The sequence below is a fragment of the Uranotaenia lowii genome, chromosome 2 (assembly GCF_029784155.1).
Source record: "Uranotaenia lowii strain MFRU-FL chromosome 2, ASM2978415v1, whole genome shotgun sequence".
NCBI classification, from domain to species: Eukaryota; Metazoa; Arthropoda; class Insecta; order Diptera; family Culicidae; genus Uranotaenia; species Uranotaenia lowii.
In genome coordinates, this window is record NC_073692.1 from 408,333,082 (window position 1) to 408,405,170 (window position 72,089).

The 72,089-nt window shown below is 36.2% G+C and overlaps 2 protein-coding genes and 1 long non-coding RNA gene across 3 annotated transcripts in view; 2 read left to right on the forward strand and 1 right to left on the reverse strand.

The window, feature by feature from the left end:
* Positions 1-16,270: 16,270 nt before the first annotated feature.
* On the reverse strand, positions 16,271-47,173 carry LOC129749261 (protein twist). Its single transcript, XM_055744197.1, has 2 exons — positions 45,732-47,173; positions 16,271-17,179 (listed from the first exon to the last, which is right to left on the reverse strand). The coding sequence occupies exons 1-2, from the start codon at positions 46,877-46,879 to the stop codon at positions 16,912-16,914; spliced, it is 1,416 nt and encodes a 471-aa protein (XP_055600172.1). The 5' UTR covers positions 46,880-47,173; the 3' UTR covers positions 16,271-16,911.
* A 10,087-nt stretch (positions 47,174-57,260) lies between these two features.
* Positions 57,261-57,855, forward strand: LOC129745770 (uncharacterized). The gene is made up of 3 exons (XR_008737179.1): positions 57,261-57,371; positions 57,436-57,683; positions 57,743-57,855. It is a non-coding gene; the product is annotated as an uncharacterized LOC129745770 (long non-coding RNA).
* A 6,037-nt stretch (positions 57,856-63,892) lies between these two features.
* The window catches only part of LOC129744560 (leucine-rich repeat-containing protein 70), a 51,823-nt gene continuing 43,626 nt past the window's right edge, over positions 63,893-72,089 (forward strand). The window contains exon 1 of the mRNA XM_055737144.1: positions 63,893-65,127. Coding sequence (XP_055593119.1) covers positions 65,035-65,127 — 93 coding nt within the window. The 5' untranslated portion in view covers positions 63,893-65,034. The remainder of the gene's footprint in view (positions 65,128-72,089) is intronic.

Sequence of the window (72,089 nt, forward strand, 5' to 3'; positions counted from 1 at the left end):
TTGTCATTTTTGTCATTTTTGTAATTTTTGTAATTTTTGTAATTTTTTTCATTTTTGTCATTTTTGTCATTTTTGTCATTTTTGTCATTTTTGTCATTTTTGTCATTTTTGTCATTTTTGTCATTTTTGTCATTTTTGTCATTTTTGTCATTTTTGTCATTTTTGTCATTTTTGTCATTTTTGTCATTTTTGTCATTTTTGTCATTTTTGTCATTTTTGTCATTTTTGTCATTTTTGTCATTTTTGTCATTTTTGTCATTTTTGTCATTTTTGTCATTTTTGTCATTTTTGTCATTTTTGTCATTTTTGTCATTTTTGTCATTTTTGTCATTTTTGTCATTTTTGTCATTTTTGTCATTTTTGTCATTTTTGTCATTTTTGTCATTTTTGTCATTTTTGTCATTTTTGTCATTTTTGTCATTTTTGTCATTTTTGTCATTTTTGTCATTTTTGTCATTTTTGTCATTTTTGTCATTTTTGTCATTTTTGTCATTTTTGTCATTTTTGTCATTTTTGTCATTTTTGTCATTTTTGTCATTTTTGTCATTTTTGTCATTTTTGTCATTTTTGTCATTTTTGTAATTTTTGTCATTTTTGTCATTTTTGTCATTTTTGTCATTTTTGTCATTTTTGTCATTTTTGTCATTTTTGTCATTTTTGTCATTTTTGTCATTTTTGTCATTTTTGTCATTTTTGTCATTTTTGTCATTTTTGTCATTTTTGTCATTTTTGTCATTTTTGTCATTTTTGTCATTTTTGTCATTTTTGTCATTTTTGTCATTTTTGTCATTTTTGTCATTTTTGTCATTTTTGTCATTTTTGTCATTTTTGTCATTTTTGTCATTTTTGTCATTTTTGTCATTTTTGTCATTTTTGTCATTTTTGTCATTTTTGTCATTTTTGTCATTTTTGTCATTTTTGTCATTTTTGTCATTTTTGTCATTTTTGTCATTTTTGTCATTTTTGTCATTTTTGTCATTTTTGTCATTTTTGTCATTTTTGTCATTTTTGTCATTTTTGTCATTTTTGTCATTTTTGTCATTTTTGTCATTTTTGTCATTTTTGTCATTTTTGTCATTTTTGTCATTTTTGTCATTTTTGTCATTTTTGTCATTTTTGTCATTTTTGTCATTTTTGTCATTTTTGTCATTTTTGTCATTTTTGTCATTTTTGTCATTTTTGTCATTTTTGTCATTTTTGTCATTTTTGTCATTTTTGTCATTTTTGTCATTTTTGTCATTTTTGTCATTTTTGTCATTTTTGTCATTTTTGTCATTTTTGTCATTTTTGTCATTTTTGTCATTTTTGTCATTTTTGTCATTTTTGTCATTTTTGTCATTTTTGTCATTTTTGTCATTTTTGTCATTTTCGTCATTTTTGTCATTTTTGTCATTTTTGTCATTTTTGTCATTTTTGTCATTTTTGTCATTTTTTGTCATTTTTGTCATTTTTGTCATTTTTGTCATTTTTGTCATTTTTGTCATTTTTGTCATTTTTGTCATTTTTGTCATTTTTGTCATTTTTGTAATTTTTGTCATTTTTGTCATTTTTGTCATTTTTGTCATTTTTGTCATTTTTGTAATTATTGTAATTTTTGTAATTTTTGTCATTTTTGTCATTTTTGTCATTTTTGTCATTTTTGTCATTTTTGTCATTTTTGTCATTTTTGTCATTTTTGTCATTTTTGTCATATTTGTCATTTTTGTCATTTTTGTCATTTTTGTCATTTTTGTCATTTTTGTCATTTTTGTCATTTTTGTCATTTTTGTCATTTTTGTCATTTTTGTCATTTTTGTCATTTTTGTCATTTTTGTCATTTTTGTCATTTTTGTCATTTTTGTCATTTTTGTCATTTTTGTCATTTTTGTCATTTTTGTCATTTTTGTCATTTTTGTCATTTTTGTCATTTTTGTCATTTTTGTCATTTTTGTAATTTTTGTCATTTTTGTAATTTTTGTAATTTTTGTAATTTTTGTCATTTTTGTCATTTTTGTCATTTTTGTCATTTTTGTCATTTTTGTCATTTTTGTCATTTTTGTCATTTTTGTCATTTTTGTCATTTTTGTCATTTTTGTCATTTTTGTCATTTTTGTCATTTTTGTCATTTTTGTCATTTTTGTCATTTTTGTCATTTTTGTCATTTTTGTCATTTTTGTCATTTTTGTCATTTTTGTAATTTTTGTCATTTTTGTCATTTTTGTCATTTTTGTCATTTTTGTCATTTTTGTCATTTTTGTCATTTTTGTCATTTTTGTCATTTTTGTCATTTTTGTCATTTTTGTCATTTTTGTCATTTTTGTCATTTTTGTCATTTTTGTCATTTTTGTCATTTTTGTCATTTTTGTCATTTTTGTCATTTTTGTCATTTTTGTCATTTTTGTCATTTTTGTCATTTTTGTCATTTTTGTCATTTTTGTCATTTTTGTCATTTTTGTCATTTTTGTCATTTTTGTCATTTTTGTCATTTTTGTCATTTTTGTCATTTTTGTCATTTTTGTAATTATTGTAATTTTTGTAATTTTTGTCATTTTTGTCATTTTTGTCATTTTTGTCATTTTTGTCATTTTTGTCATTTTTGTCATTTTTGTCATTTTTGTCATTTTTGTCATATTTGTCATTTTTGTCATTTTTGTCATTTTTGTCATTTTTGTCATTTTTGTCATTTTTGTCATTTTTGTCATTTTTGTCATTTTTGTCATTTTTGTCATTTTTGTCATTTTTGTCATTTTTGTCATTTTTGTCATTTTTGTCATTTTTGTCATTTTTGTCATTTTTGTCATTTTTGTCATTTTTGTCATTTTTGTCATTTTTGTCATTTTTGTCATTTTTGTCATTTTTGTCATTTTTGTCATTTTTGTCATTTTTGTCATTTTTGTCATTTTTGTCATTTTTGTCATTTTTGTCATTTTTGTCATTTTTGTCATTTTTGTCATTTTTGTCATTTTTGTCATTTTTGTCATTTTTGTCAACTTTGTCATTTTTGTCATTTTTGTCATTTTTGTAATTTTTGTCATTTTTGTCATTTTTGTCATTTTTGTCATTTTTGTCATTTTTGTCATTTTTGTCATTTTTGTCATTTTTGTCATTTTTGTCATTTTTGTCATTTTTGTCATTTTTGTCATTTTTGTCATTTTTGTCATTTTTGTCATTTTTGTCATTTTTGTCATTTTCGTCATTTTTGTCATTTTTGTCATTTTTGTCATTTTTGTCATTTTTGTCATTATTGTCATTATTGTCATTTTTGTCATTTTTGTCATTTTTGTAATTTTTGTCATTTTTGTCATTTTTGTCATTTTTGTCATTTTTTTCATTTTTGTCATTTCTGTAATTTTTGTAATTTTTGTCATTTTTGTCATTTTTGTCATTTTTGTCATTTTTGTCATTTTTGTCATTTTTGTCATTTTTGTCATTTTTGTCATTTTTGTCATTTTTGTCATTTTTGTCATTTTTGTCATTTTTGTCATTTTTGTCATATTTGTCATTTTTGTCATTTTTGTCATTTTTGTCATTTTTGTCATTTTTGTCATTTTTGTCATTTTTGTCATTTTTGTCATTTTTGTCATTTTTGTCATTTTTGTCATTTTTGTCATTTTTGTCATTTTTGTCATTTTTGTCATTTTTGTCATTTTTGTCATATTTGTCATTTTTGTCATTTTTGTCATTTTTGTAATTTTTGTAATTTTTGTCATTTTTGTCAATTTTGTCATTTTTGTAATTTTTGTCATTTTTGTCATTTTTGTCATTTTTGTCATTTTTGTCATTTTTTTCATTTTTGTCATTTCTGTCATTTTTGTAATTTTTGTAATTTTTGTAATTTTTGTAATTTTTGTCATTTTTGTCATTTTTGTCATTTTTGTCATTTTTGTCATTTTTGTCATTTTTGTCATTTTTGTCATTTTTGTCATTTCTGTCATTTTTGTCATTTTTGTCATTTTTGTCATTTTTGTCATTTTTGTCATTTTTGTCATTTTTGTCATTTTTGTCATTTTTGTCATTTTTGTCATTTTTGTCATTTTTGTCATTTTTGTCATTTTTGTCATTTTTGTCATTTTTGTCATTTTTGTCATTTTTTTCATTTTTGTCATTTCTGTCATTTTTGTAATTTTTGTATTTTTTGTAATTTTTGTCATTTTTGTCATTTTTGTCATTTTTGTCATTTTTGTCATTTTTGTCATTTTTGTCATTTTTGTCATTTTTGTCATTTTTGTCATTTTTGTCATTTTTGTAATTTTTGTAATTTTTGTAATTTTTGTAATTTTTGTAATTTTTTTCATTTTTTTCATTTTTGTCATTTTTGTCATTTTTGTCATTTTTGTCATTTTTGTCATTTTTGTCATTTTTGTCATTTTTGTCATTTTTGTCATTTTTGTCATTTTTGTCATTTTTGTCATTTTTGTCATTTTTGTCATTTTTGTCATTTTTGTCATTTTTGTCATTTTTGTCATTTTTGTCATTTTTGTCATTTTTGTCATTTTTGTCATTTTTGTCATTTTTGTCATTTTTGTCATTTTTGTCATTTTTGTAATTTTTGTAATTTTTGTAATTTTTGTCATTTTTGTCATTTTTGTCATTTTTGTAATTATTGTAATTTTTGTAATTTTTGTCATTTTTGTCATTTTTGTCATTTTTGTCATTTTTGTCATTTTTGTCATTTTTGTCATTTTTGTCATTTTTGTCATTTTTGTCATTTTTGTCATTTTTGTCATTTTTGTCATTTTTGTCATTTTTGTCATTTTTGTCATTTTTTTCATTTTTGTCATTTCTGTCATTTTTGTAATTTTTGTAATTTTTGTAATTTTTGTAATTTTTGTCATTTTTGTCATTTTTGTAATTTTTGTCATTTTTGTCATTTTTGTCATTTTTGTCATTTTTGTCATTTTTGTCATTTTTGTCATTTTTGTCATTTCTGTCATTTTTGTCATTTTTGTCATTTTTGTCATTTTTGTCATTTTTGTCATTTTTGTCATTTTTGTCATTTTTGTCATTTTTGTCATTTTTGTCATTTTTGTAATTTTTGTAATTTTTGTCATTTTTGTCATTTTTGTCATTTTTGTCATTTTTGTCATTTTTGTCATTTTTGTCATTTTTGTCATTTTTGTCATTTTTGTCATTTTCGTCATTTTTGTCATTTTTGTCATTTTTGTCATTTTTGTCATTATTGTCATTATTGTCATTATTGTCATTTTTGTCATTTTTGTCATTTTTGTCATTTTTGTAATTTTTGTCATTTCTGTCATTTTTTGTAATTTTTGTCATTTTTGTCATTTTTGTCATTTTTGTCATTTTTGTCATTTTTGTCATTTTTGTCATTTTTGTCATTTTTGTCATTTTTGTCATTTTTGTCATTTTTGTCATTTTTGTCACTTTTGTCATTTTTGTCATTTTTGTCATTTTTGTCATTTTTGTCATTTTTGTCATTTTTGTCATTTTCGTCATTTTTGTCATTTTTGTCATTTTTGTCATTTTTGTCATTATTGTCATAATTGTCATTTTTGTCATTTTTGTCATTTTTGTAATTTTTGTCATTTTTGTCATTTTTGTCATTTTTGTCATTTTTGTCATTTTTGTCATTTTTGTCATTTTTTTCATTTTTGTCATTTCTGTCATTTTTGTAATTTTTGTAATTTTTGTAATTTTTGTCATTTTTGTCATTTTTGTCATTTTTGTCATTTTTGTCATTTTTGTCATTTTTGTAATTTTTGTAATTTTTGTCATTTTTGTCATTTTTGTCATTTTTGTCATTTTTGTCATTTTTGTCATTTTTGTCATTTTTGTCATTTTTGTCATTTTTGTCATTTTTGTCATTTTGGCTGGTAAACGGTGGATAATGTGCAACACGAGACCCCATAGTGGTCATATCACCTCTTATTCACAACTCCTATCTCTACCTCCCCGCGGTGCCGGCTGGGGTGCGAGTAACCTAAGCGGAGACCGGGTACCCAACCCCGGTGGATGCTTTGGTCGCATGCAGACTGAGAAGGTGGCCGCACGCGTCTGTTCCCCATGTCAGGGGCGGCGTGCAACAACAACCGAGCGTCTGTTCTCCAGGTCAGGGGCGGCTCAAACAGCGTCTGTCTTGCAGCAAGCGGCTGAATTTATAAAATGCGGCTCCCGCCAGCTAAGTCCAAGATGGCAGCCCCATCGCGGGATAGGGACTTTAGGCTAACAACCTACTGCTCCCGATTTGAAATTGTTACGGAATCCGAAAGAAATGACCGATCTGGAACTTTGGCGACGACTTTTAGCATGAAAACACGGACACGAATTGGAACTTGGAATGTTTTAACCCTTGCCCAACAAGGCAAACTGGAACAACTTGCTAGAGAGGCTAGCCGCCTCAAGCTTGAAATTCTGGGACTGAGCGAAGTCCGTTGGCCTAATACTGGAGAACACAAGACACAATCCGGGCAAGTCCTGCTTTACTCTGGCATACGAGGAGAACATGCTACTCGGGAACGAGGAGTTGGTTTCCTGTTAAGCCCGCAGGCCTACGCGGCCCTCATTAGATGGGAACCGATAAACGAAAGAATAATCGTAGCCAGATTCAGAACACGGGTTAGAAACCTTACAATGGTCCAGTGTTATGCGCCAACTGACGTTGCCGACTTGCAGGAGAAGAGCAGTTTTACAGTCAACTGAACAGCGTGGTTGAGAGAATTCCGAAGGGTGACATTCAAATCCATTTGGGCGACTTCAACGCAAAGATTGGATCCGACAGGACCTTGAGCGCATCATGGGGCGCCATGGCCTAGGACAGATGAGCGAAAACGGAGAGCTGTTTGTAGAATTTTGTGGCAACAACAACATGGTGATCGGTGGATCGCTCTTCCCCCATCGACCAGCACATAAGGTCACTTGGGTATCCCGAGATGGCCGAACAGAAAATCAAATTGACCACATCTGCATCAGCCGAAAATGGAGAAGGAGCCTTCTTGATGTCCGCAACAAGCGAAGCGCAGACATTGCATCTGACCATCACCTCGTCCTTGGTGAGATACGACTGAGAGTTGCACGTGTCCAACGGCGCGAGGAGAAAGTCGGGTGTCGATACGACGTCCGCCGGTTGGAGAATCCAGAGGTGAAAAGGGCATACGTTGAACAGCTAGAATCCCGAGCCTCGGAGCTGCCGACAGACGGAACAGTCGAAGAACAGTGGTGTGGAATCAAGAATGCCTTTATCACGACGAACCATGGTACTCTCGGTAAAGTTTGTGGAAGAAGAAGTGAATGGATGTCGGATGAAACTTGGAGGATGGTCGATGATCGGAGAAAGGCGAAAGTCGGAATTGAGCAGGCATGTACCGGGTCAGCCAAAGCAGCCGCCCGCTTACGATATGCGGAGCTGGAAAATGCAGTTAAACGAGCTTGTAGACGAGACAAGAGAGCCTGGACAAACTCCCTAGCCGAAGAGGGGGAAAGAGCCGCCGCCAATGGAGATATCCGATTACTTTATGACATTTCTCGCCGCCTCAGTGGTGCAAGGACTAATGCAAGAATGCCGCTGAAAGACCGAGCAGGTCAGTTATTGACCGATCGAACAGATCAGCTCAAACGATGGACTGAGCACTTCGAACAACTCTTCCGAGTCACGAATAGCGATGGCCAACAGAACCCGCAGCTTGAAGCGCCAACAGTAAGTCGCATAAATGGCGTCAACTCGGAAGCGCCCTCGCTGGCTGAAATAGAAGCGGCAATCAAAAACATGAAATCCAACAAAGCACCTGGGATCGATTGCATCCCTGCTGAAATGCTGAAAGCCGACCCTGCCCTGTCAGCACAAATGTTGCACCGTCTTTTCGCTGACATCTGGGATACTGCAACATTCCCGGCCGACTGGATGCAGGGTATCCTCGTAAAGGTCCCGAAGAAAGGAGACCTGACAGAGTGCGGTAACTGGCGAGGCATAACGTTGATCTGTACAACCCTCAAAGTACTCTGCAAAGTGATCCTGAACAGGATCCAGGAGAAAATCGACGCTACACTCCGACGGCAACAAGCTGGATTCCGATCCGGACGATCATGTGTGGACCACATCACAACGCTACGAATCATACTGGAACAAATCAACGAATTCCAGGACTCTCTTCTGCTGGTGTTCGTTGATTTCGAAAAAGCATTCGACCGACTTAATCATGAAAACATCTGGGCGGCCCTAAGGCGACGAGGGGTCCCAGAGAAACTAGTCCATCTCATCGAAGCACAATACGAGGCATTTTCGTGCAAGGTCTTGCACGATGGTGTCTTGTCCGAACCAATCCCGGTAACTGCTGGAGTGAGACAAGGATGTATCTTATCACCGCTACTTTTCCTCATCGTAATGGATGAGATTCTGACTGGATCGATCGACTGTGCACCGAACCGAGGATTGCCGTGGAATCCTTTAACAATGGAGCAACTGAACGACCTTGACCTGGCTGACGATATTGTTTTGCTCGCCCAAACACAACCGGACATGCAGAGCAAACTCGACGACCTCACCGAAAGTTCCAAGGCAGCAGGTCTCAAAGTCAATGTCGGAAAGACCAAGTCGATGGAGATCAACACAGGAAATCCCTCCAGTTTCATGGTAGCTGGGCCGGCTTGCGTTCCCAGTTTTCGCTTTACCACAGATCCATCTCGCAAAATCATCCGTACGACGCTCCTGCTACTATCTCTACTGGGTTTCCAGCTCCGGGGCGCAACGAACCAGGAATTTTGGAGACCCCTGAGCCCTTCGACTCAGTCGCGCTGTTTCCTGCCTGCGCCAACAGTCGTCCCGGCCCTGAGTTCGTCTGTGGCGAAGGGGTTCTCCAGCCTGCACTTTCAGGCAAGTATGCTGTCATTGACCGTTCTTCTCCGCGTGATAGATTCTGTTTTTCCAGTAATCGTCGTTCCCGTCTTGCACCCGAATCGTCTTACTCCATCAGTTGCTTCTATCAGAATGTCGGTGGTGTAAATTCGTGTGTTGTCGATTACCTGCTTGCTACATCGTGCCCCAGCTATGACATCATCGCCTTCACTGAAACATGGCTGAACGACCGCACGCTTTCCAGTCAGATTATCAGTCCGGACTATGCAGTCTTCCGATGCGACCGTAGTCCATTAAACAGCAAAAAGTCAATCGGAGGTGGAGTGTTACTTGCTGTGAAATCTGAACTCCCATCTATGCTAATCGAAGACAACTCCTGGGAAGATTTGGAACTTTTATGGGCCCGCATCGATCTCGGTGACCGGAAACTTTACTTGTGCGTAATGTACGTGCCTCCCGATCGGAGCGGAGATCAGGTGTTAGCTGAATCTTTCTCGCGCTGCCTCACCAATGTTAGCTCTATGTGCTCCCCCGAAGATGACATACTCGTTATCGGTGATTTCAACTTGCCTGGTTTGAAATGGTGTACTTCGCGTAGTGGCTTTCTGTTTCCGGATCCCATACGTTCTTCGTTTTCGGCATCCTCCAACATCTTTTTAGATAGCTTAAGTAAAGCGACTCTGCGTCAAATCAACAATATCGAAAACGAAAACGGTCGCTTGCTCGACCTTTGCTTTGTCAACGAAGGGTTTAGAAATCCAACAATCGATTTAACTCCTGCTCCCTTTGTTAAGCCTGTCCCACATCACCCCGCTTTAGTGATCTCAATCGATGTTGCCAGGATATTTGCTCCCGCAGAGAAAACAAGATCCTTCTATCATGATTTCAAGAATGCCGACTTTGTAGCTATCTCCCTTGTTCTGGATTCTATCAATTGGGAAGATGAATTAGATTTCTCTGATCCTAACGCAGCTGCCGAAAATTTTTCAAATATTGTTAACTACACTAACGAAGCATTTTCACAAGCGGGTCCATTTCTGCAGAACAACTGACCAGGGCTGTGAGTAATGTCTCACCTCTAGGCTCTTCAATCAATGGTATTCTTGTCGACGATGCAGCTATCTTAAAAGCAACCGCCAAACTCAAAAACTCTACTTCTAAGGGCCCGGATGGAATCCCAGCTACCTTTTTGAAACGGTATATGCCTCATCTGCTAACACCCGTCAGGCATATCTTTCAAGCATCACTGGACGGCGCTATCTTCCCCGCTTCGTGGAAAGAAGTTCCTGTTTACAAAAAAGGAGATAAGAAACATATTAACAATTACCGTGGTATCTCAGCTCTGTGTGTTATTGCAAAACTGTTTGAGCTGGTTGTGTTGGATCCCATTTTTTTATTCTGCAAGCACCACTTTTCAAACGATCAGCACGGTTTCATGCCTAAACGATCAAATACCACAAATTTACTGACGTTCACATCTTTCGTACAAGAAAGCTTTGCCATGAAGACCCAAACTGATGCTATTTATACAGATTTGTCTGCTGCATTTGATAAAGTGAACCACGAGATTGCTCTCGCAAAGCTAGGTCGCTTGGGCTTCTGTGGATCTTTACTGGAGTGGTTTCGGAGCTACTTAACGGGACGAAAGTTGTCCGTTCATACTGGAGAATCCTTCTCGAGACAGTTTCTCGGCTCTTCCGGAGTGCCACAAGGAAGCCATTTAGGACCAGTAATTTTCGTCATCTATTTTAATGATGTTCTCTCGCTTCTCGATGGTCCAAAACTCGTTTATGCCGATGATCTGAAACTATATCACACCATCAATGGTAAAGACGACATCGATTTCCTGCAACGGCAGTTCATCATTTTTGCTGACTGGTGCGACAACAACTGCCTGCCGCTAAATCGCAGTAAATACTCGATAATATCTTTTACTCGCAAGCAGCACCCTCTTTATGCTGAGTACATTCTCGGGGATGAAATATTCTCCCGGGTTGACCAAATCAATGATCTGGGTATTATTCTTGATCAACGGCTTGAGTTTAAGACTCACACGAACTACGTTGTAGACAAAGCCTCCAGAAATCTTGGTTTCTTGTTTCGCGTGGCTAAAGAATTTAAAGATGTGTACTGCTTAAAAAGCTTATATTGTAGCATAGTCCGTTCGGGTCTTGAGTATGCTTCTGCTGTCTGGTGCCCTTTCTACCAAAATGGAGTTGAACGAATCGAGGCTGTACAGCGGCGCTTCTTGCGATATGCCCTTCGACACCTGAACTGGCAAGATCCTTTTCGTTTGCCCAGTTATGAGAATCGTTGCCGGCTGATAGATTTAGACACGCTTCAAGCCCGAAGGAACGCTACACGGGCTTTAGTCGTTGCGGATCTTCTCACATCGAGGATTGACTGTCCCGTGCTGCTGGAAGCTATTCCTCTCAACGTGCGACCGCGAGGATTGAGAAACCAGAATCTGCAACTCTACGTTCCTGTTCGGCTGAATAACTATGGGGCTAACAGCGCTCTTATAGGCATCCTGAAAACCTTCAACCGTTTTTCGGAGTACTTTGACTTTGGCGTTCCCAGAAATGTTTCCCGTAGAAACATATTGAACAAATCAAGAGAAATGTAGATTTACGTTAATTTTTATATGTAACCTAGAATTAAGATATCATTAGGATCTAAATTTGATTCGTTGATTTTTATACAATAAACAAAAAACAATAAACAAGTTGAGAAAGTGGAGTGCTTCCAGTGTCTTGGTAGCCAGATAACGCCTGATGGTGGTACCAGGAAAGACATCGAAACCAGGATCAGAAAGGCCCGATTTGCGTTTGCGAGTCTCCGAAACATCTGGCGGTCACGCCAGATCTCTCTACGAACAAAAATCCGAATCTTCAACTCAAACGTCAAATCCGTATTTCTGTACGGGTGCGAAACTTGGTGCACATATGCGGTAACGACGCGAAAACTGTAAGTATTTGTAAACCGCTGCCTGCGGAACATCATCCGCGCTTGGTGGCCTGGCAACTGGATCTCAAACGTTGAACTTCATCGCCGGTGTCATCAAAAGGCGCTAGAAATCGAGATTCGGGAACGTAAGTGGAGATGGATTGGACACACGCTGCGAAAAGATGAAAACGAGATTTGCAGAGAGGCGATAGATTGGAATCCAGAAGATCATCGAAGAAGAGGCAGACCCAGAAAAATCCGCTGAAATCCGAACTGTCGACGAGAGTCTTGACTGGCACCAGGTGAAGACGCTGGCTCCGGATCGTCAACAGTGGAGGTCTTTTACCACGGCCCTTTGCACCGGATGATCGGCGCGGTATCATTAAAAAAAAAAGATTTAAATACTTGTTTTATTCTCAATTTTATTCGCATTCATATTTTCTGATTTTTAGGAAATATTGATTTCTAATTTCTAAACTAGACGGTTAAAAATTTAAAATGTATTTTCAAGCAAATTTCTAGTTTTGAATGAAGAACATCATTTTTAATAATTTACTGATGATTCCCCGGACATTTATTTGTTCTGATTCAATTGGAATTTTTTCTGTAGATTTTTTTTTATATTTTAGAGTTTGTGCATTTTTGGTGAAATCATTCCCGTTTTTATCTCTGTCTCTACCTACTATATCCTCATTAATACCATTTCTGATTTTTATCAATTTTCTTTAAAATCGGATAACGATCTCATTATCATTTTTTTTTCGTTCCTGTTGATAACTTGCTTTGAAAATAAAAACAAAAACGGCCAATGCTTATCTGTGTAGAAGACACACCTCGAGTTCATTGGAAATCAAACGGCTTCGAGCTTCAGAAAAATCAGTTCTAGAGCGCCCCATATTGTGTAATGTGTACCCACGAAAAGGTAAATTCAATAAATGAGACTGACTTTAGACTTATCAAGTCGTTTAATAAATTAACAAGGGTAACCTATAAAAACTTTTTTCAGCTCGTCGAATACTGCGTGGAGTTCTTGGAAGTTGACCGACTCAAAAAGCTATTGCATAAGCATGTCAACCACAACAGTGAGGATTTCGATAAAATTTGGAGCAAGGCTCTCGTTAAATTGGGCGAAAAACTGTCCAATGAGAAATCAGACCACGCCAAAGTGATTGAGTGCATTCTTTTGGTGATCCACGATGGAGAAATTCGTCGATTACCGGATGGCTGGAAGCAGTTGGAAGCGCCTAGATTTCTGCAACTATGCTTCGAAGCTTTCTCGGCGGAATCTTCTGGAGAAATGTCTATCGAACTGTTGCAGTACTATCTTCATAAGAATTTATCGAAATGGTTTGCGGAAGTGTATTTAAAGCTTAAAGTGGAAAAAGAAGAGTCACTCGTAGTGAACCTATTGCTTTACCCGAGCGTTCAACAGGGATTAGACAAAATTGTGGCTTGTATTTTGGCCAGGGAAAGTGTTGTTAATTATTTGAAACAGTTCGACAGACAAGAAATAAGTGCTTTACTAAGTGTTGCCTGTGATTTCGGACGTGCGGAATGTTTGAATTCTCTGTTGAAGATCGTCGATGAAGCGTGTTTAGTTAACCAGAAACCTCTTTTGATCATGTGCATTGCTAAAGCAAAAGAACTTCAAGAGGTTTCAAACGAAGATGCCATCAATCAGCTAGCGTGCGCTAAAGTCCTCGCTAGATGCCGACTCCATAATCTTGGTGTGGTGGATTCGAATGGCAACACTGGCCTCATTTTGGCGCTCAAGTATGGCTTTTTGGATATCGCAAAGACCATTCTGGAACGCAATGATTCATACCTCGGAACGTCCAACAAAGACGGAGTAACAGCTCTGCATTACGATGACTACGACTTTTGGAAAGAGCATTTCGATCGATGTGTAGAAATTGATCCCTCTTGGTCACTTCTCGATTCTAGTGATATAACGATCAATGTGAATAGTTTTAATCCTCAATTTCAGATTAAAAAATCATACCGAGAAAAACAACTTCGGACCGCAATCTGTTGTCCTTTGAACATTATCAACAATTCTCCGCAACTTAAACCTCTGCTCCTGCATCCCGTGCTGTACGCATTGATCTGGACTCTGTGGGATAGAAACATCGTAACTTTTATCAAATTTGGGCTCATAAATTGTGTTGTTCTTGTTATAAATATGGCATTCTTCGTCACCAACCATTTTGTCAATCACCCAGCGCTCCATTACATAACCATTAATAAGATCATTATCACGGAGCTGATTTTACTTTACAAATACAGATTCATGATAAATCTGAATGTTTTAAGATTTGCATCAACCGTCATCATTTCTGTCGCCATTATTAAAAGAACCAATGAATACGGAATGATTTTATTCTTGTTCAATCTTATTTTCATGATGTATGTGCTGAACTTCGTCAACATGTTCCATTTCCAAATCATGATGTTTCATAAGGTCTTAAAACGTTTCATAAGTGTTCTCTTTCTGGTGCTACCTCTTCTGATAATCATCTTCATGGTTCTTCATCTGATTTCCACCATTTTGAGATCTTTTTCTCTGGGAGAAAGAAGAGAAGACTTGTCCCTCGATAATCCGTTCCTTAATCTACCCTCCGAACCGAATCGAATGCTTAAAATTCTCGTCATGTCAACTGGTGAGTTCGACCTGCCAGACTTAAAACTCGAGGGGTTCGATTCCATCACTTTCATAGCGTTTGTGTTTCTGGTGACGATCGTCATGATGAACTTCATCAACTCTCTTGCCGTTCGAGATATAGCTGAGATGCACTCGATCACCAAATTGCTGCTCCTTCAACGGCTCTTGAATATGACCGAGAAGTTTGATCGGCTGCGTACCGAACCTGAGGAATTGTTTATCGATCGTACCTGTGCGCTGATAGTGAAGTTCGATCAGAAACATGAAGTTGTGATCGGGAACAATCGCGGGAAGAGCAAGAAGAGTTGGCTGAAAAAGATCTACCACACTGTGCCGATGTTTCAGTTCAGAACCTACAAAGAAGAGATCATGATGAATCTGAGAACCATCGCCAACGATATCGTGAAAAAAAGATCTCAAAGAATGAACGCAGTCATGGATAAAATTAGTTGAACGAAATATGAAATTGCCATTGCCAGTTTGTCATCTGACGTCAGAACATATGTTTTCGTTCCGAGGTTGGAGGTCCGGCCTCTTCTAAAAAATTTAGTGCTGGTTCATTAATGTAATAAACTGTAGCAGAAGGTAAAAACTTGATGTCATGATTTAATCCAAACTCCCCACTTCAGAGGCTATACTTTGGATTTTTGATCATCCTCCTCAAATTTAAGATAATGCTAAATTCGCTGTCTCCTAAGGATTTAGAGGCTGTAATCGGATTGCGTGTGTATGATTCGAACGCATTCAACTGGTTGCTTACCCAGCAAACATGAAAACGTACCAGAAATGATAACTAAAGTCGTTTACAATGGAGATGCGAATCGTAATTCCAACTGCATAGTGCACAGGTGGGCAACCTGCGGCTCTTTCGTTTTTTGTGCAAATTTTATATATATTTTTGAATAAAATATTTATAAAATCGTGCTAAAGCGATGATTTAGTTGTGTGACCTGGCACACGGGTTTTCAGAGGTCCAGAAGAGAATTTGAAAAATTGCATCCAATCCAAAAAGACCAAATGGTAAAATAGCATTTAAAAAAGCCTTATAATCCAATCTTTTGTTTTTACTGTTTTTGAAGCATCAGCATAGAGATCAAGAATTCATTTACCATTAACCGTAAATGCAAAAAAAACTGCTGTTTTAAAACATGCAAATTTTTGAATCAATCGAACACAAACACAGGAAAATCAAAAAAGTAGTTTTTAGGCAGCCTCTGTTTCTAAAACGACGTAACCCTCATCAAATTGTATATTTTAAGCCTTCGCAATCACTTTTTGACCCTCTATGACAATTTATCAGTTGATATGTCCAAAATCTTATTAGAATCAATCAACAGATTCAACTTTGTATGGAAAAAATATAAAATTCTCAAAACTGAAAGTGAAATTTCAAAATTTTGCTTTTCTGATTCTTGCAACTTTAAATTCAAAATTCAAGATCGAAATTCGAATATCTAAAATAAACTGCGAAATAAAAAAAAACTAATCAATACCCCGAGAAAATTCCTTACAATTATTTTTGTCATTTTTGTCAATTTTGTCATTTTTGTCATTTTTATCATTTTTGTCATTTTTGTCATTTTTGTCAGTTTTTTTTTTCTCTTATTTTATCTGTCATCAACGGTTTTTTTAAGCTTATCGATTGATGTCCTTCCAACTCAATTTTAATTTTCTTTTTTTTTAATTCATTTAAAATTTGGTCAGTTGATAATCTTTCCCAGTGAATTCCTGAGAACCCCAACTTGAAGGAAAGATTCTTGATTACTATCAAATAGAAAGTAAAAACTCGAAATGGGGATTTTTTCGGTTGAAAGAAAAAGTTAACAAGAACAACCATATTTACATAAGTTTAAGGTTTTTATTTCCTTCTTTGATAATTCTCTTTGGACCGATTTTCTTTGTTTGGCACTTCTTTATACTTTACACTTTCTATTGATTTTGATTCCGAGAATATACTTAAACATTAACACATAAAGTTATACGAGTAGGTATAGAAAAGAGAACAGTAAACAAATATGACGTAATAGTATATGGAAATGCATGAAAAACGAACAGAAATGTGGCAAAAATACTTTAAGCCATGCTACGCTTAAAGTTGCCACACCGGATCGTAACTTGAAATCACGAATTACTTTTTCGAATCAGTTCACCTATTTTTAACTTGGTTAAAACGGAAGATTCTCAGGTAATTGTAATTGTAACTCTTAACAACATCTTATGTTTATCAGGCAAAGAGATTTGCTTTCAGCAGTTCTTAAAAAAACGAACTTACTTCTCTACTACTTGTAGTTTTGTTTTTGCTTTTTTGGAATAGTATTCTTCACACTTACTTGACTAACACTTAAAACTTATAATTATTTTCTTTGGACGAACTCTTGATAGTTTGGAAACGCCTGAAGATCTGCAATCGTCCACACACTCAAATAGGAACAGAACCTTACCGGCTAAATAATACTTTTCTTTTGCTTTCTTTCTACACTTAAGTGATCCTTCCAGGATTCACCGATTTCCGATCTCATTCCTTCCCACTGCCCTCGGGACTGGAGCTGCAACTTCCCCCGTTGCTCCAATCACCCTCCATCCGCCAAACGCTGAACAGATAGCTGAGCTTCTCGTGCACCAAAATGCCACTTCCGTTAAACTGAAGCGGACCTCCACCGGAAGCAGTGATGCCAGCAGCTGCCCCTGGCATCGAAGATCCACCTGAGCCGAGATTCTTCTGAGTTTCTTCCAACAGGGGGAGTTCGTTGTTTGCCAACACCCGACACAGGAAGTCGATGTACCTGGAACAATGAGAGGAGAAAATTTTGTTTTTTAATATTGAAAAATAAACTTTAAACTTGAAAAACTTAGGAAGTTGACAAAATTGAGTCTGGTTTTAAGATTTAAAAGCGATTTAAAAAATAAAAAAAAATCAAAAACTAATTTTCGATTTAAAACCCAGTTAAAAATATAAGAATTAATCTTACACCGCATTGTTTCCTAATTCGTAATCGGAAATGAATTCCGAGTAAAAGAACAGCGAAGGAAAATCTTAAAAACATTTCACGGTTCAGTGAAAGAATGGAAGCAAAATTTTTTTTTGTTCTATGCAGACATCGTAAAGTAGCAACGAAAATCCCACATTATCCTCCGGATGACAGCATCAGCAAGCAAACGCGATGCTGCAGAAACTTGACATCACCACGATGCTCTCGTGAGAAAATTGAAAAGTTGCAACATCGCCCGTAACCTTCTAGTCCTATAACAAAAAAAATGGAGGGAGGAAGGAAAAAAATGTTACAAAAACAAAGAAAAATTGGAAACATCACTCAATTTTTCCCTCCACACTACAGCACTGTCTCTAGAAGATTTTCGTTCCTCCATAGTATGTGTTTTCCTTAATTTTTTTTTCTGTTCAAACTCGTAACATCGGACGAATTATGAAGCTGCTGGGGCATTCGGAAATGCAAAACATGTGTTAACTGTTCTTCGATAATGGGATGAGGTTTTCGTTTTTTTGTTGCCACTTTTTGCCCAAATCCTCGGGATGACGTATATCAGTGCTACTGTTATTGTTGATGCTGTTGTTTTTTGTTATGTGATGTTGTTTTTCTGGTGTTTTCGTGACAGTCCGAAAGTTTAAATGTCTGCCACTTTAAATCTAGTTAGACATACATAGAGAAAAAAAATTAACACAAACAATTCATATTAGGTATCTGTTAAAAAAAACTTGAGATTTTGATGCTTTCAATAATGATCTGGGAACAAAAATAATTGATTCTTTCAATCACTTGCTATGAAAAGATTTCTTCCTTATCAATACGTAAGGAAAGACACATAGTTCAATATTATTGAAATCAGACGATTCACACTTTTTTAACTGCTAGAACTATTCGACTATTGAGAATTTATGGTTTGGTTCAATAACCCAGGAATGTGTTTCGATGAAGCTGGAAATTTTTGAGATTTTAAATTTCAGAGTAGGGTTTGAAACGATCGTATAGATTCGAATCCGTGAGGTGCAGAATCACAGCTGCTTGCGAGTTTTGTTCCCGTCGAAAACTCAATCATCAAACTTTTACATAACCATCTCGTAAAACCGTCAATTTTTTTTACCAAGGAAGTGTTGCTATCTACTTTAGAGCGAAATTAATGCGCCTTCAGACTCTAATCAATTTGGAAAGACGTCTGAATGAACCAACGATCTTGTGTGAGATTTCTAACGCATGCATGAAAAAAATGGACAAAATTCAGCAGCCGGCCGAATATTTGATACATCTCTAATTTGGAAATTTTTTGTCAATATTTTCAATTCTGTCATTTTGTCATTGTTGTCATTTTTTGTCAATTTTATTAAATTTTATAATTTGTAATTTTCGTTAATTTTGTTAACAGGGACAGTGTTGTCCACTTTATTATAGTTTTTTTTCAATTTGATCTCTTTTGAAAAATCCATTTTTATTAAATTAACAAATAAGACAACAATCAGAAAAATAAGAACATTGACAAACTCAGCAAAATGCCCAAATTTGACAAAAAGACAACTTGACCAAATTGAAAAATAAACATAAATGACAAAACTTACGAAATTGACAAAATTGACAAAATGGACAAAATAACATAGCTGATTAAAATTGTAAAAAATTATAAAAAATTACAAAATTCGAAAATTCTGCAAAATTGATAAAATTAACAAAATTGAAACAAAAAAGGTCAAATCGACAAAATCGACAAAAATGACAAAAGATAAATCAGCAAAATTGATAAAAATTCAGAAATTGACAAAAATGACTTAACTAACAAATTCGACCACATTGAAAAAAAATACGAAATTGGTTAATTTGACAAAAATGTACGAAATTAACAAAAGTGACTACATTGACAAAATTGACCAAATTGTCGAAATTCACAAAATTGACAAAATTGACAAAATTGACAAAATTGTAGAAATTGACAAAATTGACAAAATTGACCAAATTGTCGAAATTCACAAAATTGACAAAATTGACAAAATTGACAAAATTGACAAAATTGACAAAATTGTCGAAATTGACAAAATTGACAAAATTGACAAAATTGACAAAATTGACAAAATTGACAAAATTGACAAAATTGACAAAATTGACAAAATTGACAAAATTGACAAAATTGACAAAATTGACAAAATTGACAAAATTGACAAAATTGACAAAATTGACAAAATTGACAAAATTGACAAAATTGACAAAATTGACAAAATTGACAAAATTGACAAAATTGACAAAATTGACAAAATTGACAAAATTGACAAAATTGACAAAATTGACAAAATTGACAAAATTGACAAAATTGACAAAATTGACAAAATTGACAAAATTGACAAAATTGACAAAATTGACAAAATTGACAAAATTGACAAAATTGACAAAATTGACAAAATTGACAAAATTGACAAAATTGACAAAATTGACAAAATTGACAAAATTGACAAAATTGACAAAATTGACAAAATTGACAAAATTGACAAAATTGACAAAATTGACAAAATTGACAAAATTGACAAAATTGACAAAATTGACAAAATTGACAAAATTGACAAAATTGACAAAATTGACAAAATTGACAAAATTGACAAAATTGACAAAATTGACAAAATTGACAAAATTGACAAAATTGACAAAATTGACAAAATTGACAAAATTGACAAAATTGACAAAATTGACAAAATTGACAAAATTGACAAAATTGTCGAAATTGACAAAATTGACAAAATTGACAAAATTGACAAAATTGACAAAATTGACAAAATTGACAAAATTGACAAAATTGACAAAATTGACAAAATTGACAAAATTGACAAAATTGACAAAATTGACAAAATTGACAAAATTGACAAAATTGACAAAATTGACAAAATTGACAAAATTGACAAAATTGACAAAATTGACAAAATTGACAAAATTGACAAAATTGACAAAATTGACAAAATTGACAAAATTGACAAAATTGACAAAATTGACAAAATTGACAAAATTGACAAAATTGACAAAATTGACAAAATTGACAAAATTGACAAAATTGACAAAATTGACAAAATTGACAAAATTGACAAAATTGACAAAATTGACAAAATTGACAAAATTGACAAAATTGACAAAATTGACAAAATTGACTAAATTGACAAAATTCACAAAATTGACAAAATTGACAAAATTGACAAAATTGACTAAATTGACAAAATTCACAAAATTGACAAAATTGACAAAATTGACAAAATTGACAAAATTGACAAAATTGACAAAATTGACAAAATTGACAAAATTGACAAAATTGACAAAATTGACAAAATTGACAAAATTGACAAAATTGACAAAATTGACAAAATTGACAAAATTGACAAAATTGACAAAATTGACAAAATTGACAAAATTGACAAAATTGACAAAATTGACAAAATTGACAAAATTGACAAAATTGACAAAATTGACAAAATTGACAAAATTGACAAAATTGACAAAATTGACAAAATTGACAAAATTGACAAAATTGACAAAATTGACAAAATTGACAAAATTGACAAAATTGACAAAATTGACAAAATTGACAAAATTGACAAAATTGACAAAATTGACAAAATTGACAAAATTGACAAAATTGACAAAATTGACAAAATTGACAAAATTGACAAAATTGACAAAATTGACAAAATTGACAAAATTGACAAAATTGACAAAATTTACAAAATTGACAAAATTGACAAAATTGACAAAATTGACAAAATTGACAAAATTGACAAAATTGACAAAATTGACAAAATTGACAAAATTGACAAAATTGACAAAATTGACAAAATTGACAAAATTGACAAAATTGACAAAATTGACAAAATTGACAAAATTGACAAAATTGACAAAATTGACAAAATTGACAAAATTGACAAAATTGACAAAATTGACAAAATTGACAAAATTGACAAAATTGACAAAATTGACAAAATTGACAAAATTGACAAAATTGACAAAATTGACAAAATTGACAAAATTGACAAAATTGACAAAATTGACAAAATTGACAAAATTGACAAAATTGACAAAATTGACAAAATTGACAAAATTGACAAAATTGACAAAATTGACAAAATTGACAAAATTGACAAAATTGACAAAATTGACAAAATTGACAAAATTGACAAAATTGACAAAATTGACAAAATTGACAAAATTGACAAAATTGACAAAATTGACAAAATTGACAAAATTGACAAAATTGACAAAATTGACAAAATTGACAAAATTGACAAAATTGACAAAATTGACAAAATTGACAAAATTGACAAAATTGACAAAATTGACAAAATTGACAAAATTGACAAAATTGACAAAATTGACAAAATTGACAAAATTGACAAAATTGACAAAATTGACAAAATTGACAAAATTGACAAAATCGATAAAATTGACAAAATTGACAAAATTGACAAAATTGACAAAATTGACAAAATTGACAAAATTGACAAAATTGACAAAATTGACAAAATTGACAAAATTGACAAAATTGACAAAATTGACAAAATTGACAAAATTGACAAAATTGACAAAATTGACAAAATTGACAAAATTGACAAAATTAACAAAATTGACAAAATTGACAAAATTGACAAAATTGACAAAATTGACAAAATTGACAAAATTGACAAAATTGACAAAATTGACAAAATTGACAAAATTGACAAAATTGACAAAATTGACAAAATTGACAAAATTGACAAAATTGACAAAATTGACAAAATTGACAAAATTGACAAAATTGACAAAATTGACAAAATTGACAAAATTGACAAAATCGATAAAATTGACAAAATTGACAAAATTGACAAAATTGACAAAATTGACAAAATTGACAAAATTGACAAAATTGACAAAATTGACAAAATTGACAAAATTGACAAAATTGACAAAATTGACAAAATTGACAAAATTGACAAAATTGATAAAATTGATAAAATTGATAATTTATCAACTTATCAACTAAAATTTTTATCAACTTTGCAAATGTTGTTACTTTTGTCGATTTTCTAATCTTTCTAATTTTTTGCCAATTTTGCATATTTTTTTTTCAATTTGGTAATTTTTAACATTTTTTTTTTTTTAAATTTTTACCTTTCTTGCAAATTTTGTAGTTTTTGTCATTTTTGCCATTTTTTCATAGTTGGCATTTTGATTGTTTTTGTTATTTTTATTATTTTTTTAATGTTATAATTTTTGTCATCCAGTGTTCTATTTGTGCAATTTTCCAAATTTGTTAATTTTGTCCATTTTACAATTTTATTTTTTTTAACTTTGTAAAATTTGTCTTTTTCTTCGAATTGATTTAATCAGTCTTTTTGTCAGTTTTGATGATTCTGTCATTTTAGTCATTTTTGTCAAAATTTTGTCAATTTTGTCGATTTTTAATTTTGTCATATTCTTGGATTTGGTCCAGTTGATAAATTTGTGCATTTTTTTGATTTTCGACAATTATTGCAATTTTGTCAATTTTTGAAGTTCCATCAATTTAGTCAATGTCATCAATTTTGACAATTTTGTCGATTTAGTTAATTCATCTTTCCTGCCATTTTTGTCAATTTTGATATATGTTCATATGTAGAAAAATATGTTTACGCAAAGCGACGACGCACAGTGGGCCAGGAACCACACTTTTGCGGTCAAAATTGACTAAAGGCCAGAGGGCTCGTTGTAGCTCATCGGTGCCTTCGACAAAGTTACTCCACTATATTTGCGCTTTCTATTGATGGATTTGAATTAGTTCTATTTTTCTTCGCAAGGTGGCGCCAAAGTCTAACTTTTTACAGGAGCAAGATACAGGCATGGTTTCTTCTACAAAGTTGTTTATTATACCTTTAACATCAACTTTGTAAAACATTGTTAAGCTCTATGTTGTGTACTGACCTTGCAAAAATAAAAATTTAAGAAAACCTTGCAAAAAATGGTGACAGTTAGATTGAGATTTTTATCTCAACACACATCTGAGATATTCAGAGTGGCCCACGTTTCCCCACTCTCCCCAGTGTTGATTCTGTTCACAATACAGTCAATTGCATGCTACATTTATGTTAATGAATTAATGACTTAATTCACATCATATGCTTCTTTTATTTTTCAAGCTTGAAAAAGTTAAAAAAAATTACTTACATTATTAAACAAGCACTTGCTAGTTGCATCGAATAGGAACCTAAAGTTTATAAGAATAATATGCTCATTTTAATCTCAGTTTTGTCATGTTTTTTCACGTGCAAACGAAATTTTTGATGAAACATCAATAAATCTCACAAACGCAACCAATTTGCAAATCATAGCTGGGGAATCGTGAGCCACATTTTGTAGGGTATACTGGGGCTCTTATATTTTTATGTTTTTATACACAATCAGAACTTAAAATACGTTTTCCCTATCTGTAAAGTTTTCTTATGCCGAATCAAGGGTTATAAAAAATATTATGTCAATCCTATATATGGAATTTTGTTAAAACGTTCACGAGCCAGGTTTTTGAATCTATCCGATCATAAACAACTCTCTTTTTTATTTCATCATCTGAAATTGCTTAAAAATAACGAAATGAGTTATGAAATAACAGTTTTGGGTTAACTCATAAACTTTGCACGTTATCTATTCAACTGGGATTTGCTGGCCCAAAATTCCCGCAATTTTTCAAAATCCATAATAAATACTTTTTTTATAACAGACAGAACCCAGGAATTTTTTTTTTAATAAAAAAAACCATTTACCTAATGATACCTAAAACATGTAGAAAATCTTTCCATTTATTTTTTTTCTTTTTATCTTTTATATTCTTTATTATGAAGACCAAAGTGGCCCATGATACCCCACTCTACCATACTTTTATTACTCACCGGGATGCTGACAAGATCTTGCTGTATATGTATCATAAGCATGAGCATAATCTTATTTTTTTTTTTTTACAAGTAGGTAAACAAGCATAATCTTATTATTTATCGTTTTAATCGATAATTTTTCATTAATGATAAATGTAATACGAAGAATCATTACAAATTAGATCCGGTGAGAAACTATTCAATTATTGAATCCTCTAATATTCCAAACACAGTAAAAAAAACATTCATGAAACTAACATACTTCACAACTCACGTTTCGCCGAATCTGGTGCGTTGAACATCCCTCATCGTGAAATCACGCGCCCCCCTCCCGCATCTTGTCATCGGCACACGCAAGCCAGGATTTACGAGCGCAATTTTCCCGGAATGAAATATTTAGAAAAGAGTGAAAGGAAAAATAAACAAAATTACGGATGATCAACGCCATTTACCTTCCTCAGTTGTCTTGTCTGCCCGTGGACGAATTTCCACACACAAATCACCGTGGAAAAGGGAGACACTTTTCCCACCGACTAACGATCGTCTAAATCGAACGTCTGTCTCTTTCATTCGCTGTAGCTCCACGCGACTGCCAAATGGTTTATAGTTTTGCGCCTTTGATATATTATTTATAATGATGATGTTGATGAGATTTCAAATAAAACTTAAGCGAATACTTAGGTATCGTAAATTTTCCGCCGTTGCGAATGATTTCTATCCTGGACAAGAACTAGAAACGCAAACGAAAAAGACCTGAATCGAAGAGATGAATTGGGGAACTTGAACCGGCCGGTCCGGGATATTACTTCTTCTAAACAGTTTGTATCGCTCCACAAAGTGTGTATAAATTTACTTTGGACGTCTTCATTCCCTGGTCGACATCGAAAAAGGGGGTCTTTCTTAGAAGTTTCTAATATTTTTTCCGTCGCAATGCCGACAAAGATCGCCTAGAAGTGGAGATGACCCCCAAAAAAGACTCCGCCAAACGGCTGGGAAATGTGATCACCCAAAACAGAAATATCCGCTCCAATTAAAGTTTCGGAAATCTTTTCTCGGGCCAAACACGGATGACACTTGACTCAGAACGGAAAAAAGACGCGCCAGTCCACCCGACCAGTACCGGAATAAAAACCGTTGATCTTGAATTTTGAACCGAGTATGTTTGGCGTCGGACTTCTTAGCGTTTTTTTTTTTCTTTTAAGAGAAGACGCCCCGAAAACGACGCGAAACATGTGCAAAGTGCGCGCCAAAATAATGTCTCCACTGGTGTGATCTGACAGTGCGAAATGACAGCTCTGCTCTGGAAGAGGAGATCGTGAAGTCCATAGAATGGAAAAAGATAATTTCTCACACTTTTCTGACCAATCCTCCCAGTCGTTCCTGTCGTCTGTCATGTTCCTACTAAGCTATGCTGGATTATGGGATGTTTATTTTTAATATAGTTTTCCATTAATATTGTTGCGCTTCTTTGTTCGCCGTTTGATGGAAATGCCTTTGTGGTGCGCATGAATATGGTCCATAAAAGTAAGCGGAAGCAGCGACATAATAGATAGTGGTCCATTTATTTTGTATTTTTGTAGTTCCACCTAAGCATACAGTTAACACATAACGTGAATCACATACACTTTCCGTTGCGTACTTTGACGTTTCGTTGTCGTGCTAAGTAAATCTTATTACTATAAAAGGCCCATTTGTACTTCACGCGAAAATGAACGTGAAAGATCTTTTTTCGTCTATAATTCAACAACGCAACTAAACCAGATTTTGTAACATGGTGGAATCGATGCGGAATGGTTGAATGATGAAAGTTCAGCCGGACTTGTTCCTTAAAACCTGATAGAACTGTTTTTATTCCGATTCCCACGCCATGATGACATTTTCGCGGGAAAACCGGGGGAATCGAAACAAAAACAGTTTTAGAAGGTTTTAAGGAACAAGTCCGGCTGGAATTGCATCTTTCAACCATTCCCCAACGATTTCACCTTGTTTCAAATTCTGGATTAGTTGCTTTGTTGAGTTATTGACGAAGTTTGTATCTGTTAATTCTGCTTTTTCTGAACCATTTCGAGCATCTTCAGTAGTTTTTCAAGAGAAACATCTGGGATATCTACTTTTTATGGTGTTAATGAACAGTGAATTGAATAATTCAAATTGAGCAGTCCTGTCCTTTACGAGAAGCTACTCACCGATTAAGTTCACGTTCTCTTTAAACAGGGAAGCTAAAAGTAGACCTTCAGAGATCACATCTATAGCTACGCTTCGGATGGTCTCGCGATGTTTGGGGCAGTCTTGTAAGTGGTCACCATTGCTTGAACTGTTTTGGAGACATCCACCACAACAAATCATTCTTGATCCGAGATATTAACCAAACAGTAGCGCCACAAAGTGCTCCATACTAGAGTTTAGAGAATTTGGGAAGCTTTTAGTAACAGGAATATAATTAAAAGGAAATTAGCTCCTAATGTTATTTTTAAATAATTATTGGGCAAAATTTTGTCATGAGCAGGTACTTGCAAGACACGCCGACCGAAAAACATTTGATTTCTTACAAAAATTTTTGAAAAATGTGCAAACAGCTCTCACATAAGAGCAGACATTTCAGAAGTGCATTTTTCATAAATGAAATACAACTCTCAAATAAATCTATAAAAAATCTAAATAGTTTTAAATCTTTTGCCAGTACAAAAAACAACTCAAACACTCCGTTGATTCCAGAATAAAACCATCAAATTTGTTAATTTGGTTAACAGAAAACAGGATAAAATTCCAGTTTTTTCAACCAGGTGTTTTCCTTGTTAGAATGCTTTCCAGAACAGAACTTTTCGTAAATTTAGCTTACAAATATCTCCAACATTTTTTTTTAATGAATGTTTTTGTAAAAATATCACTCTTTCATTCAAAAACTTTTAAAATACTTAGGTGTGTTTTCAATAGCAAGAAAAACACCAGTTTTTGAAACTGAATTTATTGCTTAGTAGCTATCAATATTTTTTCAAAAAATATTTAAAACACTAGAAGAAGACCTAAAAATTGATTCTACTTACTTTTTAAGAGATCTCTGAAGTAAAAAGCCTTAGTAAAATGAGTTTTAAATTCATCGAAAATTTACACCCTTTTGTTTACCTTTTTCCTAACTACAAAACGTCAATCATTAACCTGGCATCGCGGATATTCATGGAAAGCGTTAACCCCGATAAGAAATGCACTCTACTATTCACCATACTTAGCTCGCGTAGGGTGTGTCCGCAGATTTTTGTTCATACTGTTGAAAACGCAGGTTTCAGTGATGGAATAGAGGTGATCTTTATTCGTTTTGTTCGTCAAGTCCTTAAATAACTACTTATAACATAAGCGATAGCTATTTACATTATTCACTGAAGCGATATCCTCACTTATTAGTTTTCTCATTTTCGTGTGATATTCTGAGCGAACCACTCAGAATATCTGGCAACACTGGTGAGTTACCACGAACCTAAATTGAGTTATTTGGCTTCACAGTGTGATGATTTAAATATTTGTACCAAGGGATTGCAGTGGAGAGAGAATTCTTTGCATTTGGAATGGTAATGATCAAAATTCAACAACTGCTTAACAAATCGTAACAATTTGCAACATTTGCAACAATTAGCACATTTTCACTCTCTCTGAGCACCGGTTTCTCTCATTTTAACTGAAACCTTCTAATTCTCTCTAACAAATTGTAACAAATTATAACAAATTCAATCATTGGCTTCAAAATTTGTTTGATCATTGACGATGATTCTCCGATTGTCTCAGTCCCCTGATTTGTACCTTTGTACCGTGTTTACCATCATCAGCTGTCATCATCAATCATCACCGCTATTGTTTCAATTGCGAATTGACTCAAAGCATGCGGAACCAAAACAAACTGTTTTGGTTTCGCCGACGGAGCGGCAGATTTCCTCTGCTGAAACCGTAAGTTTCAACACATAAAGCATGGATCACTACAAATCTGGACGCACTATTTATTTTACCATAGTGCTCCGCTCCTAGTTGTCGGATCTGGAATGTTTTGGCAGCACTTTATAGAGGAATGTTTCTTCTACCAGTGCTGAAAATTTCATTACGATTCGTTTTATTTCAAAAAAGTTACACGTGATGGAAGCCGCGAGATGAAAATAAATTTTGAACACCCACGTCAAAAACCCGACGTGGTCGGGTTCTAAAATCGCGAAATCGTTAAAAATTGTCAAATCAACCGTGTGTAGCATTCTCAAACGTTTCCGTGAGATGCGTACTATAGATCGGCAGGTTCATACCAAGCGATATAGTGGACCTAAGAATCGGAAACTGCATTTGAAGGTGTTGAGAACGATCAAGGCAAACACAGGGTAGTCGGACTAAGACATTGCCAAGAAATTCAACGCCGACAGGTGCACCGTCAGCAGAATTCGTCTACGCGAAGGAATACGATCCTATCGGACCAGTAAGCAACCAAACCGGACATTGAAGCAGAATTTTGTAGCCAAAGGACGTGCCCGCGAGTTATACAAGAAGATTCCAACGAAGTTCGACGGATGCATCCTCATGGATGACGAAACGTACGTGAAGATGGATTTTGGGCAGCTTTCTGGCCAAAAATTATGTAAAGCCACTGCAGTGGTGCACTGCACTGGTCGGGGTGATGTCCCCGGCAACTTCAAATTCGTTTTTGCTGATAAGTGTGCAAGAAAGTGTTTGATCTGGCAAGGTATTTGCAGCTGCGGACGAAAAATTCCGGTTTTTGTGAAAAACAAGACCATGGACTCCGAAATTTACAAGGAGGAATGCCTGAAAAACTTTTATTTTCGTACATTAGATCTCACAAAGGACTAGTTAAGTTTTCGCCAGATTTGGCAAGCTGCCACTACAGCTAGGAGGTTCTACAGTGGTATTGGGCCAGCGGGTGGATTTTGTCGAAAAGGACATCAACCCACCCAACTGCCCTCAATTCCGCCCAATCGAAAAATTTTGGGCAATTGTCAAGCAGAAGATGGAGAAAAATGGTAAGACGACTCGGGAAGCAACAGAGATGAAGAGATTGTGGAACAAAATGGCCGCTGAGGTCAGCGAATAGGGTGTTCAAACTATAATGAGTGATACTCAACCAAAAGTTCGAAAATTCATCAAAACAACATCGGAATAATTTTTTTATTATTTTTCCTTTAAAGTGCAATAAAAACCCTACATTTCAAGTACAAAACATTTTTATTTCGTTTACATAGCTCCGAGATAGACCCGTTTTAATGCGTCCAGATTTGTAGTGATCCATGCTTTACTAATCGGCCTATTGATGCATGGCCACTTATGAGAATTTTTGCAGGGCATCAGCCGATTAATAAGCCGATTTCGTAGGCCTATCAAATAGGGTGATGAGTAGCATGATTGTGTAGGACCCTATTTAATCGCTTGATTAGTAGGGCAATAAGGTTGAAAAGATATTCGACGTTCGGCTATTAAATAGGGTATCAAACAAGATATTCAGTATTAACCACCCAATTAAAAAGGTTATTAGTGACATGATCTAGTAAAATAAACCTACGAAGTTGTCGTGACTGATGGTTCATCTTTCACAATTATTACAACTGCAACACAGATTCGTCAACTCCCTAAATATTCGACTCACTAAAATTATCGCTTTTCGACGACGAATACGATCCGCGCTTTATTACATCTTAGCTTAGCTTAGCTTAGCTTGATCGACTACTCACATCCACCTTAAGTCATTGAACCCGAAATGCCGCTTTAAACTATTACTGAAACTGATTTGATACTTTAGTGTTCAACTTTATTCCGTCATCATTAATACTTAAACATTTCGGATTCCATAACCGCAGGCGTGGCTAAGTAGATCGAATTCCACATCGCAAATGGTTGCTACTCCGTGATTGACCGAGGCCATCATTTTTGTCCAGAGGTCAAAAGAATCGTGTCTGGGATTGACAGCATATTCTCAATGAACAAAACTGATGCTCTCTCTTTATTCATCAATAACGGCGCCGGCCACGTCCTAGTAGTCAATTGATAGAGAGGAAAATAAGAGAAAAGGATGAAAGAAAACAAACTTATGCTTTAGGACCGAGGTCACCTCTGCATCCTAGCAAAACAATTTTGATGTTGATGTAGGGAAAAGGGATATGATCAGGAAACACTTTTGACAAGTGTAAACATCTTATTTTAGAAACCTATTTCCCTATGCTTCTAGTGTTTACTATAAGGATCTTATTTTATCAAAAATCCAAAAAGAATGTGATTGGCACTGTTATGAAACTAATAAGAAATAATGCAATGATATTTGTTTTTAAAAATTAATAGGTGCTTGATTATTTCATGGGTAATTAAATTCGCTGTTTTTTTTCAGTTCGTTGACGTGTAACTAACGTGTAACTAAACAATTGTAAGATTTAAAATTCGGCTAAATGCCATCTATCCAGAAATCTCCGTGTTTGGAGAAAAGGTAGTGTAACATGGAAATCACCCTGACAGGTAATGAAGTCGCATGAGATTTCTTCTCTTAATCTCCTGAGCTATCTACTGAAACTTCGGTACTTCTGAAGAGGTCATATTCAAATTTATCAGAGGTTTAAATTTACATACTTTTTTTCATCTGATTCTTTTACTTTAGGTTAGAATAGTAATAACCTTTCGATATCTTGAGACTTGGTTCGATTGTATCAAATTCAATAATTTTTGATAAAATTTGTTCATAAAATTGTATGTCCCGCTTTTTTTCTTGGAGAACTTTTACATAGTTTATTAACTTACACTAAAAAAAATAAAACTTTAGCCTCAATTTGAATTTATTGGCTCAACACAGAAAAGCTTTCAAAAACTTTTTTCTCAAAAGAAACAGCATTTTTCATATTTCATATTTATAAGACAATATTGAATAACTCTAATAATCTTAGAATTACAGAAAGATTCTTATTCAGTTAACCGTTCTTGGAGCACGTTCAACCAATGCAATGTAAATAACTTTGGTATGAAGAAAATACTGTTTAAGTTTACATCTTAATTTTTCGCCAGAATCTTATTTAAACAGCCCTATATTGTACAACTCAATTATTCAAAGTATACAAAGACGGAAGTTTCCATGAGTTTTTAAATTTTCAATACAAATTTGAAATAAATTTTTTATTACACAATGGTTTTATACGCGTTGTAAAATCCGTCGTTTACATGTAGGACTTGAAATATTTTCTCTTATTCGTGAGATCCGTGAAAATTAAAATGCTTATGGCAAAAACCAGGGAAAACAGAAGTCATGCAAAAGAAAACGGATCAAAATGTGTACTTTCTAAGAACAACGTTGGATAATAATTGGCTATATAATTGAGCTGTTTTTAATTAAAAAAAAGATGTTTTTAAGAGTTTCTCAAATGTCCCGCTTTTTTCGGCTGTGTCCCGTTTTTTTCGTGAAATGTCCCGCTTTTTTCTCTGAAAGTATCTGGCAAGCCTATCTTAATTAGACTTAGGCGCTATATACACCGTTGGGAGGGGGAGAAGCACAGACAATTTTAAACATTAACAATTTAATCATATTTAAGATAGTTTTTTATTTGCGGGATTCCGGGCTCGGCCCACATATCTATCAATGAACTAAACTTAAACCAGCAGCAAGGATAGTGTTGAATGATGTACAGAGCGCTGTGGGAGTATGTAAACCAGCACTAAAAAAAATTTCTTTGTTTCCAAACCATTGGTTAAAAATTAACCAAATTTTGCACAATTTCTCATTAATGTGTATTGTTTACATGCTGTCAAACTCATAGTCGTGTTTTTCGATTCAACGAAAATGGAGGTGAACTAACGCGCATCGAGAGAACAAATTTTTTCCAAAAATTTGTAATTTCCTGACCTGTCACACCGGCAGTCGGGAAAAATGTTGAACATTCACCATTTAACCGTCTCCAGAGTGTTGAAGCGATTCCAGAAGCACCGTAGAACAAAAAGACGGAGGGAAAGGTTAAGCGGATGATTAAAGCAAATCCCAACGGCTCAAGTCGTGATTTGGCTAAAAAGATCGGCATGTCGCAGAGCTACGTCCAGGATGCAAAGAAGAGAGCTGGACTACATACTTTCAAGGTAGAGAACTCCCCAAACCGCGATGGGTGACGACAATCGACGGCTAAAACTCGGGCACGGAAACTCTACGAGAAGATGCTGACAAAATATGGCTGCTGTGTGATGGACGACGAAACGTATATAAAAGCCGATTTCAAGCAAATTTCAGGGTTGGAGTTTTTCACTGGAAAGAGCAAGTTCGATGTGGATGACAAATTTCAGAAGAAGAAAATGTCGAAGTTAGCCTCCAAATATCTCGTTTGGCAGACCATATGCTCTTGCGGACTGAGGAGAGAGCCTTTCGTGACAAAGGGCACAGTAAATGGCGAGATCTACAAATCTGAGTGCCTCGACAAGCACTTTTTGCCGTTCTTGCAGCAGCACAACGAAGCTCCGTTATTTTGACTAGGTTTGGCGCCATGCCACTATTCCAAAAGTGTCCTGGAGTGGTATGAGGCCAATTCTGTCTATTTTGTTCCAAATGACACGAACCCGGTAAACTGTCCGGTGGAACAGTTCTGGGTAATTATATAGCGGGAACTTCGGAAAAGCAAGAAGACCGTCAAAGACGAGAAGGACATGTTAAGAAAATGGAAAAAAAACTGAGAAACTGGTACCGGATGACACTGTAGGGACTTTGATGGAGGGCATCAAGCAAAAATGCTTTCAATTTTGCACTCAAGGCTCCATTAATAAACTTTTTATTTTTATTTATTTTATTATTATTATTTTTTTTTTTTTTAAGTAAATATATGTATAAAACTATCCTAAAATTTTGCTTTGATTCTCAACATTATAAGAAAATTGGCATAACATTTTCGGAGTCACAATAATTTCGTGTACGCCCTTTAGGTTAATAAAACTAAATTCAAAAACATAATTAACATCCCCCCCTACCTCAATCATTGTCAGCTCAGCTTAATGTGAAAATTTCTCACGCCCTCTAAGAGTCAAAAGTGGCTACCGGCAACAGTTGTTAATCGCCGCAAGAGGTTGTTGAGTAGATGGGCTTACGAGATACCACTGAAAAACTACTGCCTAGACATACAAATTCAAATTGAATAAGTCTATCTCCTGTACGTATATTAGTGTAGTAATTATCATCGTCTAAAACGCGTTATGGAAAGACAAAAAGGAAAAACGGGGGAAAATCTATGAGACACAAAGGGAAGCGCGAAGTGATTGATTGCGACTAAGCCGCCGGAACGATTTTAAATCGAGTCCCAGGGGAAGCAAGGGACAGATGTGTCTTTTTTTCTGGGCCCGGAAGTTGAATACTCGTATGAAAACGAGGGTGTTCTATACTGACTTTGTCTTTGAAGATGTCAGTGGAATTTCCTTTAAACGAATTCGAATTTGAAAATTTGTTACTATTTCTATTTCATTTATTTCCTAAAGAGTACAACCCTTCTCCTATTAATTGTGGGCAAAAATGTTCTTAGAAAAACACATAAGGCGCGTGCCCAACCGCGTACATAATTGAACAATTTAGCACAGAAAGATGCCTCAAATTGGCCAACCCCCTTCAAGCTGAGCTTAACTCAGAGCCGCATAACATACGCAGCCTGGTGTTTTAAGAATTCCAGTTTCCAGAATCCATGAACCATGACCAGAAAACAGTGCAAATCGACAGATGAAGTTGCCTCTCCAGAGGGATGGTGATGAAACAAAGACCTATGCGTGTCGTATGTGGTCGTAAAAATGGTCGTTTTCCTTCCTTCGGTTAGCGCAAACTCTGAGAAAAATGTGCGGTGTCCTGAAAAATGAAAACCGCACTAAAATTTTCAAGTTTTTCGACTTTTGAGAGTTTTGATTCTTAGGAAAAAACTGTCTTTTAAATATTTGCAAAATATCTGTCATTTTTGTCATTTTTGTCATTTTTGTCATTTTTGTCATTTTTGTCATTTTTGTCATTTTTGTCATTTTTGTCATTTTTGTCATTTTTGTCATTTTTGTCATTTTTGTCATTTTTGTCATTTTTGTCATTTTTGTCATTTTTGTCATTTTTGTCATTTTTGTCATTTTTGTCATTTTTGTCATTTTTGTCATTTTTGTCATTTTTGTCATTTTTGTCATTTTTGTCATTTTTGTCATTTTTGTCATTTTTGTCATTTTTGTCATTTTTGTCATTTTTGTCATTTTTGTCATTTTTGTCATTTTTATCAGTCATTTTTTGTCATTTTTGTATTTCTTTTTTTTTTCATTTTTGCCATTTTTGTCAATTGTAATACCTCGAAAATTTTATTTCTATGAAAAATTCGTGTACCTACATAAGGAAATATTTCTTGTTGAATTTATGAACAAAAAATTTACCACTGAAGCGCCGCCGACAGGCTCGCTTTCGCTACGGTCGTAAAAGTCTCCGAGATGGGATGTTTTTATGAACCAAGAGGACAACTTCCGAAGAACGTAAAAGTGTCGCAGCTCAGTTTCCCAAGCGCACGGTGATGATGATGATGATCTATCTCAAAGCGACGAACGACAAGTTGGTAGCTGCACCGGGCTGTGCATTTGAAAGAACGAAATCCCAGAGAGGTTATTTCGTCTTCCATTTCCCCCCCTCAACTTACGCGCAAACTCATTGTAGATTTGACAGCAATAAGTTATTAAAAATGTCACTCATTATTCTTGCGTTTTTCGTTTTTTTTTCTCGTTGCTGCTCCATCCGTCAGGTTTATTATGGTCAGCAACAGCAGCAGCCTACGTGGATGACTTTTGTTCTGTGACACTTTTCGCGAGAAAGACGTGTTTGAAAAAAAATTTAATGGGAGACGGAAATGGTGCACCGTCGCTGTTGCAGAAGATAATGATTATGGTGAAGTATTGTTTTTCACCGGAAATGGGGCAATGGACACGTCCTGGGTGGTATGCACTTGATATATTTTAATAATTGATCTTGAAAAGGATTTTTTTTTTCGAAGTTATTTTTCTTTTAGCAGAGGACGAATGTCTACGAAGGTTAAATCCTTTAACACGTTCGTCTCCATGGGACCCATATTCGGGTCCCTTAACCACTCGCTGCAGAAGCTCATGGTCCTTATTCTAAAGAGTGTCCACGATGAAATTGTCACACACAAGATTGATTCGCAAATTCGAGTTTCCATCCGATTGCCATCAAATTTTCAGGGTTTGAAAAATAACTATTAAACTTCATTGTACCATTTTACTCATATTTTATTTACAGTTCATACCCAAATGCCAGCACCTTGGCCTTAACGCCGGCCATAAGATCCTGCACAACCTGTGAATCAACCGTTTTTTACACGTAAACTCATACTTTCTTCAGTCCTTCGACTGTCTTCACTACCTTAGGTCGTTTAAGAAGATGCTGCTTCATAATCGCCCAGTACTTCTCGATGGGGTTGAGCTACGTAGTGTTGGGATGGTTGAATATTTTTGGCACGAAATTGACCTTATTGTCGACATACCATTTCAGCACGTCCTTGGAGTAGTGGCATGAGGCCAAATCCGTCCAGAAGATTGTTGAGACGTTGTGGGCCTTCAAGAGAGGAAGCAGCCGCTCTATCATGCACACCTGTCCGTTCATCGTGTTCTGGGTCGCGAAAGGTGCATTCAGCTTCCCGCACGTGCAGATGGCTTGCACCAGGAATTTATTCGAAAATTTGGACATCTTCTCAGTGCGGAAATGCTCCGAAACGCTGAACTTATCCTTGGCTGTGAAAAACAGGTTGCCGGGGATCTGCTTGAAGTAGGCCTTCACATATGTTTCGTCGTCCATGATGCAGCATTCAACTTTCGTCAGCATGTTGAGGTACAACTTCTTGGCACGGGTTTTGGCGGACTTTTCGCAATTAGTCGCAATTAGGGGCCTTTTGTACCTTGAACGTTCGAAGCCCAGCCCAGTTTTGGCCTTTTGGACAAAACTTTGGCTTAATTTTTAGTTTTTGGCTAAAAATTTTTGGGTTTTTTAGCAATCCCTTGGTTAATTTTACTATGCGTACCAAAAACAAAATGGTAATATTGAATAAAAAATAACAGGTTTAATTGTACCATAATCAAAATTTTGAGGATTTAACTAAAGTTGTGGTTATCATGACAATCATCTGGTTAATTTTACCATGTGATCTTAAAATAAAATAGTATCCTGAAATAAAATAAAATATTTAATTCTACCATGCGCTCATCCTGTCAATTAAATATTAAATAGGGTAATCGTGACAATCCTTGGGTTGATTTTACTATCCATATGGAAAAAACCATGGTAATCTTAAATGAACCCAAAAGGTTTAATTTTACTAAGCGCGAGATAAGTCTCGATTAAAACGAATTTTTGTTTATCTCTGCAACTTTCGGATTAATATTACCGTGCATACCATAACTCTCTTTGGTAGATTTTACTACATATGTGTCAATTGTGTTAACGCCATTTTATTATTTGCATATGTACAAGCGCCGGTCGTGATAGAGCTCTGCAAGTTTTAAAGTTGAAGTTATCGCCGTTAAAGAACATTTACGGATGGAAAAAATTGACATCATTGTTGATAACGTTCTGTGTGATCCCGCATTTATCGAAGGTAAGTGATTCGTGGATGAATATATCTTGTGTATACATATTTTTTCATTCACTTGCAGAGGGCTGTCATAACGAAGAGCTGAGACAGTTGATCGTGGAAAATTGGCAGTTGGATGAAGCTATCTACGCTATTCTCATCGGTGAGTTATTGTTGCTGTTTGGAATACAAGATGTTTATATTCTTGTTTTATTTTATGTTAACGATAGCCCACGGAATAACGGTCAACTATTTAAAAAATTGTGATTTTACAACTTTGAACGACATATTCAAAGTGGCAAAATGGACTGGTCATAAACACGCCTTGCGCCACAAGCTCCAACTTTGGCCTTCCAGCCTGATATTTCGGAAACAAATTGGAGCTGTTTCTGCCGTCGACGAGGATGAATGTTGTCCATCATCCGACAGCAATCAGCTTGTGTTCGAAGATATAATGCGAAGAAATGAGAAAGCGAAAATCGTCCAACAATATTTCGATTCTCATAAGGATTTGGACGACAAAAATCGACGAAGTTTGGTTCACGTCATTGTGGACTACTTTATAGAAAACTAGCTGACCCGGTAAACTTCGTTTTACCTTTAAATAAATAAATCGTAATAAATGTTTTGTTTCATCCACACGTCCTTAACTTCATCGTGCTCGCGAATCGATTTTTTTGAAAAACGTACTAAATTGTACGGCTTTCCCATTTAAAGTTGATTTAGTATAGGGACCCCCTTTCCATAAAAAGTGAGATTCTTGAATCTATTATACAATCCATCTCTGACCCAAAAACCCCGCGGATACCAAATTTTACTTCATTCCGTCCAACCGTTTATACGTGATGTTATTACAGAGAAAACGCTTCCATTTTTATATATAAGATTTTTTGTACTCAAAAATGTATGGTAGCCCCCCTTTCCCCTTTATATCTGTCCGCTGAAAAAAGGTGGGGCTTCAATTTAGAATAGAAACATTTCTCGTAACCACATACCCTCACATGCCAAACATGGTTCAAATTTACTCGATCAGATCTTCAGTTATACTAAAAATTGTAAGAGAGACCTCTCCTTCCCCTTTTCATCCACCTTTTTGAAAGATTAAGGGATACCAAGTATTCAAAGAAGCATTTCTCGAACCCAAATATCGTTCCATGCCAAATTTGGTTCCATTTGCCGTTGTAGTTCTTGAGTTATGCAATAAAAATTGTATGGAACTTCCCTCCCTCTTTCCTTTCTCCCCGCTGGAAGAAGTAAGGGGTCTCAAACAATCATTAGAACATATCACGTTCCCAAATATCCGCCCATGCCCAATTTGATTCCGTTTGCTTGATTAGTATTTGAGTTATTTAAAAATTAAAAAGAGGGCCCCTCCCCCCTTTATATCTCCCTACTGAAAAGAGGGAGGGGTTTCAAATAATCATAGAAATATTTTTCGTATCCAAATACCTTCCCATGACAAATTTGGTTCCATTTGCTTCATAAGTTTTTGAGTTCTGTAAAAAAATATTAAAGAAGCCCCTCCCCCTTTCAACTGCAAAAAGGGAGGGGTCTCAAATAATCATTGAAATATTTTTCATATCAAAATACCTTCCCATGCCAAATTTGGATCCAATATCTTGAATAGTTTTCGAGTTACATGAAAAATTGTAAGGTAGCCCCCCTCCCCCCTTTCTATCACCCCACTGAGAGGTGGGAGGGGTACCTTATATTCATTGAAATATTCTCCATTCCCAAATACCACCCCATGCCAAATTTGATACCATTTGCTTGATTGGTTCTCGAGTTATGCAAAAAATTGTCTTTTGTTTGGGAGGCCTCTCCCCCCCTTTCTGTTAGGGGGAGGGGTCCCAAACTATAATAGGAACCTTCCCCGGCCTCCAATACCTCCACCTGCCAAGTTTCACGTAAATCGGTTCAGTAGTTTCTGAGTCTATAGGGAACAGACAGAAAGACAGACAGACAGACAGAAATTCATTTTTATATATATAGATATTTTTATAAATATACTAGCTGACCCGGTGTGCTTTGCTACACCTTTCAAAATCAAATGATATTTTCATAAATTATTTAAATTTTAATTGTTTTATTGACATTATTTTGAATCAAATTATAACATAATTCATATCTAAGCAACCGCTATAAAACGAATTGCAACACAAAGATAACTATAACTTATATTCTGAATCTTGCTCTATAAATTTGTGTTAAAGATCTTATAATTTTAATCTGTCTGGAGGGTCTCAAATTTATCGTACGCAAATTGAGAACTTATGCTAACAAAATTGTATTGAGCTCACCTCCCTTCTCCCATGTACCTACTCAATGAAAAGAGGATGGTGTGTCAGATAATCATAGAATCATACCAAAATGATTTTCCATGTCAAGTTCTGTTCATTTCTCGGATATTGTAAAAAAATAAGTTAAATGTAGGCCTTCTCTTCCCTTCCTATATATCCAATTCTATCATCCTTCTGCAAGAAAGGAATTGTTTCACATAGAAAAAGTATTTTCGTACTCAAATACTTTTTGATACCAAATTTGGTTTCCTTTGCTCGATAAATTCTCGAGTAATGCAAAAAAATTGTATGGAAGCCCTCCTTTCCTCCTTAATGTCTTTCCGCTGAAAAAATGGGGCTTCAATTTATAATAGAATCATTTTTGGTATCCAAATACCATCACATGCCAAATATAGTTCCATTTGCTCGATCAGCTCTCCAGTTATACTGAAAATTGTTAAGGAGACCTCTCCTCCCCCTTTTCATCCACCTCTTTGGAGGAGCGAGGGATACCAAATATTCACAGAAGCATTTCTCGTACCCAAATATCGTTCCATGCCTAATTTGGTTCCATTTGCTGTTGTAGTTCTTGAGTTATGCAGTAAAAAATTGTATGAAACTCCCCTCCCTCTTTCATTTCTCCCCGCTGGAAGAAGGAAGGGGTCTCAAACAATCAATAGAACATGTCACGTTCCACGTTCACGTCCACGTTCACCCGCCCATGCCAAGTTTGATTCCATTTGCTTAATTAGTTTTTGAGTTATGTAAAAATTTATAAAAGAGCCCCCCCCCCCCCCTTTTAAATCTTCCTACTGGAAAGAGAGAGGGGTCTCAAATAATCATAGAAATATGTTTCGTATCCAAATACCCTCCCATGCCAAATTTGGTTCCTTTTGCTTTATTAGTTTTTGAATTATGTAAAAAAATATTAAAGAGGCCCCCTCCCCCTTTCTACTGGAAAGAGGGAGGGGTCTCAAATAATCATTGAAATATTTTTCGTATCCAAATACCTTCCCATGCCAAATTTGGTTCCGATATCTTGATTAGTTTTCGAGTTATATGAAAAAATGCAAGGTAGCCCCCCTCTCCCCTTCCTATCACCCCACTGAGAGGAGGGAGGGGTACCCTATATTCATAAAAATATTCCTCGTTCTCAAATACCACCCCATGCCAAATTTGATACCATTTGCTTGATTGGTTCTCGAGTTATGCGATAAATTGTCTTTTGTTTGTGAGGCCCCTCCCCCCCTTCATGAGAAAGGGAGGGGTCCCCAACCATAATAGGAACCTTCCCCGGCCTCCAATACCCCCACCTGCCAAGTTTCACGCAAATCGGTTCAGTAGTTTCCGAGTCTATAGGGAACAGACAGACAGACAGACAGACAGACAGACAGACAGACAGACAGAAATTCATTTTTATATATATAGATAAGAAGTACTTCAGCCTGTCCGAAATGAAAATATTCTCGAAGATGGTTTCGAGACGATTCCCCTCTGAGATTGCGGTACATTTTCTGAAACAAAACATGACTAACATGAATATTTTACAACATACACAAATATTTAAAATGAAACACTGAAATATTTTTACAGTTAAATAACTTTTTGGTTGTATTTGTTTATTTTTTAGGAAATTTATTTTAATCCCAGGGATAAGAAGGCTGGGAAAAAATATCCCTCTGTGTTATTTTATGACCGGTTCCACAATCGCAACAAATCTAAAATAATTAAGAAGCCCAAACTGGAGGATCCTTTTGATGTATCTATCACATCGGTTGCATCATCAACATCGGAAGGTAAAATCTAAATACTATCCACTAACCAAAATATTTCACCATTCTTTATTTTACAGAATTAGACGAATTAACCTCACTTAAAAACTGGTAGCGCAACAACTCCGGGCCCGATGATCTATTGTTGGAACACTGGAGAAGATCGACCCTTCTACGCGTGAGAACGACTAAAGAAGATCGTGCCAACGTTTTTTTTGAGTGGCCTAGACTCAAGGATATAAACGGATATATGTTGGTAAGAAATCCAAGTTAATGTTTATATATTTCTCTTATTCAATTAATTCCTCGTGCTTATAGATCGATAGCGATTTCGAGAAACTTTTCGGTGAAAAAACGCTGGTTTTTGATCGCTGGGGTGCGTTTGTCGAGAACTTCCGGGAGTTCATCAAAACGGTTGAGGTCCGTGATAAGTCAACACTACAATATATTGACCAGCTCGAAAAAGAGGACAACCCTGAAGGAAACCTCATAGTTTCACTATTGTTACCAACAAAGCTTCATTTACACCTTGTGAAAGTGAACGAATGAACAGTTCCTATTTCGTCTGTAAATTTTTTTCAACTAACTAACGTGCCAACGTTTCTGAAAAGTATAGACGTGATTATTAAGCTTAAATTCCTTCTAAAGGTACAGTTTGCTGGAAGTTGCGAATTATTTTGAGTTTTCGTTGCCCATTATTTTTATCGTTTTACCAATTTCTCGCCTAAATTAAGCAATAGTAGGTTACTGCAGCTGTTGGCATTCCTGGAAGAACGGTCCCAGCAAACAGTACCGTAATGGATTGCTTTGTGTGCCATTCTAGGCAAACAGTTTTGACAGACTTCATCAACCATCTTAAATTCAATCATGGGCTTCCAGCCAACTTCAAGTATACTTGTACAGCATGTAAACCAACATCAGCATTCTCAAACATATATCGTTTCAAAACGCATATGAAAAACTGTCATAGATTATTATTTTTTTCGAATCCTTCTACCATGGTGATTGATCTACCTGTTCCCGTATGTGAGGTCCCACGCGGAGCATCAATTCAACCGATTGAAACAAATCCTGAAAGGAGTTCTTTAGAACTAGGAAGTACATCAATGAATGAATGTTCAACGTTTGATTCATTAGAAGCTTCATTTTTCAACTTCAGCTTAACATTAAACGGCAATAAGAATTTTCCTCGTAACGGGGTTATTAGTATTCAAAAACTTATAACAGAACACCTTATGGTTCCTATTTGCAGAGAACTTGAGCAAATTAATTTGAACTGTAAAAACAAAGATATAAAAGAACTCATTGAACTTATAAAAGAACCGTTTAATTCAATAAAAAGTGAACACAAGTTTCAATCAAAATTGATCGACTCGGGCTTGAGTGAGGCGCCTCGACGCATTGATCACTGATCACGATGAAAACGAATCTAACGCTTGTCTGACAGCAATCAAATTTCAAATGAAACGATACTTTGAGTCTCCCAATGTATTAGAAGAAACATTAAAGAATATGGAAGACTAGCTGATTTTACCCGGCCTTGCTCGGGTTCACATAAAATATAAATCAAAATGAATCGTTTGACTTTGCGAAATTCTGGAAGTTTTATATTCATCATTAAAAGAAATTTGGCCATGTTAGTTTTGTTAGTCTTTTTAAAGTTTTTTATTGAGAATATTCACTGTTCATCGTTTTTGTATTATCGAAAAATTTATAGTTTTAAGATTTTAATTAATGGAAATTCAAAAAAAATCCTGGTATGATAATTCATCTTTTCATGAAAAAACAATTTTTACAACCATCATTTCTTAGGAAGATTGAATAGATTTGGCCTAATAGTTTTATCTTCAAAAGATTAAACTGCTTTTTTATCTTTTCATCTCCTATCTAATGAAAATATCTGTTGAAGATTATCCCACTTTTCAATATGGATGATCTCCCTGTGAAATGGTATATTTAAGTTTCATTTACTTAGAAATTTCTTAAAAAACCTTCGACTTTGTTGAAGCATGTTGAAAACTCACTTTGCATGTGTGAATTTTTTCGCTTTTAAATTTCGCACTGTTTTATTATTAGTTTACCTTAAATGTTGAAAGTTCTACTAATAGCTTTGTAAAGTTATCGAAAACAAATCATCTCGAAAACAATTTTTTTTTTATTATAAAAAAGGTTTTTTTAGTTCTGTTTTTTTTTCATGGGCACAAACATCCCATTAATGGATGGTAGAATCGACCACATTGGTCATCAATGATAAATCAAAAGTTAGAAGTTGGTCAGTGAAATCGAATTGTATAAAACTCAAAACCTCAAATTTTATTATCTAATAAATTTTCTAATCCCTTATTAACATCCCAATTGAAGCGTTAAAATCGCAGCCTTGAGCTTATAACTCTGAATCTAAAAAATGTTTCTTTCTCTATGAGGAATTTCAAAAATATAAAGATGGTTGACCCTCAAAGCCCCCCAGCGGCGGTAAAGAGCAGTTTGAAAGCCACTACTATTCTAGTCAATATATTCCTAAAAGGTTAGTTGTAATTTCCATCAAAATGTAGGCTTGTAATTGTATCCAAATATCTCGTACCGGTAGCACGTGCTTTGAACAGTAGAAGGTACAAAAACACCCGCCTAAATTTTCACTTCCAAATTTTTAATGCTCAGCAAGCTTTGCTATCCAGTACATGTTAGCTCTGGATGTTCGTTGTTTCTAATACCCGGCCCATGGTGATGGTGAAAATAATCCCGCCAACGAAACGAACGGAAACGAAAATTGGTTCGCAAAATGGGTGCCATGACTTTTGGTTCGTGGGAATAAAACCGTTGTTGTATGGACGACCCCCTTCAAAAGGGGTCATCCGAAAATCTAAAAACATTTTTCATCATTCCTGGTCCTAATGAGCACCCATGCCAAATCTCAGCTCTCTAGATCTTATGGCGGCTGAGCCTATTGAAGACAAACATACAAACGAACAAACAAACGGAAATTACTTTTTATATATATAGATTTAGAAAATGATCAGAACATAGCAAACATTATTAACAGTAATCAATGGAAAGCTGTCAAAAATATATTTTCCACACGCAAAATAATTTTCACTTCAAAAATAAGTGACATTTGTAGTAAATTCTCGCCATACGTAATTTCATTTGAATTTTAAGTGACCGGTCAAGTGAATGACACTATGATGTTCGAGTGAAATTTATATGAATTTCTAAGTAAGTTTCTAGTTAATTATCTCTCGCGTTTTTAAATGAAAGAACATTTATAGAACACCACTTCGATTTCAAATACTTACATTACGCTTTCGCCATAAATGGATTGATTGGAAAATTCCATCGTAATCCCAAGGCAGATCGGTTACTGCGGATAGTGCGACTTCTAAATCTTCTCTGCTGCAAACCAAAAAATCTGTCCAGTCCAACCCACAAGCTGAAACATGATAACACCTTTAAATAACTTTTTTTTACATCACGTTTAACACAAACTACCGCCAAAATCGCCTAGTAAAGAATTGAGAAAATCCAAATCCAGCGTAAGCTATAAACGCTGCTCTTTAGAATTTGCCATTTTGAACTCTGAAAATAAACACAATTACAACCCGACATTCACTTGAAACTCAAGTGATGGGGAAGTGCATATTTTTTCTCACTTCAAATTCAAGTGACGACTGAAGTGAATATGGATGAATTCCCTTGAAATTTAAGTGACTGCCAAGTGAAATGTATATGTTGCACTTGAATGGACGAAAATCACTGGATCCTTGTTTTTAAGTGAAAAATAATGTGTATTTTAAGAGTGAATTTGGGTTCAGTGCAATAAAACATTTATTCCTTTTTTTTTTGTTCTCTGACGCAGGAACGCATAAAGTATGGAGCATTCTACTAAGTCTACTCAAATTTTTAGCTATTCGATCTGATATTTTTGTTTCTTATCAAATGTTTCGAATGTCTCACATCATACTTTTTGTATATTCATTACTATAAATGTGTCAAGTTTTTACAAAAAATATGCTGCCAACATATTTTCCCAAATTCAGGGACATGATAAATAATAGTACATGCATGGTACATACGAGCCAGCAGATCGTGGCCTAGAGGATAGCATTCTTGTCTTCTAAGCCAACGTTCATGAGATCGAATCCCGGTCGTTACATAACCTGGCACACATAGTATGATGAAGGTTGACGGTTTTAGCATTAGGGAAATGTCAGCCGGGTATACCTTGGAATTGTACGCCTCAATGATGCAGCATATGCATATGTGGATAGATCTTTTCAAGGGAACTTAGATTGTACTTGGAGATCCTACCTAGATATGTGTGTGCTCGTAGTGCTACCGGTAAACAACTGCAACTTCAACCAATAGTGCTGGGGTGTCAAGTAGCATAGCAAAGTAAAAATTATAACGAGGGGTAATATTTACCACAATAGATCAACTAAATGGTCGCAGTGGACTCTCTCCTCAACAGGAAAAAAAAGGGAACATAGTACAAAATACATGGTTTAACGTAAATTTCAGTCGAAGTGTAGAACTTTTTTGTGGTCATAAATCCACATTTTGACCTCCACTTATGTCTCTTTGATGCAGTTCCATACTATTTATTTTCCATTAAATTAATAAAAATCAGGGAAAATCGGGCTTATTTCCGAAAACCAGAGAAAATCGGAGGCTTATCAGGTTATCAGTTTGGGCCTCCCAAAAGCTGGCGAATCCTGAAAAATCAGGAACATTGGCAATCCTGCCCGTAAGCTTATGGTGCTGGTAATTTTCTCAAGTGAGGGAAATTCATTCTACCTATACATAAATCATTTTGTAAACAATAGATCCCAAGTTTTCAAAATGCAACTTCAGCAACTCACCTCGACGCCAGTTTGAGCGTTTGAATCTTGCTCAGCTTGTCACTCGGCAGCGTTGGAATGATCTTACGCAACGATGCAAAGGCCTCGTTCAAACTCTGCGTCCGCTGCCGCTCCCTCACGTTGGCCATCACCCGTTGCGTCTGCAACTCTTCGTAGCTTACGGTGTCCCGAATTTGCCGCTTCCGCACCCTATTCGAGCGGGACTTCTTGTTCGTCTTCAGCACTTGTTGCTGGTTGCTGGTGGAGGTGGTGCTGTTGTTGTTGTTGAGGTGTTCTTGTTCTGTGGTGCTCACTGTGGTTATTGTTGAGGACGGGGAAGAACTGCTACAAGGTAGCGAAGATGGTGGGGTGACTGTCGAAGGTTGTATGGAGTTGTTGAGCATGCAGGAGGAGGATGTTAGGGGAGGTAACGCGTGGTAGAGATTGTCTTCAGGTTTGTTGGGGGAAGAAGTTGTAGAGTTCGAGGGTGTACCATGATCCAAGCTGCAGGGAGTATCGTTCTGATAGTAAATACCGTATTGGGCTGGATCCGAGTAGCCCATTTGAGCTTGGTGGACGTGGATTCTGCCAGAGGAATCATTCACATCCAAATTGGACAGTTCCGGAATTACGACGTAGTTGTTGGCGGTGACGTAGTCGGAACTGGAATAGCCATACGCGTTACCATCGTAACGGATACGCTTATCGTGGGCGTTGCCCGTGGGACTCAACGATGATTGATCGAACTCGTAATCGTAGTCGGCGTCGAGTTTCCGTTTCTTGCAGATGACAGGTGCAAGATTGGAAGTGGGCGTCAGAATATCGCTGCGAGGAATATTGAGCGGCTCACCACCGTTTGAAATAACGTGAGTCGACACGAGCGAAGGCGTTTGGTACACGTAGATGGTGGATTGGCCAGATGGGGCCGAAGGCATGAGGGTGGTGTATTCGCCGCCCCCATAGACAGATGGGCCATGATTATTCTGAGCCATCGATCCCATATGATGATGCGACACTCCAGCGGAATCCAGGGATTCGTGCGATTCCACTTTGATCATCCTACTGTTGTTTCCTTTAGGAACCGTTGGTGGAAAATTTGTAGGAACGTTATCAAACTGATTGTTACTTATATCCAAAATAAACTTTGGTGAACGAGGGCTCCCAGACATTTCTTGGGAACCTCAAGCACTTATTAAAAAACCTCTCAAACACCGGCTCCCCCAAACTTCGCCATCAATTGCCCACTAATTGGTCAAATCACGGAAAATTTCACTGTTAATTACGCACAAAATGACACACTCACGCCCCGGTCACCAAAAACTTCACCTCAACGTCTCACGCAAAGCAAAAGCCGATTTCACTCAACTCGCACACGCATCGAGTGTTCCTCAAAGAGCATCACGCGTCCAATCATCCGAGTAAGCGTTGCAGAACTAACTAACTCGTCCGCCAGAAGAAAGTCTACTACGATTACACTAGAGCAGGAGACTGAAATCCATTTGAATCCCGAAACAACAAGCAAAACGTTTCGATCTTCCCAACCAACTTACAATCCAGCAGAGTAAAAGGGAAAGAAAATGGAAAAACAGCTTCACCCGGCAACGAGCGAACGCCAAGATCGAGAAAAGGACCGATCTTTTCTCGTCGTTGTTTATTTTCTAATTTGCATTTTTGGTTGATCTTGGGAAAGGCGATGGCGCTCCAGGAGTGAGAACAACGACGAAGACGACGACGTGTTGATCGAGATGGTTTTGATCATTATTTTAGAGCTTTTAGGAAACCGATGTTTCAAAAAGAATTACACAAAAATAAGAGCTTTCCATGGACATTTTTCATCGGGCGCTCACTTCTTGTGGGAGAGCAAATTGTCGAGTGATTCATTCATGAGAATGATTTAGCTCGTGACACTAGACAACTCGTCGATCTGCAGGACATTAATAACAAACCTGTCAAATATGGTTAACTGTGAACATCAAATTATCGCAATGCAGTGCCCTACACGGTAAATTTGATTATTCAGAGACTTAATAATTTCGGTTCAGCGGTCGCACCATGTATGAAGATGAAAACAACTGAGTTGGAATCCATCAAAATTCTGAGTTGTTTTCATCTATTGACTTTCAAAGCCTGGAACTTAGCGAAGACGCATACGTTTTCGAACAAAATAGATGAAAACAACTCAGAGAGTTCCAAAAACCATTGTTGATTGTTTGGATGCAATGGTCGGAAACAGTTGACGAAATAATCAAGGTGAGTACAACACTTAATTACATTTTCTATTAGAAATTAAGTGGTGTCGAAAGGATAAAAAAAAAATAGACAATTTTATCTTTTCTTCCAGCAATCTCTACGGAAGCCATCATTCACAACTGTAGATAAGTATAATTTTCTCATTATTTTGAAGTGTAAATCTTTTTCACCTATGGTGTTTTTTTTTCTTGTATTTTCAGATCAGCTGAAATTAGGCATAGTGTACTGGCGGGTGAGCGTGCCAAGTGGGACAGCACGAAGTTCTCCCGGCTGGATGCGGTCAGATGGCCCGGTGGCACCTGGGGGAGGAAGACTGAAATTCGCTGTATCGTTTTCTGTATCGTTTTTTTACTGTTCGGCGAAAAGCCAGACATTGTTGAAAAGATTTGTAATCGTTTAAATTTTAACATTAGATGATCAGTTTCGTGTAGCGAGTTGTCTAGGTGCTAAATTTAAGTCTTCTGAATGAATTGCTGCAGATTCAAAAGTAAATATTGAAATCGAGCATACCAGCTAGATTATCCTATACTAGTCTGGTCTGTCAGCTCTGTCGTAAATATAAACTTTGAATTATATAAAAATGTAGTTTGGTCCATGGGAACTATCCAAAATCTAAATCTGTAATTTAAGCTATTTTTAGAACGATCATTTATCAAACAATTTTTATTTGTCAGCTTCAATAACTTCAACGAAATTTAAGCGACTCAATACGCCTGATTATGCAAGAATTTGCCAGAGCAAAACAAAACCTAATTGAATCATTGTTTTATTCAAAACAAGTGGTTTTCACTTTTCAGCATCAAAAAGGTTTTATGAAAATCACTAAATAAGAAAGTAAAATTTTAAACCTTCGCACTGGTCGGTAGATTGATGAAAGAAATTTGACGTTTGAAAGATTTTTTTCTTTTTTTATTCAGTCTTCCTCCCCCAGGGTGGCACTAACTTTTTTTGAAATGAAAAAATAAAACGAACCGGATAAAAAGCACGCATCCATCTTCTAAATACACCGTACAATCGTCTTTTTATTTTTGAAATCAGAAATTCCATTCAAAACCGCTTTGAATTTTCATAAATTTTTGATTTTTTTTTTTCATTCAGTCGATCCATGAACAAGCCTAAACAACCTTGAACAACAACAACTCAGAATTCACGAAAACCCCTACAATTCATTTCTGAGTTTTACCGCTCTAATCAAAATTTGAGTTTTCCTAGTTTTGGCGCATTTTGAATTATTTTCCTTCAAATCTGAGTCAAGGAGAATTAGAGTGTAACTGGCAATGCCTACACGCTCTTTTTTTTAAACTCAAAATTAAGTATGACCGAGGTTCAAAACATAGTTCGATTCTATGAACTTAAAGTTAAGTACCCTGTTTTCCTCCTTGCGATGGATCAAAACGGAGTTCGAACTGCGAACTCAAAATTGATCCATTTTTTTCCTTCGGCGAGGGATCAAAGCTGAGTTCGACCTTATGAACTAAAAATTGAACTCTCTTTGTTGAACTGAAAACACTTAGCGAGTTCAGTCCGAACCGGAACAGCAACCAACGAACACGTCGCAAAATTATGTCGTTCCGGAACAATTACCGGAAAACTATGAAGGAACTTCAGAATGAAATGCATGTTCACCGTGTCAGCGTAAAATTCTGTCCGTCGTTGTCATCATATGGTGAGCGGCTTGGAATGTCCGGAAACTTCCGGATGTTGTTTACTTCCCGTGGGAAGTAACATCTGGAAGTTTTCTTTGACCGGGAATGTCAAAACTTTCCACCGCTCTGTAATTGCAATGCAATGTACCGGAACAGCAACATCCGGGTACAACAAATTTTAATCATCCTTTAATTCCCTGAAAATAAGCTACCCTCGAAAAAAAGGATAAATCCGAGTTCGGCTGCCGAACTTAGTATTGAGTATGCCTATCAGAACTTAGTTTTGCTATTGCCCAGTCAAACTCAAAGTTGAGGGAAGCCACCGAAGTGCTGTTTTGAACCAAAACTACTTAATTTTGAGTTTAAAAAAAAGAGCGTGTACTTATTAAATGGGAAACTTGGATCGATAAGAACCCAATTTAATACACTTGACAGTGGATTGTAGCCTTTCTTACAATTATCTTATTCTAAATATATTAGGATTCTTATGACACAAAATAATAAACAAATGATAGATTTTTAAATTCTGAATAATATATGGTTAAAGAATTTCAAACGCAGGAAATCCAAAATGAAATAAGGAAATTTAGGTTCAAAATTATTTATAGGATACAAGTTTTTTCTTAAATAATCATACTTTTAATATAATAAAATAATTTGCAACTAATTGGAGATTTTTGAATGACTGAATATTGGAATATCTTGTATGATTCTGTTTCTATGACATTTTAATCTCACTCAATTTACTCTTTTTGGAGCCAGAGCATAAATATGGTAACTTTCAAATGGATGAGATATGAAAATTAAGAAAACAAATTTAAAAATATGCCTAACTATGTGTTTCAAATAGTTCAAACTCTCATGTGAAGGAAACGAATATTTTGCATAAATTTAAATGATAAAGAAAAATACGATGCAGCAATGTAGGGTAAAATAATCGATAGAATTAACTATAGATATAAAAAATTTTAACAACTTCGAAAACTGTATATTATCAAATTTGTGAATAATCCAATTTTGCCAAATTTGTCAGTTTTGTTAAAATTGTCAATTTTGTCAAATTGACAATTTTAAAAATTTTGTATATTTTATCAATTTGGTAAATTTTGCTAACTTTGCATATTTTGTCAAATTTGCCAAAATGATTAATTTTGTCAATTTTGTCAATTTTTGTCAATTTTGTAAATTTGATCAATTTTGTCAATTTTGTCAATTTTGTCAATTTTGTCAATTTTGTCAATTTTGTCAATTTTGTCGATTTTGTCAATTTAGTCAATTTTGTCAATTTTGTCAATTTTGTCAATTTTGTCATTTTTGTCATATTTGTCAATTTTGTCAATTTTGTCAATTTTGTCAATTATGTCAATTTTGTCAATTTTGCCAATTTTGTCTATTTTGTCAATTTTGTAAATTGGATCAGTTTTGTCAATTTTGTCAATTTTGTCAATTTTGTCAATTTTGCCAATTTTGCCAATTTTGCCAATTTTGTCAATTTGGCCAATTTTGAAAATTTTGCCAACTTTGTCAATTTTTTCAATTTTGTCAATTTTGTCAATTTGGTCAATTTTGTCAATTTTGTCAATTTCGTCAATTTTGTAAATTTTGTCAATTTTGTCAATTTTCTCAATTTTGTCAATTTTGTCAACGTTCCAATTCTGTCAGTTCTGTCAATTTTGTCAATTTTGTCATTTTTGCAAATTTTGTCAATTTTGTCAATTTTGTCAATTTTGTCAATTTTGTCAATTTTGTCAATTTTGTCAATTTTGTCAATTTTGTCAAATTTGTCAATTTTGTCAATTTTGTCAATTTTGTCAATTTTGTCACTTTTGTCAATTTTGTCAATTTTGTCAATTTTGTCAATTTTTTAAATTTTGACAATTTTGTCATTTTGTCTTTTTTGTCATTTTTGTCATTTTTGTCATTTTTGTCATTTTTGTCATCTTTGTCATTTTTGTCATTTTTGCCATTTTTGTCATTTTTGTCATTTTTGTCATTTTTGTCATTTTTGTCATTTTTGTCAATTTTGTCAATTTTGTCAATTTTGTCAATTTTGTCAATTTTGTCAATTTTGTCAATTTTGTCAATTTTGTCAATTTTGTCAATTTTGTCAATTTGGTCAATTTGGTCAATTTTGTCAATTTTGTCAATTTTGTCAATTTTGTCAATTTTGTCGATTTTGTCAATTTTGTCAATTTTGTCAATTTTGTCAATTTTGTCAATTTTGTCAATTTTGTCAATTTTGTCAATTTTGTCAATTTGGTCAATTTTGTCAATTTTGTCAATTTTGTCAATTTTGTCAATTTTGTCAATTTTGTCAATTTTGTCAATTTTGTCAATTTTGTCAATTTTGTCAATTTTGTCAATTTTGTCAATTTTGTCAATTTTGTCAATTTTGTCAATTTTGTCAATTTTGTCAATTTTGTCAATTTTGTCAATTTTGTCAATTTTGTCAATTTTGTCAATTTTGTCAATTTTGTCAATTTTGTCAATTTTGTCAATTTTGTCAATTTTGTCAATTTTGTCAATTTTGTCAATTTTGTCAATTTTGTCAATTTTGTCAATTTTGTTAATTTTTTAAATTTTGACAATTTAGTCATTTTGTCATTTTTGTCATTTTTGTCATTTTTGTCATTTTTGTCATTTTTGTCATTTTTGTCATTTTTGTCATTTTTGTCATTTTTGTCATTTTTGTCATTTTTGTCATTTTTGTCATTTTTGTCATTTTTGTCATTTTTGTCGTTTTCTTACACAGCATCCATCAACTGTCCATCAGTATCGCTAGCAGCAGCATCTCAGAGAAGCCACCTCTACCAACGACTTTCACGGCTCTTCTAAATTTGCATAAACAAGCAATAAGAATCGAACATATGTTTGTCGCACTCGTTTAAGTCATTTTCCGACTTTTATTTCTCTTGCTGTTTCACGCCTCTTCCTCTGTCAAGCGACATGGGAAATCGATTTCTGCCTTCCGCTCGCCACTTTTAGTTACATATCATCCGTCTAAACTGGAAGCGAAGTGTTCTCAACGAAACTTTTCTCGAATAACTCGCACCAGGAAATTGAACATCCCAAATCAACTAAAATAAAATTTAAAAAAAGTCTTGGGATAAGGATGTCTTATCGAGAAGGAACAAAAAAAAAATCAACCAACTCAGAACGATCTCCTCAGGGAATATCGATAGGGTCAGTTTCCGAAAATCCCAAGCTAGGCCAAGGCAGGAAACTCCTAGCATAAATTAACGCGTGTCGTAAAGAGCAATCGTTTCTCGGAGTTTTCGTTGGCTTCGTCACTTTCGCGCATACATTAAGCTGGAAACACGAGAAAGCCAACCGGAACCGAATCCGAAAACGCCATGTCCGAAAAATTTGCTGCATCACACGGATGATCGACCCAAAAAGGTACCGACGTACATTCCTTATTTATTTTTACTGCTGCTAGTCTTTAATAGCACTGCGCCAAGGAGCAGCAGGAAAAATCCCAAATACCAAACTCCAAAGATAGCTATTTATGATTAGATTTTTTTCCAATGTTTATTGACATTTCACACCTCGGGTGCCAAAGGCTCGGGGAGCCCCTATTTCTTATGCAGATTCGGACTGGTAAAAGCCCAACATTTCGGAAATCCTGGGAATGAAGCTATTACAGCCAGAGAAAGCAACAATGAGGAAATCCCGTTTTCACAGATCCGGAAATTTCCTGACAAAAAAAAAAGTTCCGTACTTCAATTTAGCTGGAATGTACGTCTTTTTTGTCTCTCGATCTCTTTTCTTTTCGGTAATTAGGATTAAGGCAGGATGGGTTTTCCGGGTTTCCATTTCTTTCGTTCTTCGGAAATGCAAATTGGCGCCATGCAGGTAAAGAGTTTGAGCGATCGATTTTCGGTATAGGTAATCTTGTGTTGGGTTTACTCCTTCGTATGTCATAGCGCCATGTGGTTTTTAAGAATTTTAAATAAAATTTCACACATGTGTGCCTTTTTGAACAATAAACGACCGTTTAAAATATTTCTCTTGAAAAAAACTTGGAATTAAAAAAAAAAGGTTTATGTCTAAATCAGTATAGTTTATAGTAAACTTTTATATCTGTCAGTATCAATCCCTTTTTTTTAGTTTTTTTTTTGTGATTTTATCACGCGATGCTTCAATTAAAAATAATATTTATAACAGCTTATTCTAAAAAAAAACCCCTTCCAAACCGTTCAGGTCTTCGGAAGTTTTCAATATATTAGTTTAATTTTTTTTTTCATACTTTTGTCACGCGCTTGATTCAAGTCAATAAAAAATCTACAACCGAAATTCCAATTTCAATACACAATTTTACTGACATCGATTGACCTTTTTTTTATTTATTTTTTCGACTACAAGATTTCGAGGATCCCTAATACGATTCACGGAAAGCTTCCACACACTCTTGCTGCTCTTCAGCCTACTTTTAGGCGTTTTGGGTCGGGAGACTTTTCACTTCGACGACTAGGTATGGCACGCATTTCAGGCACTTGTTAACGAAAATGAAAGAGTTTCTATGGATTTGGGAAAATTTGAATACACATATGTATTTGCAAAGGTGATGTCTCTAACTTCAGTCGATTATGCATTACAACGATCCTGGATTCATCGAGCATCGAAATGAATTACTTATTTAAATAACTCTTTTGGAAACTTCGAACCATTGATCATTTGTTAACTTTGGATTAGATTTTTATCCGTCATTTGAATGTTTTGATGTTTTTAATTCTCTGTTATTAATTTATCTGTTGTTTATTTGTATCTCTGATTTTGTTGTATTGATATTTAAAAAAAAGTGGTAAATCTGAAAATTTATAGTTTTGTTGGTATTCAAACCTTCTGTTAGGTACTGAAGAGAATTAGTAGATGAACGATATCAGATTATTTTATTTTGATCTTAACAATTACTCCAAGATAATTTTATTTGGATTCAGTTTTCTTTTACAATTTCAAAAATTTTTTGATGAAAATTTCCATTTTGGATTCCATTCATTCAATTTTCAGAAGAAAATTCTTGATTCAAATCATAAAGCTACTGTCATTTACAAATATTTCAAATTTCACTTTAAATTTGCACCCTTGACGAAACATTTAAAATTATTAAGTGCTAATTTCCACAACAAAATATAAGCAACAAAAAAATCGAGAATTCTACATTGAAAGACTTTGATAAGCTTTTGAAATCCAGAAAAAAGAATTCAATTTTTAATATAAAAATGCAATTGATTTAACCCTCTGATTTATACCGCCGGCCAAAAGCTTGGGATCACCCGCTAAAAACATGCAAATTTTGATCGTTCATATCTCAGCCAGCCGTCTTGGGACATTTTGCAAATCTTCTGATCTCATATGAAAGATAATGAGCAATAGCTATTTTGGAGGTATTTTGTCCAGAAATAATATTTTAATAACAAACTTTTTCAACCGATAAAGTGTACTGATTCTTGCTGAAAAATTTAAAATAATTGAGAAAGATTTTTCACTACCGATAGAAGGTGGTTACCTAGACTTCAGGTTATTTATCAAATCTCGTAACTTTTCAGAAAACTATATTTATGTTCAAAATATGTCATTCATGATTTTGCTAGTCAACAGTTTGCGAAACGTAAGTTGCATATGATGAGTGTTGCAAAATAGTACATTAAGATTCTTTTCGTAGCGTTTCCTTAAAATTGTTTGGTTTTAAAGATTCTTTGTCGTTTTTCATCAAATTCAACTTTTTTTTTATCAAATTCAATGTATTAACCAGTTTAAGAAAACTAAAATTTTAGTCTATATCAAGGAAAAAATATCATTTTCCATGCTCTATCTGATCAATTTTTCCAATTTAGATCGTGTAAACTTTTAGTAATTTTGCACTTTTTATTGGCTTCGGAAATTCACGAGATTCTTCAGCGCTTCCCAGGATTCGGGTATTCCCGTTTTTTTTTTAATTTCCAGGAGTTCTCGCTCGGGAAATCCCGGGTAGGTTACTCTATCATATAATAATCAGACAAAAATAATAAAAAGCACAATTAAAAATGTTAAAAAATCCCAAAAACCACAAAAGAACAGAAATCACTAAATAATAAAAAAAATAAAAACTACACAAAAATTGCCAAAAAATTCAAAAATTACAGAAACTATAAATTAAAGTAATATTACGAATTTTACAAAAATGACAATAATTACAAAAATGAGCGAAAAACAAAAATAATAACAAATTTTATGAAGGGATTAACCACCGTAATTTTTATTTGTTACTTTGATTTATCGGCCTAGCGGTGAAAAGTGATGTCCTTTTTAGTAGGGACATCTAAAGATTATGAAATTTTTGTATAGATGGATAGAAGGTTAGAAGAAATGAAAGATGGTGAAAATGAGCGGGTAGAATTTGTCTAGAAGCATTACCATCACATACCAAATTTTTGTTCCTCACGAGCCTACTACTATGAAGTGGTAGATACAGATAGAGTTGCATCTACCACCACACATTAGTAGGCTTAGCGTGGTCCGCCCCACGTGGGGCGGACCACGCTAAGCCTACTAATGTGTGGTGGTAGATGCAACTCTATCTGTATCTACCACTTCATAGTAGTAGGCTCGTGAGGAACAAAAATTTGGTATGTGATGGTAATGCTTCTAGACAAATTCTACCCGCTCATTTTCACCATCTTTCATTTCTTCTAACCTTCTATCCATCTATACAAAAATTTCATAATCTTTAGATGTCCCTACTAAAAAGGACATCACTTTTCACCGCTAGGCCGATAAATCAAAGTAACATAATAACAAATTTTCAAAAAAAATACAAATTTCTAAAAATGTTTAAAGTAGAAAAGTATTCTAAAATTTAAAGAACATAAAAATTTGGAAAAAAGGCAAAATTTTGGTTACCTTGTGTTAATTTTCCCGGTTTTGGGTTTAAATTACGATTTTTTCCCGGTTTTGGGTTTAAATTCCTGGTTTTTTCCCGGTTATTCCGGTTTTCTGGTTTTGTGGCCACCCTGGATAGTCGATCCCTTTCTTTTATACTTTACGTATGAAAACCCAAAAAGGGGCGGGACGTTCGTGATTTTTCATGTTTGAAGAGCCAATCAACTTTGAGCAGGTTTGGTGATGACACCATTAGCCTTAAGATAGGATGTCTTTTAATTGGAAAGTTCCTGGAGTGTTAGTATGACTTTGGAAACAACACGGAGAAAAAAGACGATTGTTGTTTCAATCATTTGAGCTTGTTCTACCAATCATCCAGGTGTAGTTGATTTTTTTCGCATTCAATTATAAAAATAATAGACTCTACTTCATACTGCCGATTGATCTTACTCTATCAACTATGAATATAATGAATTCAATTGTAATGATATAATTGTTAAATATGATAGATTCAACTACAACTGTATGATTGAGTTTTGGCATTCAACTATGAATATAATGGATTCAACTACAAACTGCTGATTGATCTTGCACAATCAACTATGATTATAATAGATTCAATTGTAATGATATAATTAATTCAACTTTAAATATGATATATTGAACTACAATTGTATGATTGATTTTTGGCATTCAACTATAAATATAATATATAAAACATCGCTGGTTGGGATTTTAACTAAGATTTGGGTATTCTTATGTGAAAGTGTAAATCGCAGCGCAAAAAAAAACAAAAAAATATTTTGGAATTTGGTTTTGTTTTCGGATCAAATGGGTTTTGGTGGACTGAACCGAGCCGATTTATTTGCGGAACGACTCGAAATAGTTGTTCTTTGCGGAAAATGTAAGTCTGGTGTTATTTTTCTTTATGCTGTAATAATTTTGCTTTCTTTTTCTCTTTGTTCCAGGTGCCATCAAAATAGTTACGGAAGGAAACGCAAGCATGGGAACCGTAAATTTATTCACCAATATTCATCTTATCGATCTGGGTAAGCGATGCTTCTGATACCACCAAATCAACCTCCGGATTGCTGCTCGTTCATCACAATGGACCTGGTAAAACACCGCCGAGTAGAGAAATTCAAAAAAAAAAAATCAACATCCCGGCACGGTAGCTGCTGAAGGCCTAAGGAACTGCATGCATAGAGGAATGAAGGTAAGCAAAATGTGGCGAGAGTATTGGCGTGAATAACATTTGTTATTTCCGCATTTCAGGAAAAAAAAAAGGCTGCGACAAAAGTTCACCCAGGCAGAACCAAAACCGATGGTCATCTTCAAGCTGCTGGACTAACTGGAAGACATTTGGATTGCACGATGGAGTCGCCGGCCAAAAAAGTGAATTAATAAATTTATTAATTTGTGAAAATTGAATGAAATAATAATGTGCTAAATCCGAAAAAACTGTAAATATATGATGGGAATCTACAATATCTATTGTTGATCTATTAAAACCAATCATAGAAATATAATTGAATCTATTATATTGACAGTTAAATCAACTATACCAGTATAATTGAATTTACTATATTTATTGTTGAATGCACAACATCAATCATACGATTGTAGTTGAATCTATTATATTTATAGTTGAATGTTTAAAATTAATTATATTACTATAGTTGAATCTATTAGATGTGTTGTTAAACGCAAAATATCAATCAGATAACTTATTATATATATATATAGTTGAAATCTTCAGATTTATAGTTAGCCGAGAAGCAATCAGAAATATAGTTAAATATAGGCGGAATATTGTTGGAAATACTATACTTTTTTCTCCGTGAAGACTGTAGATCAGCATTTCACAGCTCAAAAAAAACTTCACTTAGTGTCTAAGAAAGGTGTAGTAAGAAGGTATACGTTGCACACAATTTGCCCCAGCCAACAAATGCAATAAAAAAGATATTCTATTAAAAAAAAATAGGATCATGACTGTGAGGTCGGACGCAGCCGCGGCCGACACAAAAGGATATTTGGCAGCACTGCAAGTAGCTGTCAGTTTACAGAGCCTCTCGCGTTCAGGCGTGCTCCCGTTCGGTCCTCATTCGTCCAGTAGCGGTTGTGGTGTTCGGATCGGTGCTTCCCGCTAACGGTGGGTGATTCCCCCGGGCTTATAAGCTGAGGTGTCACAATGACCACAAATAATGTAAAACAATAGTAATGTAAAACTCGTACATTTCAATCAACTTACTTACTTACTTAATGATCCCGCGCCGATCCTCCGGTGCATAGGGCCGTGGTAAAAGACCTCCACTGTTGACGATCCGGAGCCAGCGTCTTCACCTGGTCCCAGTCAAGATTCTCGTCGACAGTTCGGATTTCAGCGGCTAGGCCTCGCCGCCACGAGTTTCTGGGTCTGCCTCTTCTTCGATGACCTTCTGGATTCCAATCTAGCGCCTCTCTGCAAATCTCGTTTTCATCTTTTCGCAGCGTGTGCCCAATCCATCTCCACTTACGTTCCCGAATCTCGATTTCTAGCGCGCTTTGATGACACCGGCGATGTAGTTCCTCATTCGAGATCCAGTTGCCAGGCCACCAAGCGCGGATGATATTCCGCAGGCAGCGATTCACAAAAACTTGCAGTTTTCGCGTCGACACCGCATATGTGCACCAAGTTTCACACCCGTACAGCAATACGGATTTGACGTTTGAGTTGAAGATTCGGAATTTCGTTCGTAGAGAGATCTGGCGTGACCGCCAGATGTTTCGGAGACTCGCAATTGCGAAACGGGCCTTTCTGATCCGGGTTTCGATGTCTTTCCTGGTACCACCTGTGATATTCTTTATTTGCTGTCCTTGTTGCTTGCTTGCCTGTCCTTTCTAGACTGACTCTTGCTCTTGAGAGATCCCAATATTTATACTCTCGTTTACCTTGCTCTCGCCGCTCATGGATTGCTATGACGTGGGATAATCTATCCATCAGGATACCACATCCTCCCTTTGCACAAATAGCTATAAAACCATCTCTTAAGATTCTCATTGTTATCTCATTTAATTATTTCTTTTCTATTACTTCTTTATAATTCTCCTTAATGCATTTATCTGAATTGCCTTCATGATTTCAACTTTTTATAACTACATTATAATTTTAAACGATTTTTTTAAGTTTATGTCTTTATCTGTTTCTCTCTTTTTCCAATCAGTTCAAAACATCTTCTTGATCTCCTCTCTCTTAAAGGATTTTCTATGTCTTCATTATCTCTTTGAATTTTCATTGCCTGTTCTCATCCATCTCTATTTCTCTAAGTTAGTTTTCTAAATTTATCATTATCTTTTTATCAATCCATGCCATTGTTATTTTTTCACTTCTTCCATTAAATCTCTAATTTCTCTGTTTTTTTTCTACTATTCATTTCTCAGATTTTTTTCCATTTTTTTTTTGCTTTTCATTTTTCATGCCACTTTGCCTGACCATGAGCTTATACTCGAATTCAGGGATTAGTTTATTCTTCTTTCATTTTTCTTCCGCTACCTGACCATGAGCTTTTACTCGAATTCAGGATTGTGTAATTTATGTTTCTACCTGACCTTGAGCTGATACTCCGATTCAGGATTTTGCTTTCATTGCCTCCACCTAACCTTGAGCTGTTACTCGGGTTCAAGTTCATTTTCCAATGAATTGCGCCTTGGGCTGGACCCGACTGCAATTATTAACACTGCCTTGAGCTCAACTCTGACTAGTGTTCAACGATTTAATTCTTGTTTTTTTGCCAGTAGTGTCCTTAATTTTACATCAACTAGCACAACGAAAGTATACGTTACCGTGGTGATGTCTCACCGCAATACGTTAGAATAATGAGACCTCGGCATCATTTTGCTCACCACAATATTTGAGCACTGCAATACCATAAGCACTGCAGCGCTTTGCGCACCTCGGCGCCTTGCGCATTAAATTAGTCAGGATATTACATCGCTCACCGCGATCCTCGAGACTGCATCGCAGCCACACTAATGTTGCCACTCGGATTATGTTGGCCATCGCTATTCGTGACTAGGAAGAGTTTTTCGAAGTGCTCAGTCCATCGTTTGAGCTGATCTGTTCGATCGGTCAATAACTGACCTGCTCGGTCTTTCAGCGGCATTCTTGCATTAGTCCTTGCACCACTGAGGCGGCGAGAAATGTCATAAAGTAATCGGATATTTCCATTGGTGGCGGCTCTTTCCCCTTCTTCGGCTAGGGAGTTTGTCCAGGCTCTCTTGTCTCGTCTACAAGCTCGTTTAACTGCCTTTTCCAGCTCCGCATATCGTAAGCGGGCGGCTGCTTTGGCTGACCCGGTACATGCCTGCTCAATTCCAACTTTCGCCTTTCTCCGATCATCGACCATCCTCCAGGTTTCATCCGACATCCATTCACTTCTACTTCCACACACTTTACCGAGAGTACCATCCATGGCTCGTCGTGATAAAGGCATTCTTGATTCCACACCACTGTTCTTCGACTGTACCGTCTGTCGGCAGCTCCGAGGCTCGGGATTCTAGCTGTTCAACGTATGCCCTTTTCACCTCTGGATTCTCCAACCGGCGGACATCGTATCGACACCCGACTTTCTCCTCGCGCCGTTGGACACGCGCAACTCTCAGTCGTATCTCGCCAAGGACGAGGTGATGGTCAGATGCAATGTCTGCGCTTCGCTTGTTGCGGACATCAAGAAGGCTCCTTCTCCATTTTCGACTGATGCAGATGTGGTCAATTTGATTTTCTGTTCGGCCATCTCGGGATACCCAAGTGACCTTATGTGCTGGTCGATGGGGGAAGAGCGATCCACCGATCACCATGTTGTTGTTGCCACAAAATTTTACAAACAGCTCTCCGTTTTCACTCATCTGTCCTAGGCCATGGCGCCCCGTGATGCGCCCAAGGTCTTGATTGTCGGAGCCAATCTTTGCGTTGAAGTCGCCCAAATGGATTTGAATGTCACCCTTCGGAATTCTCTCTACCACGCTGTTCAGTTGACTGTAAAACTGCTCTTTCTCCTGCAAATCGGCAACGTCAGTTGGCGCATAGCACTGGACCATTGTAAGGTTTCGCTTAACAGGAAACCAACTCCTCGTTCCCGAGTAGCATTTTCTCCTCGTATGCCAGAGTGAAGTAGTACTTGCCCGGACTGTGTCTTGTGTTCTCCAGTGTTAGGCCAACGGACTTCGCTCAGTCCCAGAATTTCAAGCTTGAGGCGGCTAACCTCTCTAGCAAGTTGTGCCAGTTTGCCTTGTTGGGCAAGGGTTAAAACGTTCCAAGTTCCAATTCATGTCCGTGTTTTCATGCTAAAAGTCGTCGCCAAAGTTCCAGGTCGGTCATTTCTTTCGGATTCCGTAACAATTCTTTCAATCGGGAGCAGTAGGTTGTTAGCCTAAAGTCCCTATCCCGCGATGGGGCTGCCATCTTGGACTTAGCTGGCGGGAGCCGCATTTCATAAATTCAGCCGCTCGCTGCGAGACAGACGCTGTTTGAGCCGCCCCTGACCTGGCGAACAGACGCTCGGTTGTTGTTGCACGCCGCCCCTGACCTGGGGAACAGACGCGTGCGGCCACCTTCTCAGTCTGTATGCGACCAAAGCATCCACCGGGGTTGGGTACCCGATCTCCGCTTAAGTTACTCGCATCCCAGCCGGCACCGCGGGGAGGTAGAGATAGGAGTTGTGAATAAGAGGTAATATGACCACTATGGGGTCTCGTGTTGCACATTATCCACCATTTACCAGCCTTTTCAATCAACGAACCGTCAAAATTGTTTTAAAGGACGCCTTGTTATCGGATCTGGAATGTTGTGACAGTGCTTTGTTTTGGAATGTTTCCTCTATCAGTGCTGAAAATTTCATTATGATTCGTTTTGTTCCAAAAAAGTTACACGTGATGGAAGCCGCGAGACGAAAATTAATTTTGGACACCCACGTCAAAAACGTTATCGGGTTCAAATATCGCGAAATCTGTAAAAATGGTTAAATCGACCATGTACAGCGTTCTCAAACGTTTCCGTGAGATGCATACTATCGATCGGCAGGTTCATACCAAGCGTTATAGTGGACCTAAGGATCGGAAACTGCATTTGAAGGTGTTGAGAACGATCAAGACAAACCCAGGGCAGTCGGACTATGACATCGCCAAGAAATTCAATGCCGACCGGTGCACCGTCAAAAGGATTCGTCTGCGCAAAAGAATACGATCTTATCGAGGCAGTAAGCAACCAAACCGGATATTGAAGAAGAATGTAGAAGCCAAAGAACGGGTCCGGAAGTTATACAACAAAATTCTAACGGACGGATGCATCCTCATGGATGACAAAACGTGGGTGAAGATGGATTTTGGGCGGCTTCCTGGCCAAAAATTTTATTAAGCCATTGCAGTGATGTCCCCGCCAAATTGAAATTCGTTTTTGCCGATAAGTTTTTTTCCGTACATTAGATCTCACAAAGGACCAGTTAAGTTTTCGCCTGATTTGGCAAGCTGCCACTACAGCAAAGAGGTACTACAGTGGTATCGGGACAACGGGGTGGATTTTGTCGAAAAGGACATCAACCCACCCAACTGCCCTCAATTCCACCCTATCGAAAACTTCGAAATTTCATCAAAATAACATCGGAATAATTTTTTTTATTATTTTTCCTGTAAAGTGCAATAAAAAACCTAAATTTTAGTACCAATCATTTTTATTTCGTTGACAAAGCTCCGGTATGGACCCGTTTTTATGCGTCCAGATTTAAGATGATCCATGCTTTATGTTTCTACAAGTCGCCAATACCCGTCAGTCGTCGTACGCCTCAACCTAAGCCGTAAAAACACAACCGCCCGAAACCTTGGCCAAAGTCAAGTGTTGTGCCAAAAAAAATCGACAACCAACCCAAATACACCCATGCATGGTTTGCACCGGCAAAAAATTCTCTAGGTTCTTGTGCAGACTCCAGCGTCTACACTCGATGACGTTCGTTGCGCTCATACGCGATCATGACATTTGACGAATTCGTAGTGGGTGTCAAACAAACGGTTTTCCATCGAACTGATCGTCTGAAGGGGGACTGACTGGTTATCTGACTCATCTACGCGGGGCAACGAATTGTCCGGTAAACTCATTAGAAACAGCTGCCCGCTACTTTTTGCCTATCTGGTCCCGAACTTCTAACAATACAATGCATCTGACGCTCCCCACATTCTGATCAATGGCGATTCTTCTCTCAATGTATCTGCATTAACAACGGCAGCACGATTATCGATCCGATCGATAGGTCGATCGCCAGCAAAGTTGGTTAACCGCAACAACAACAACTACTTACAGTTTAGTTTCCGCGCATCAAGCATCGCGACTACATGGACGCCTAATTAAGTGAAATCCCTATTTGCCGCCTGACTGTCAAACGTCACCGACAACAGTTGAGGGCCGGAAAAATTGTAACTAGTTGGCCTTGAAAACTGGCCCCTGAGGCGTCGCGTAGCGGCGTCTCCAGTCCAAGTTTGCAAAACCAAAACAGCGCAGCTGTGGTCTCATTGAATATATGGGTAAAAATAGTGAGTGTCTGTACAATTTCAAATGTAGGCAAACTACGTCGTCGATGACGACGACGTTCAAACTTCAGCAGAAACGCTCCGATTCAGTTGATCAGCAAGACGATCGCCATCCGTCGCTGGAATAAGTACTTACACCGAGAGGCGCGCGCGTACGCTAATCAATTGCCTTGCCTTGCCGTTTCAATTTTTTTGCGCGCGCGATTAGACTTCAGTTCAAGAACATCTGAGATGCAGTTGTGCGTCGAAATAAACGGCTGCATAGTAGTTTGGCCAGTGATTGCTTAGATCGAGATTACTGTTTGGAAACGGGGCGCGTGCACAGAATTCTCAACTGACGTGAAGATCTTTCACAAAAGAGTTTGTTATTCTTCTGGTGCATTCGGGGGATGTGCTCTGCTGAAGTGTTTCTACTGCCGACCTAAATATTACTAGTCGTGAATCTCCAGCGGCGTGTGTGGAAACTTAGCCATCATTCGTCGCTCAGCTATCGTGGTACATGGCGACCGTCAGAAGGTGGTGGCAAAGGTGTTCCCCCCGTTTCTTCTGTCCGGATAACGGCTTGACGACGCACCATCATCGGCACCAGATAAGATAAGACCACGATGCCACCCCGATACTTATCAGTAGTACCAGGCACTTCTGCGGCCCGGTCCAACTGCAGGTATAGTGCAACCGTTTGGCACCGGACGCTCATTTCTGCGGAGGAACGCGTTGTCGGTAGTACGTTTACCAAGTCCGGCGAGCGAAAGTGAAGGTGTCCCCCACCTTAAGTGTCCCCTCGTCTTCTCCAGGGGAGGAAGATTTGGATTCCAGCAACAGTTTTATTTGCCAAGTGAATCACCCTCATCAGCAACCGCATTGTGGCAGTGAAAAAAATACTCCTTTAATTAGCGACAATTACATTTTAATTCCGAGCGTCGTGATTTGCGTCGTAGAGCGACGATTATATCGAGAGTGATTAGACCAGTGATGGTTCGAGTGATTCAGTGATTCAAGAGAAGAAAAACAAGATGAAGATCCTAAGAAACGTGCTCATTCTAGTCGTTTGTCTGGGACTGGTCCTGGCAGCAGATGAAAAACAAAACTCCAACGACAAAAAGGAAGTAAGTTCCTCCCCCCCAAAAACGTATGATTCAAAAGCTTAAATTCCGCGCAAATTACCGATGTATTTCAAAGTTTTCAATGTCGAATCATTATGGATTGCCGAGCGAGCAAACTTTGTGTGGACTCCCGCACCCCGAGCCGGAATCGAATGCAAAGTTAGGCACTTGATAACAGCACGCTGATAAGATATCTATGGACCGATATTGCTCAACTTGGCCGCCGATAAGTGTGTTTTTTCTCCTCTTCATTTTATTGAACGAGGTGTGTGATACGGATACCTACATACAGTTTTAGAAGGAAATTCGTTCTGAGAAATGTGATTTTATTCGCGCCTGGTCTGAAATCGGTGCGATGAATCAAATTAACTGTAACCGCATCTAACAAAATGTTTCCTGTGGATTGAAAATTGAACCATGCCGTTGAAGTGGTTAAGTTTTTTTCCATCGAACTTTGTTGATAAACCTACATGGAATCAATTTTTTAAATGCCTATTCGAGGACACAAAAGGAAAAATCAAAATGATACAAATTACCTACATTTAATAATAGGATTGGAATCATCAACGGTTACAACACTGAAAATGAATCATTTTAGTTCTAATTTACCTTTTTTTTGATTCAGCACTTTTAGTCTATAGATTGTCTTTTCAACGTGTGAAGGACGTCAGATTGAGCCTTCCCCCTTATTCACCCACACCGGATGTGATTCAAACGGTTTAACGTCCATTCGACCTACTAAACTAGTGTTTAATTAGGCACCCGCTTGAGAATATACCCGGGGTTGGTCTCAACACCATATAGGGTGTCCCATTATGTCAAAGCCTCATTATGAAACAACACTGCTCATTCCGGATGACGTTTAAACTGCTGATTTCTACTATTTAGGTGTTGTTGTTTACAGTTCAACTTAAAACTCTGTATATCGTGAGCTTCACTTTCATAATTTTCGTGAAAATACTTAGAAGCTTTTCCCCGAAAAAGCTCCAAAATATCGTTCTCAAATGGTGTAAAGGGTGTCCACGATGAAATTGCCACACTTTGAAATCTCTCAAACTTTTTAACCGTTGGGTAGAATTTAATGAAAATTTGGGTGGATTTAGTTCACAGTGCATTGTTTTAAAGTCATCTGATCAAAACTAGCGGAAATGGAGTCGAAAGAACAGCTCGTGCGTGATAAAATCTTGCGCATTAAATCGAGAACAATTATCTCTCGCATCGTTCCATCGTTAATACGTTGGGAATCGAGAATTCCGCGGTGTCGCGAGTGATTAAGCGGTTCGAGGAACGATATACCACCGATCGGAAGTCCAGAAATGAAGGAAAAAGTATTCCATACAACAGCAAAAATCACAACCGCGTAGTTGGGGCCTTCAACCGAAACCCGAACGCCTTAGTTCAGGATGTGGCTGAGAACCTGCACCTAAGCCGAAGTTTTGTCCAGAAATGCAAAACTAAGGCTGGGCTTCAAAATTTCAAGGTACAAAAGGCCCCTAATCGCAACGAGAAGCAAAACCAATCCGCTAAGGGGCCGTTCAAATATTACGTAACGCAATTTTTGAGCATTTTCAAACCCCCCTCTCCCCTACGTAACACATTCGTCTCAAAATTTCTAAGCAAAATCCACAAAGCATAACAAACTGCTATACCCCCTCCTCCCTAAAAGCGTTACGTAATATTTGAATGGGCCCTAAAACCGGTGCCAGAAAGTTGTACCTCAACATGCTGACGAAAGTTTAATGCTGCATCATGGACGACGAAACATATGTGAAGGCAGACTTCATACAGATACCCGGCAACCAGTTTTTCACGACCAAGGATAAATTCAGCGTTCCGGAGCATGTCTGCAATCAGAAGGTGTCCAAATTTGCTAATAAATTCGTTGTTTGGCAAGCCATCTGCACGTGCGGGAAGCGGAGTGCACCTTTCGTGACCCACTACACGATGAACGAAAAAGTGCCTCCAGAAGCGGCTGCTTCCTCTCCTGAAGGCCCACAACGTCTCAACAATCTTCTGGCCGGATTTGGCCTCATGCCACTACTTCAAGGACGTGCTCAAGTGGTATTCGGTCAATAAGGTCAATTTCGTGCCGAAAATGTTCAACTCTCCAAACACTCCGTAGCTCAACCCCATCGAGAAGTACTGGGCGATTATGAAGCAGCACCTTCTTAAACGACCTAAGGTGGTGAAGACAGTCGAGGAACTGAAGAAAGTATGGGTTTACATGCAAAAAAAAAACGGTTGATTCACAGGTTGTGCAGAATCCTTATGACCGGGATTAAGGCCAAGGTGCAGGTGTTTGCGTATGGACTGTAAACAAAATACGAATAAAATGGTAAAATGAAGTTTAATACACCCATAGAAGAGGTTGCAAAAATCCAATGCCTATTTAGCAAATCTCTGTGCCGATAATGCCCTGAAATGTGCACTGTGCCGAAGACGGTATGTTTGAAAAACCGTAACTGGCATAAGGACTCGGCTCCCAACTAAAATGATGCATGACCACTACATTCAAGCGAAACAAGAAAAACATTTTATGGGATTTCGTTCCTATTGGATAATTCATCCCAGAAACAAGAAAATAACAATATAAACCACAGCGCCCGTAGGGAGAATCGAACTCAAATTACCAACCATATGGTCTTGCCAGACCGACATCTTAACCAGTGTACTATTTGAGCTTCATGCAGGAAGAGGGATATTTGTCATAGGCATTCTGCCACCGATCAATCACAAAAGAAACGCACGACAGTGGCTTCCCGGCGTTTGGCCTCCTTTCAAGGTATTCATTTGTCTTTCGATGGAAACGGGAAAGGGAACGGGAGTGAAGGAAACGGGAAACCCATTGAATGAGAACTGTGCTTTGCTTACTGCCTGCTATTACATACACACGCTACATATACACAGCTGCTAAAGCCGGGCAGCTTGGCCGGAGCTTGTTTGCCGGTGAATTGAAGGAATATATTCTTGTTGCTTTTGCTACATACACACGCACAGCTTAGCCGTGGTTGTTTGCCGGTGAATTGAATTGAAGGAATGTTTTTTTGTTGCTTTTGCTACATTCACACGCACAGTGCTCGGTTCGCTGGCTGCCTGGTGTTGGCCGATATTTATTTCCATCCTTTTTCGTCTTGTGATGCGATAGGGAGGGACGTGAAAACGTTTTTATTTTGTTTCTTTCAGACATACGCAATTCGGTCGCTCTAAGAGGTTAGTGCCGGTGGATGCAAATCGAATCAGCACCGGTCGCGTTATCTTCGTGTACTAATGATGCTATGTGATTGATTACACGCCATTGGCACAGAGGCTGAATTTTGGGTGTAGCTATTTTTCAATCCCTGAAAAATTGATGGCAATCGGGCCGACGGGATTAATCTACCAAACTGTCCTCAAGCGAGACCGATTGAAACTCTTTGGGCCCTTACCAAATCGCATTTGAGAAAACATGTAAAACCTGCAGATTCTATCGAAAACTTCGCAAAAGACGGGAAAAAGTGTTCAAAGTTATCCCAAATCAGTCTGTGCTGAGGCCTGGGTTGCCAGGTGCCCAGATTTGTCTGTAAAACCAAGACTTTTGACCCTTCGTCCAGATATTGGTCAGACACAGATTTTGCCCAGATTTTTGCTGGGAATGCCCAGATTTTACAGATTTTCAAAATTGAGTGATGAAACCAAGATTTATGCATCGGATTTTATCCGTAAGTGCCAGATTAGACTGAAATCTCGCTTGTATTCATTGGTATTTCACCAAGCATTCATTACCTATTCTTTTTTTTTTAATAAGTATGATACGTGGTAGGAAACAGTGTTCTTAGCGCGATAATAACCTGAATACCACAGGAAACCACATCCCCCCTCCCCCCCCCCCCCCCCCCCCGCTCACACGCACCCTGAAATGTCTTATTTAGTATCAAATTTGTGATCTTCCCTGTGCACAGACAAACACAGACTTTTTTTCAAAATTGCCCAGATTTTTACTCCTCAACACCTGGCATCCCTGGCTGAGGCTAATAAGTTGGATTGTTCGATCTTGGATCGATATTTGGAAAATCAATCAATTTAACTCAGATTTTCGATTTTTTTGGATCGATCCTTTAGCCAGGAAAAGATCGATTGAATCGGTTTAATTTCGATTCGATCTTTCGATCTTTTCCAATTTTAACGTTTCTTTGTGAGTTGAAGATATTTTAATAAAATTTTCATATATCCAACAACAGTGCATCTGTTTGGCATCTGGTCGATATATGCACTCAAAATAAAATTGGTTATTGCGAAATTCCCGTCAGCAGCTTTTGATGTTGTAAGTACCTTCATTAAAGTTTCAAGCATTTTTATGCGTAAAGTAGCTCCCTTTGTTAAAATCGAACAATCCTACTAATAAGTAGTCTTCGATCAAAAGATCGAGACTACTTATTAGTAGAATTGGATCTCTGGTCTACGATTGACTGGAATTTATTTTTTTTATCAATGTAAAAGTGAAAGGGAAAAAACCAATTTACTCCAAAGTTATATTTAAACTGTTAATTTTAACCTTCCAAAGCCGTTCGCTAAATATCCGTTTCGGGGAAATATGCGTTGTAATTTGATTTTGTTCTCCTGGCTGTAAATGTTAACCGATTTTGATGATATTATATTCATTGTGTAGGTAATTTATTCTAATTACTCAACATTTCAAAATAAAGTCGATATGTATTACCAGGATTTCAGAAACTGGTCCAGAAACTTAAAAGTCCGAAAAATAAATTTTATTTTTAAAATACTCATAACTTCTGACAGCTTTTCTGTATTTAATTATTTCATTGATGTTTGAAATTGTCAAGAATCCATCTATCCGACAATGTATATATATATGTTGGGGTCCAATGAAAGTTTTTACCGCTATGACAGATCTTCCGGTAGAAAAAAAGTCTTACTTTAAAAAAACGACATCCAGTTTTTGCTTTGCTTAGCTGTATTTCATTTCCCAATGAACCGATTTTAAAAACTCAAATTTTAGTTTTTTGGCGTTAATTTGATCATTATTTTCATAGAACATACTTGGTCTGTCAAAACTACCAGTTCATCAGTATATTGGAATGATGATAAAGATGTTTGAGATGTGCGCTTCGGGTCATATTGACCCGAACGGCTTTGGAGGGTTAAACAGAACTTAGACATAATGGAACCCCTTTAGTAAATGAATTAATAACGACATTATACAACGTTAATTTTCAAAGTCAGACGACTACAAAACATGTAACATGTGCGATTTCGCGCGTGAGGATTCAGCCTCTCCCATACAAATTCCGCTTTCATCAAACGAGTGATTTACGCGCCAGTTGCACCGTCGTGCCAAAAGGATAGCTGGAACGCAAACCGTTGTTCTATCCGCTCGAAAAGTACCGTAAACTGGGGGATCTTTGATCACTTTTTTCATTCATTTTTCAATATTTTGGAAAGGGTTGCTTTTTCGTAATACCTAATAGCTTTAAAACCCTAACTGAGGTGAGGAGTATAAAACATGATCATTATGATTGCAGTAAATTCAAACGACATTGGTGGTTATAACTAATTGTTTATTACAAAACCAGATTTCGGTAACTTTGATCACTATGGTTTTTACGTATCTCAACATATTATAATTTATTATTTTGATGGCATTAAGCACAGAAGGCTCAAAACATCGAAAACAGTAATTTTTTGTTTGGACTTAATTGAATTTTTAACGTTTTCTTTCAAAAACAAATATACTCGAAAGATGGACAATGTTGTTGCATACATTTAGGGGCAAAAATTATAAACATTTTTCAATATTTTTTGGCCTCAAAAACAAATAAAATTTTACCTTCGTGCAATTCCCTAAGTCCTCGTACTGTTCCCATGTTGTTTTTTCTTCAAACTAAACCATATGATAGGGTTTTTAGCCATTTTTTCTATAGGGGCTTTTTCATGGAAAATGACCGTTTTTTATCAATATCCAAAAATTATCATCAAATGACCATAAAAACAACACTTAAACCAAAACTTAACCAAGAAAAAAGTTGAACTTTCACATTAAACAACCCATTTGCTCCTAAATGCTTACATTTGATCAGGAGAGATGTTTGTTTGTGAGCCTTCAAAAAACCAGATATTTTAAGATTTTAAAATTATATTTTAAGTAATATAAGAAATCTTCTTAAACAAACCAAATTTAGCTTATTTGTAATTCAATTTACAGGCTTTCAAACGTAGTAAACAGTTTTCAGATATTTTAACTTTATACTTATGCCGTATTCGTTTTCATTTGGTGGAAAGATGGTTGTGCACCAACTGCTGTCATCTTCATATAAAAAAAACGTTTTGACAGCACTTGGTGCACAACCAGTGCACCACCAGGATGAAAACGAATATGGCATTAGTTAATGATGATTATCTGCAAAAATTTCATGTTGATCAAAGTTACCCCGCTGATCAAAGTTCCCCCAGTTTACGGTACTCTCTTGCGCATCTCGTCATGGGTTGAACTCACTCTAACAAGTTTTTCCTTCCCGTGATGGAGGCGTAAGCTAGGGAACTGTTTTCCCGAGCAGTTCAACCCGGAGTAAAATAAATAACAAAACATCAAGAAAGAAAACTATAAGCTAAGCGGACAAAGGACGTAAAAAACCTTTTCGAACCAGACGCTATTGTTCAGGGGGAAGCGGAATCTAATTACAACAACATAAACTTGAGAAACAGAATAATTAAATACATTTATTTTGAAGAACTATGTACATGTTGGAAACTTTTATTAATTGACTACATTTGTGTTTCTGTTTTTATAAATGTATTTTTAGATCTTGTTGTTGGTTTCTATTTACATGTTTGTCTCTATTTGTTCCTTTCTTTTGCTTTCCCTATCTGTTGTGCGGTTTTTCTGTTAATTAATGAGAATACGCTTTAATTGACGAAGCTTCTCAACTGGGAAACTGTTAGTTCGAAAGTTTCCAAAACTGTGTGTGATT

Bases quoted from the DNA above. Each gene is read 5' to 3' on its own strand.
- LOC129749261 (XM_055744197.1), bottom strand. From the start codon at position 46,879: ATGTCTGGGAGCCCTCGTTCACCAAAGTTTATTTTGGATATAAGTAAC. The intron at 17,180-45,731 runs GTGAGTTGCTGA...TCATTGTTCCAG, and splicing joins ACGCTCAAACTGGCGTCGAG to GTACATCGACTTCCTGTGTC.